The sequence below is a fragment of the Dendrobates tinctorius genome, unplaced genomic scaffold (assembly GCF_039654945.1).
Source record: "Dendrobates tinctorius isolate UK_male_01 unplaced genomic scaffold, ASM3965494v1 ptg000162l, whole genome shotgun sequence".
Classification (NCBI taxonomy): Eukaryota; Metazoa; Chordata; class Amphibia; order Anura; family Dendrobatidae; genus Dendrobates; species Dendrobates tinctorius.
In genome coordinates, this window is record NW_027361829.1 from 9,644,718 (window position 1) to 9,716,806 (window position 72,089).

Here is a 72,089-nt window from a genome sequence, read left to right on the forward strand (position 1 = left end):
CCCTCTCTTCCCTGATTCACCCTATCAATATAGGTGGGAAAACAATATACTAAAGAAAATAATGAACGGAATAGATCCTTATAAAATACTAATGCACAATATAATCCATAGGTTATTCTTAATAGGTTATTCTTATTGGTTAGGCAGTACAGGCACACAAGCAAAAAATTGCAAAACCTGCCCGCTCAATGGCTGTCTGGCAGATCTAAATGTATACAAGTCCTATACAAAAAGCTCTACAGTAACAATAAACACACATGATAAAATGGACTTTCTATATAAATTGAGGATATGCCACCACCATCCCTTTGCAATAATCCTCATAGATCAGCTCTAACAGATAACATCCTAATATATATATCGCCAAAAAATTGTTTCTTAGGGTGCCAACCTCCACGGCAAGGAAGAAGAAAGATTAGGTTATTGTAGGGTTGTGGCAGGCAGGTTTTTTTGGTCATATTTTGTGTATCTTATGGTTTATATATATATTTACCTCTCTACACTGGGTTTGGTGTTTTTTATAAAAGATTTCATTAAAGTGTAGGGTTCTAGCAGGTTCTCACGATGCAGTGACGAGACACGGTATGACTTGTATAATAAACTTTTATAAATTGAAGCCACTGGGGCTAGGCTGAGCGGGCAAAACAGGGTAACAAACAATCTGTCCTCGCAGGGACTCAATAAGATAAACAATACTGGGAGTAACCCGGCTAGTCTGGGTGTCAGAGGCCAGAAAATGGCCAAACTAATACACTTATTTCTAACGCCCAGTTTTCCTTCCATGCGTCGCTCGGGATTGCAGATGCAGCCGCTTAGAGGTCGGTGATGCGGCTGCCTTGATGCCTCGATCTTCCGGGAAGGTTTGGGCTCGTCGGGCCCTGAAGAAACTGTACCGGTGGGGCGCAACAGGCCAGGAAGAAATGATGCAAGTGGGGCGCAACAGGCCCTGAAGGAACGATGCCGGTGGGGCGCAACAGGCCCTGAAGAAATTATTCTGGTGGGGCGCAACAGACCCTGAAGAAATTATGCCGGTGGGGCGCAACAGGCCCTGAAGAAACGGTGTCGGTGGGGCATAACGGGCCCTGAAGAAATGATGCCGGTGGGGCGCAACAGGCCCTGAAGAAACAATGCCGGTGAGGGGCGCGGTAGTGACACAGTCTCTAAATCTAACCGCTCACCAATCTCGGCCCAGAGTCCCTCAGCAAACCGGACGGGGGCCTCTATGGACGCCTGTAGCAGGGTGGCGCCCCCTGGGGTCGGTGATGACGGGGCTGCAGCTGTGGGAGAAGGCAGGGGGGTAGTGCCCTGGACGCTGTAAGGGAATGATCTCGCATCGCAGCGGTCACTTGAGGTAGTGGCCTTGTCACAACAGGGTGCGAAGCAGCGGGAGTAGCTGTATGCGACCGTATGCGGGGAGCGGCCGCCGGTGCCAATCTCTCACATGTCAATTGTCGGTAAGTCTGTAACTTTCCCCTTACAGACCCCTCCCGGTCTCTCCAAAACACACCGTCCACTCCCTCGGCTCTCTCTCTTTTACACGGCTACCTGTCTGTTGTCCGGCTCTCTGTCAACTGCCACTTCAGCGTGCCCCCTGCTCCTTTTAAGCTTGCCCCGCCCCCTGTTTCCCTGACAACTCCAGTCAAGTCTTTCCTTTTACTGTGCTCCCAGTATCGTTCCCTCAGGAACCCTGATGGCGGTCCCCTGGGTACCTGCCCATTCACTGTCTGGGAGTCCTCCTCCCCACAAAAGTATACTGTTTTTAAAGGAGATTCATACACATATGATTTAAAATTTCCTGGAATATATTTGTCTAAAAGTGAGATAACTCTTGAAGAGCAAATTATTATAGAATAGTTTCCGGGCTCCATATAAAGAGCCCCTAAATGCCAGAAAAGCAGAATCCCCCCTCAAGTGACCTCATTTTGGAAATTACACCCCTTTCGGAATTTATCTACAAGTATAGATAAATTACTCCATAAGTGTTTTCCAGAAACAGGCAGCAGTGAAGGTTGCTTAGTGCAAATTGCAAACTGCCGTTTTAGTGACCAGTACATTATACGCAGCCCATGCTCTACGCTGAACACTTAACTTTGGGATTTACATCTAAATCTTAGAGTGAAGTGATTCAGATGATACCCCCAAGGGATCCACTCACTATAATGAGGCAGCAGAGTTACTCTGGACTCAGAGGTGGACAAAACTGGTGGACCGCTCTTTTATGCATGACTAAAAAGAAGGACACCGCCTGATCACAGGTCAGACACCGTCCACAGTGCCGCCATCTGCCTCATTATAAGGAATCTTCCGTCGAGGGTTCCTTATGAATCATGTATTTCAGAGATTTACACAGAATCCCCGGTGTAAGCGCTCAGCGCAGTTCTGGGGATGTAAGCCGAGCTTTACTGCGATCTTTGTTAGGCAAAATGAACAAATCAACAGCAGGTGAAGGATTTGTTATATTTATTTTTTTTACGCAGCTCCTTTTGTGGTATAAGTGAATAAGCAACTTTCTTTGGGTCGGTGCAATTACAACGATACCAGATTTATATTTGGTTTTTATGTTTGGCTGCTGTCACACGCTTAAAGACGCTGTTTTTTGCTAAAACAAGATTTTGCATCACCACATTTTAAGAGCTATAATTTTTCCATATTTCGGCCAACAGAGTCATGTGAGGGCTTCTTTTTTGCACGACAAGTTGATGTTTTTATTTGGTACCATTTTTGGGCACATGACATTTTTTGAATGCTTTCTATTCCAATTGTTAGGCATCAGAATGAACAAACACCATCGATTCAGGAATTTATTTTTTAAGGCTTTTTTAATGTATTTGAGTTCCATGTGTGGTAAAATAGATAAGGCAGTTTTATTCTTCGGGTCAGTACAATTACAGTGATGCCACATTTGTATAGTTTTTTTAATGTTTTGTCGCTTTTTCACACTAAAAATATTTTATAGAAAAAAATAATTGTTTTTGCATTGCTTTATTCTGAGAGCTATAAATTTTTAATATTTCAGCTGTTGGAGCTGTATGGCAGCTTGTTTTTTGCAGGACAAGATGACGTTGTATTTCAATTTGACTTTTTGGTCACGTTTTGTAAAAAATACTTATTTTGTACATTTATTTATTCAGGACTCTTTACCAGATGTGATACTCTAAAGAAAGTGTCACGATGGTTCTTATAAAAAAAAAGTAGTGATTTATTGGATTGTCCACCAAAAAACATCATTTAAGCAAATATAAAATAGGTAAAATAGTTACATTGTCCACATCAAAGTTTGTTCCCCATCTTTCTTGGGATTCTGAATGGTAAATGACGTCTGTTTCTGTCATAAGCATCTCTGGAAGCAACACGTGATTAACTTGCATATCAGCTGTCAACAGGGCCATATTTAGACTTTATGCTGCCCTAGGCACTTTTAGTGCTGCCTGAGTATGACTAAGCCTGGAGTCACACTAGCGATGAATACGGACGAGTACTATACAAGAAAAAAAAATGCATAACACTCGGACCAGTATTAATCTATGGGGCAGCTCACATCATCGTTTTTTTTCTCGGCCGTATTATACGTGCGAGTGATTTCACCCATATATCGGCCGAGACTCACCAATGCAAGTCAATAGGCGCGAGAAAAGAAAAATTCGCACAGCACTCACACCATGCGAGTGCTGTCCAATTTTTATGCACCAGTGTCCTTGGAAAAGCCGGCAAATCATGTCCGAGGTACAGTAAAATCACACTGACACTTTAGAATAGAAAAGATAGAATAGATATATACACATAGAATACATATATATACAGTGCCTTGCAAAAGTATTCAGCCCCCTGGAACTTTTCAACCTTTTCCCACATATCATGCTTCAAAAATAAAGATACCAAATGTAAATTTCTAGTGAAGAATCAACAAGTGGGACACAATTGTGAAGTTGAGCGAAATTTATTGGTTATTTTAAATTTTTGTGGAAATTCAAAAACTGAAAAGTGGGGCGTGCAATATTATTCGGCCCCTTTAACTTAATACTTTGTTGTGCCACCTTTTGCTGTGATTACAGCTGCAAGTCACTTGGGGTATGTCTATCAGTTTTGTACATCACGAGACTGAAATTCTTGCCCATTCTTCCTTGGCAAACAGCTCGAGCTCAGTGAGGTTTGATGGAGATCGTTTGTGAACAGCAGTTTTCAGCTCTTCCACAGATTCTCGATTGGATTCAGGTCTGGGCTTTGACTTGGCCATTCCAACACCTGGATATGTTTATTTGTGAACCATTCCATTGTAGATTTTGCTTTATGTTTGGGATCATTGTCTTGTTGGAAGACAAATCTCCGTCCCAGTCTCAGGTCTTTTGCAGACTCCAACAGGTTTTCTTCAAGAATGTTCCTGTATTTGGCTCTATACATCTTACCATCAATTTTAACCATCTTCCCTGTCCTTGCTGCAGAAAAGCAGGTCCAAACCATGATGCTGCCACCATCATGTTTGACAGTGGGGTGGCGTGTTCAGGGTGATGAGCTGTGTTGCCTTTGCGCCAAGCAAATCTTTTGACATTGTTTCCAAAAAGTTCAATTTTGGTTTCATCTGACCAGAGCGCCTTCTTCCACATGTTTGGTGTGTCTCCCAGTTGGCTTGTTGCAAACTTTAAACAACACTTTTTATGGATATCTTTGAGAAATGGCTTTCTTCTTGCCACTCTTCCATAAAGGCCAGATTTGTGCAGTGTACTGATTGCTGTCCTATGGACAGACTGTCCCACCTCAGCTGGAGATCTCTGCAGTTCATCCAGAGTGATCATGGTCCTCTTGGCTGCATCTCTGATCAGTCTTCTCCTTTTTTGAGATGAAAGTTTAGAGGGACGGCCGGGTCTTGGTAGATTTGCAGTGGTATGATACTCCTTACATTTCAATATGATCGCTTGCACAGTGCTCCTTGGGATGTTTAAAGTTTTGGAAATCATTTTGTATCCAAATCCTCCTTTAACCCCTTTTCTACATTGGATGTAATATTCCGTCCATGTGACCTGGGCCCTAAGTACCATGGACGGAATATTACATCATAACGATCAGCGGCGCCCACGTGGTGAGTGCCGCTGATTGCGGCCGGGTGTCAGCTGATTATCACAGCTGACACCCGGCACAATATGTCAGGGGCGGTCACGTACTGCCCCTGACACGTTAACCCCTTGCACACCGCGATCAAACATGATCGCGGTGTACCGGGTGTTAAAGGGAAGCATCGGCAGGGAGGGGGCTCCCTCCGTGCTTCCCTGAGCCCCCCACAGCAGTGCAATGTGCAGCGCTGCGGGGGGCTCTTTCCCTGCAGGTCCCCGGATCCAAGATGGCGACGAGGACCTTCGGGGGCCTGCAGGGAGCTGACTTCCTCAGTGCCTGCAAAGTGCAGGCATGAGGAAGTCTGCGTCTATGCCTGTGACAGATCGCTGATCTGTCACAGTGATCTGTGATGTGACAGATCAGCGATCTGTCACAGGACTGTTATGTCCCCCCTGGGACAATGCAATAAAGTTAAAAAAAAAGTGTAAAAGTAATTTAAAAAAAAACGCTAAATAAAAAAAAAATTCCCTAATAAATTCATTTTTTGGAAATAAAAAAAACAAACAAACAATAAAAGTACACATATTTGGTATCACCGTGTCCATAACAACCCGCCCTATAAAACTGTCCCATTAGTTAACCCCTTTAGCGAACCCCTTAAAAAATAAAAAAAAATAATGATTTTTTTTTTATCATACCGCCGAACAAAAAATAAAAACGCGCGATCAAAAAGACGCATATAAATATCCTTGGTACCGCTGAAAATGTCATCTTGTCCTGCAAAAAACGAGATGCCAAACAGCATCATCAGCAAAAAAATAAAAAAGTTATAGCTCGCACAATAAAGCAATGCAAAAATAATTATTTTTTATATAAAATTGTTTTCATTGCATAAAACCGCCAAAACATAAAAAAAACCTAAATGAGGTATCGCTGTAACCGTACTGACCCCAAGAATAAAACCGATTTATCAATTTTACCGCACGCAGAACGGTGTAAACGCATCCCCCAAAAGAAATTCATGAAACGCTTGTTTTTGTTCATTCTGCGTCCCAAAAATCGGAATAAAAAGCGATCAAAAGATGACACTTGCCCAAAAATGATACCAATAAAAACGTCAACTCGTCCCACAAAAAATAAGACCTCACATGTCTCAGTGGATCAAAATATGGAAAAATTATAGCTCTCAATATGTGGTGATATAAAAACTATTTTTACAATAAAAAGCGTCTTTTAGCATGTGACAGCTGCCAAAAATAAAAACTGCCATAAATAGTAAATCAAACCCCCCGTTATCACCCCCTTAGTTAGGGAAAAATAATAAAATTAAAAGAAAATGTATTTACTTCCATTTTCCCATTAGGGTTAGGACTAGGGCTAGGGCTAGGGTTAGGGCTAGAGTTAGGGTTAGGGCTAGAGTTAGGGTTAGGGTTAGGGCTAGGGTTAGGGCTGAGATTAGGGTTAGGGGTGTGTTGGGGTTAGGGTTGGCGTTATAATTGGGGTTTCCACTGTTTGGGCACATCAGGTGCTCTCCAAATGCAACATGGCGTCTGATCTCAATTCCAGCCAATTCTGCGTTGAAAAAGTCAAATGGTGCTCCTTCCCTTCCAAGGTCTGCCATGCGCCCAAACAGTGTTTTACCCCCACATAGAGGGTACCAGCCTACTCAGGACAAATTGCAAAACAACTTTTGGGGTCCAATTTCTCCTGTTGCCCTTAGGAAAATAAAAAATTGGGGGCAAAAATATCATTTTTGTGGAAAAAAATGATTTTTTTTATTTTCACGTCCGGGCGTTATAAATTTCTGTGAAGCCTTTTGGGGTTCAAAGTGCTCACCACACATCTAGATAAGTTCCTTAGGGGGTCTAGTTTCAAAAATTTGGTCATTTGTGGGGTGTTTCCACTGTTTAGGTACATCAGGGGCTCTCCAAAAGCTACATGACACCCGCAGACCATTCCATCAAAGTCTGCATTCCAAAACGACACTACTTCCCTTCCGAGCCCTGACATGTGCCCATACAGTAGTTTTCTCCCACATATGGGGTATCAGCGTACTCAGGACAAATTGGACAACAACTTTTGGGGTCCAATTTCTCCTGGTACCCTTGGGAAAATAAAAAAAATTGGTGACTAAAAGATCATGTTTGTGGAAAAAATACGATTTTTTTATTTTCACGCCCGGGCGTTATAAACTTCTGTGAAGCACTGGGGGGTTCAAAGTGCTCACCACACATCTAGATAAGTTCCTTGGGGGGTCTAGTTTCCAAAATGGTGTCATTTGTGGGGGGTTTTCACTGTTTTGGTACATCAGGGGCTTTCCAAACGCGACATGGTGTCCGATCTCAATTTCAGCCAAAAATGTCAAATGGTGCTGCTTCCCTTCCGAGCTCTGCCATGCACCCAAATAGTGGTTTACCCCACATGTGGGGTATCAGCGTACTCAGGACAAATTGCACAATAACTTTTAGGGTCCTGTTACCCTTGGGAAAATAAAAATTGAGGGTGAAAAGATCGTTTTTGTGGAAAAAATATGATTTTTTAATTGTACGGCTGTACGTTATAGACTTCTGTGAAGCCCTTGGGGGTTCAAAGTTCTCACCACACATCTAGATAAGTTCCTTGCGGGCTCTAGTTTCCAAAATGGTGTCACTTGTGGGGGGTTTCCACTGTTTAGGTACATCAGGGGCTCTCCAAATGTGACATGGCGTACGATCTGAATTCCAGCCAATTTTGCATTCAAAAAGTCAAACGGCGCTCCTTCCATTCTGAGCTCTGTCATGCGCCGAAACAGTGGTTCCCCCCCACGTATCAGGTATCAGCGTACTCAGGATAAATTTCACAATAACTTTTCCAGTCCAATTTCTCCTGTTACCCTTGGGAAAATAAAAAAAATTGAACCTGAAGTATTTTTTTGTGAATAAAAGTTAAATGTTCATTTTTTTTAAATATTCAAAAAAATTCCTGTGATGCACCTGAAGGGTTAATAAACTTCTTGAATGTGGTTTTGAGCACCTTACGGGGTGCAGTTTTTAGAATGGTGTCACTTTTGGGTATTTTCTATCATATAGACCCCTCAAAGTGGCTTCAAATGTGATGTGGTCCGTAAAAATAAAATGGTGTTGCAAAAATGAGAAATCGCTGGTCAAATTTTAACCCTTATAACTTTCTAACAAAAAAACATTTTGGTTCCAAAATTGTGCTGATGTAAAGTAAACATGTGGGAAATGTTAGTTATTAAGTTTTTTGTGTGCCGTATCTCTGTGATTTAAGGGCATAAAATTCAAAGTTGGAAAATTGCAAAATTTTAAAAATTTTCGCCAAATTTCCATTTTTTTGACAAATAAACGCAAGTTATTTGAATGAAATTTTACCACTAACATGAAGTACAATATGTCACGAGAAAACCATGTCAGAATCACCAGGATCCATGGAAGCGTTTCAGAGTTATTACCTCATAAATGGACAGTGGTCAGAATTGTAAGAATTGTCCCGGGAGTTAACGTGCAAACCACCCTTGGGGGTGAAGGGGTTAAACTTCTCCACAACAGTATCACGGACCTGCCTGTTGTGTTCCTTGGTCTTCATGATGCTCTCTGTGCATCAAACAGAACGCTGAGACTATCACAGAGCAGGTGCATTTATACGGAGACTTGATTACACACAGGTGGATTATATTTATCATCATCAGTCATTTAGGACAACATTGGATCATTCAGAGATCCACAATGAACTTCTGGAGTGAGTTTTCTGCACTGAAAGTAAAGGGGCCGAATAATATTGCATGCCCCACTTTTCAGTTTTTGAATTTCCACAAAAATTTAAAATAACCAATAAATTTCGTTCAACTTCACAATTGTGTCCCACTTTTTGATTCTTCACCAAAAATTTACATTTGGTACCTTTAGGTTTGAAGCATGATATGTGGGAAAAGGATGAAAAGTTCCAGGGGGCCGAATACTTTCGCAAGGCACTGTGTGTGTGTATGTGTATATATATATATATGTATATATGTATATATATATATATATATATATATTCACACATCAGTGACATATCTATATATTGTGGTGTAGTGACCACTGTGTCCGCTAGGGGGCACTGTGTGGGTGTCCTAGGACGGATAGCCTTGTCCAGAGTGGTAACAGGAGCAGGGTGCTAAAGGATCATTATGTATCTCAAGGTGGGTGGCCTTGTGATGGAGGCTTGATTATGTGCTGATCAGCAGAGCTGATCTTTCGTGCCAATGGGTTAGGGAGAGCTACCTACATATCCACCCAGGGGTGTGTCTAGAACACCATACTAAAGAATGTATAAATGTTTGTAGGACCTGTGATGAGGTCATAGCCATGTGACCCGGTGGGCATGGCTATGGACCATATAAGGTGGCCAGGGTAGGTCACATGAGTGAATGCTTGGATCCGGTTGGTCCATTGTGGAAGGTCCCGCTAGGAAGATGAGTCTGTCTTCCTGCCTGACAGCACGTGTGTGAAGTGGCTGTGAGTAATGGCGACATGTGTCTGATAGTTCCCTGGAGGGAATGAAGGTCTGCACAGAGAAGCAGCCATGAGGTAAACCTGTACAGGGGATAAAACTCTGAGGCTGAAGAGCCTGTGTACTGGACATTGCACAACCTGTGTGACCACAGGATAAGCAGAGTGAAGCTCTGTCATGGACGCTATGCTGTTTATATGAACTTTCTGTTGCTGTGGGTTTATGATGCCTAATAAACCACATGGATTGTTATTGTTTTATGGAAAACCTGTGCCAGATGTGATTGGCTGCCAAGCGAGTGTCCCCAACTTTCAATGACAGCTCTACCTTACAATATATATACCTATATTATATATATATATATATATATATATATATATATATATTAGACAGAAGAAAATAGAATAGATAATTTACACATAGTACATATATATAGAATAGGTAGATATTGTCACGCTCGCGCCTTGGTTGAGTGGCGCGAGCCAGGGGGTTGTGGCCCCACTGTGCCACAAACCAGACTACCCTGGAAGGGGCATAACTACGGCAGCTTCCTTGGTCTTCGCTGGAGCCTCTGATGGTGAGGTCAGGCTTGTGCGGCAGGTAGCTGCCGGGTGCCACTCCAGGGTGGTGTCCGGCTATGGCTACTGATCCCACTCGGGAACAGGACACCTGGACAGGTGTGAGTGACAAGCAGGCTGAGACACAGGGCAAGCGGACACGGCTGGGACACAGGGCAAGCATGCACAGCTTGGTACACTGGCAGGCGGGCACGGCTTGGAGACCCTGGACAGGCGGGCACGGCTTGGAGACACAGGACAGGCGGGCACGGCTTGGAGACACAGGACAGGTGGGCACGGCTGGGAAACACAGGACAGGCGGGCACGGCTGGGAAACACAGGACAGGCGGGCACGGCTTGGAGACACAGGACAGGCGGGCACGGCTTGGAGACACAGGACAGGCGGGCACGGCTTGGAGACACAGGACAGGCGGGCACGGCTTGGAGACACAGGACAGGCGGGCACGGCTTGGAGACACAGGACAGGCGGGCACGGCTTGGAGACACAGGACAGACTGGCATGGTATGAGAAGGGACAGGTATGGACCTGTTCACACAGCAGGTGTAGGCAGGAAGGAGTGGTGTATGTTGGAACAGGATTTGGACCTGTTCACACAGGAGGTGCAGGTACGGATATAGGCTGGAGTGTGGAGTAGGCAGAGCCGCAGGGGTGCGGAGCAGGCTGGCCTGCAAGGGGGCCGTGCAGGCAGAGCGGCTAGGGAGCCGTGCAGGCAGAGCGGCTAGGGAGCCGTGCAGGCAGAGCGGCTAGGGAGCCGAACAGGCAGAGCGGCTAAGGAGCCGAGCAGGCAGAGCTGCGAGGGTGCAGATGCAGACAGAGCTGCAAGGGTGTAGATGCACAAACAGGGAGGACACAAGGAAAGACACAGCAGGGAAGGAAGCCACGGACAAGGAGAAAAGGAGACTAAGGTAGGGCAGAGTACAGACAAGGTACTGGAACCAAGACTCAAGGGCCAGGATATTCAGCCTCCTGGCAGGCGGACAGAGAAGTACTAGGCAAGGTACCAAGACACAGGAATATGCAATAAGAGCCTTCAGACAAGGCAAGACATAGGACAGGGCCTGGTTAACTCAGCAGCAAGGAGCTAACTGAGTTTAGACATTGCACAGGCAATGTTTCAGCGGATGTGGTGGAACTAAATAGTCAAGGGCTCTAGGTGATTGGTCAGGGACAGATTAGACAGGTGCGCCCTGACTGCATAAGAACCAGAGAGTTCTGGTGCCGCCCCCCTATACACACATAGCCAGGAAACATACAGAAGAGCAGAGGCACAGAGCACAGGGCTGGCAATAGACAGAACTCACAGCATGACCCGGAGCGGTGAGTAAGTTGATGTGCGGGGGATGGGAGGCCATGCAGTGACGCCAGCAGGGTTGTTACAGTTATATAGATGTGTGGGGAAAATACTGTGGCGCCCCTGAGGCTTCAGTCACCAAAGAGGTACTGCACCTTCTCTTAAGGTGTAGTGCCCCACCATCCAGGTAGGCTGGGAACTCCTTTCCGCATTCCAACACCTGCACCCCACACACAGGATAGTTCAGCAGGGACCCATCCATGCTTTATGCTGGAAAGGTCATAGGGTGCCTTTTGTGGTCCCTGGCTTCGTAACACGAGAGGTGCTGGGTATCACGCCGCACTCACCTAGGGGCTGGACCTCGGCCCCGACGTCATCTCTTCCGGAACCGCGGTCAGTCCGGGGGTCCCGCCGGGTGCGCACGCGCACCTCTCGTACCTAGGTCCCTATCTCCTTCATGTTATGTCTGCGCTTGCGCGCTTTTCTCAGTTCGGTCTCCAAGTCAATCCTCTCTATGGTACTCGAGGACTTGACCCGGAAGCTCTCGTGATCATGAGGTTGGCTGGAGTACTGACCTGGAGAACACGGTACTGAGGCAGGCAGTTGAGTGAACTGCAAACAGTGAGTAAAGCTTTGGAACCGCATACTCTGGTGTCCTCCAGTTATTCCCGCACCACTACACCTGGGTACCAGCCTCCATACCATTCTGTGCCTCTCCTCACCCATTGCACCTACACTGCCCTGGGACTACAGCTCCACCTGTGGGGAGCTATACAATCTCTGCTGCACCACACCATCAGTCCCAGCGGATCTGTATGCAGCGTTGGCTTACCATCTTACTTGCCAAACACCACGGGTGGCGTCACGAACTATTCTAATAAACTTTAACACCATTAACATCACCGCCATTGATATTGGGTGCCCAGGGCCACGGACCGGGTCACCGCTGCTGTGACACACTCCCACCTTGACACCGGCCCGGTACCGAGTACCCCCGCTGCCCTGGGCATGCGAGGGTGACCCAATTTTGGCGTCACGAACAGGATGACGAGACCCGATGCTTTCGGGTTCTGTGTGCCTTGGATTTACAACTTTTGAAAATGTGCAGAAGACCAAATTTAAAAGACTGTAAAATGGACATTAGAAATGGCCGCTGGCGCGGAGAAGAAGGGCGTGAAGAGATGGGAGGTCCTAAGAAAAGACCGCGAAAAGTCTTGGGCCGTCCCTGACTGAACTACTATGTTACCGATGTATGGCCCACCCCCCGAGGGGTTCGTATACTGGCTTGGTATGGAGGCGCTGGAAGAAGACGCCGCCCCCGGAAGGAGGGGCAGAGAAAGCCAGTGGCGAGCGGAAGGGCGGAGCAAGAGGAAGAACGCCATCTTGGAGAGCAAGGGAAGGAGGCCTGCGGAGCGCGGGGAACTGAATCCGGAATGAACTGCCAGCAATTAGAAGATGAAATCGCTGAACTGACTACCCATCTGCAGCTACGAAGAGAAGCGCTGGAGAAGCTGAGACGGCAGCGCACCCTGGCGAGGCCTACACCAGCGGTACCACCCTCCCCATCGGTACCCGCTGCTACCGCACTGGACTGTCCCCGGGCGGCGCTGACCTACGCATCTACTTTGACCGTGCGGTTGAGCACCACCGGCCCAGAGAAGTTACCGGAGGACCCGGGAGTGGAAGCGGAGCTCCTGCCTGGACCTGACGCGGCTGCGCCGGTCCCCACCAAGACCCCTGCGGATCCAGAGTCCGCACCTGCTCCTTCATCACCTGCACCGGAGCAGAGGCCGTGCTGCCGGGAGACCTCAGGTACGTCCGGCGCCCCTTCACCCGAGAAGACCCAGGGTTGCCCCACTGTTGCAGCGGCCGGCCAGGTAGTACTAGACCTAGTCTGGGACCAGGAAGCCAGTCCCTGAGGGGAGACACCGGAACCCCCAACGGTGGCACCGCAGGCCCCAGTAGGCCAAAGCAGGTCACGGGAGGAGCAGAATGAGGCCTATTGCCGAGCCACCATTAAAAAGCTGGCAGATGAGTACCGGGAGAGGGAGCAGAGGAGATTGGCTGTACTGGGCCCAGATCTGAAGAGAAAAGAGAGGACCCGTGCTGGGCATTACGGTTCCCAGGATGCCGCAGGATGGGGGCAGGTCCTTAACGTCAATCGAGAACGGGGGTTTGGATTTATTGCAGACCCCAAGAGGATAAGTGACTTGTTCTTTAATCGGAGGGACGTTGAATCCCACTTGCCTAAAGGACACCCTAAAAGAGACCTGCAGCCTGGGGAGTATGTGACCTTTACCCGGCATGAGGGACTCAGGGGATGGTACGCTCTGAATGTATGCGTTTCCCTGCAGAGTTCATCGAGAGGTACCTGCCATCAAGACTAATCAATGCTCCATCCACCGATACCCCACAGACTGCTCAGGTACCTGTTTCCAAGAACCAGGCTGCTAATGCATCACCTCCAGTTTGGCAGCCCAAACCAAAGCTCTCTGGCTTGACACGGTGGGAAGAGGATTACCTATGGATTGCTAATGACTACTTGGAATCTGGTAGCCGGTAAAAATAATGTACTAAATCTCGTTACCCAGGAGGGTTGGTTGCACCAGTTGTGCCTTTGCCTTTTTGTTCATCATGTTGCCCAGTTTTTGATTGGCAGCTTTGTTTTTGAAATGGAACTGTGGAGATCATAGACGCTGATTGATCCAAAAACTTTTATTGTAAATAGTTGCACCTCTTTAGGTGCCCTTTCTTGTTTTTACATATAAAGACACTTTGCGAAGATAATGTTTTTGCATGGACACTTTTCAAAGAATGATGTCTACCTCAAGGGACACTGCAAGAAAGCCCGGCTGGGAGCAGTGTTCAGCAGTTTGCAAGAATATTTGAATGTTTTATGATAACGTATTTGATAATGTTGTGTCTTGTGAAAAGTAAATGTTTTTTATAGAATATTTGATACAGGGAATTAGAAAAGTTTTGAGATAGAATGTGAGAATTGAATAAAGACTGAAGAATTGAAAGTGACAGGTGACAGGCCAAGTACAGATGGTCAGTGTCTTGCGTCCAGTAGAAAGAATAATTGCACTTTGAACTAGGAATTGCACTTAAGTAAATTTTTGATACTAAGATAGGAAGTTAACCTGTTTGTAATCTTTAAGAAATGTGCCTCCTACATTAGGAAGATTAGATAAGTATTGTTGAATAGCATTTAAAATTTTTTGTGTTCCTGTATTGTACTTTTGTTGTCTTGCAGCCCACAGACGTGCTGTGTTTAATGGGGGGGTATGTGGTGCCCCTGTGGCTTCAGTCGCCTCAGAGGCACTGCACCTTCTCCTAAGGTGTAGTGCCCCACCATCCAGGTAGGCTGGGAACTCCTTTCCGAATTCCAACACCTGCACCCCACACACAGGATAGTTCAGCAGGGACCCATCCATGCTTTATGCTGGAAAGGTCATAGGGTGCCTTTTGTGGTCCCTGGTTTCGTGACACGAGAGGTGCTGGGGAGGCAGGTGGAGTTAGATATAAAAGAGAGGGAAGGTGTAGGATTTCAGGTCAGTCTGGGGTGAGTCCCAGAGAAGGTGGTCAGTCAGACGAGGGTCTGAGAGAGAGAGAGCAGGCTGACAGCAGGTCAGCCTGAGAGGAGCTCAAGGCAGAGGAAGGCAGTCAGTCAGGAGAGGCTGAGGACTGGTCTTAGTGGAACGAGCTCCCTAGGGAAGGAAGAGAAAGACTGATAAGATTGATAACCTAACCTTCCATAAGAGAAAGAACAGATCGGAACGAAGGAGAATAGAAGGATGGTGGGAAGCTGGTTGAAGAAAGATAGAGAACCCTTCCAGTCCAGAGAGCGCAAAGGCCAGGGCCCGGTCCCTGAGGTTGATTGGATCTTTATGTCCGGCAACAGACACCGGAGGAGTAGTGAGCCGCTAACGCCTTGCTCCGATCATAGACTTGGGACACAACGGCAACTGAATAGAGAGCCGGGATGCAGTGAGGAGTCCCCAAAGCAGGCTACAGCTGTCTGTCATACAAGTAAAGAATAGGAACACCTAGAGAGAGGCATTCCAGGGTAACTAAGTACCTGAGTGCTTCGCACCTAAAGACGCATTGGAGGAGTCGTTCAGTAAGGTACATGTTGGCGGAGTGTGGAAGGGAGAATCCTATCCTGCCTGGAGGTTGGCTGGAGCCCTGACCTGGAGAACACGGTACTGAGGCAGGCAGTTGAGTGAACTGCAAACAGTGAGTAAAGCTTTGGAACCGCATACTCTGGTGTCCTCCAGTTATTCCCACACCACTACACCTGGGTACCAGCCTCCATACCATTCTGTGCCTCTCCTCACCCATTGCACCTACACTGCCCTGGGACTACAGCTCCACCTGTGGGGAGCTATACAATCTCTGCTGCACCACACCATCAGTCCCAGCGGATCTGTATGTAGCGTTGGCTTACCATCTTACTTGCCAAACACCACGGGTGGCGTCATGAACTAGTCTAATAAACTTTAACACCATTAACATCACCGCCATTGATATTGGGTGCCCAGGACCACGGACCGGGTCACCGCTGCTGTGACACATTCCCACCTTGACACCGGCCCGGTACCAAGTACCCCCGCTGCCCTGGGTGTGTGTGGGCAACCCAATACAATTAGTATATTATTTGTGCAGCTTACTGCAAATGTATTGAATTAATAAAACATTTTTTTGGAAAAAATGGTGAGGGGTCCTGCGTCATTTTCCAAACCAGACAGGGAAAGCCAGTGACTGGGGGACGATGTTTATAGCCTGGGAAGGGGTTAATACCCATGGATCTTCCCAGGCTATGAATATCAGCCCGCAGATGTATATATAACCTTTAATGGCTATTAAAATAGAGGGACCTCCCCCCAAAAAATGACATAGGGTTCCTCTATAATTAATAACCAGAAAAGGCTATGCAGACAGCTGCAGGCTGATATTCATAACGTAAAAAAGGGCAATGGAAATTGCCCCCCCAGCTACAAACACCAGCTTTCAGCCGTCCAAGAAATGGTGCATCTGTAAGGTTCACTAATTCCGGCACTTAGCCTCTCTCTTCCCACTTGCCCTGTAGAGGTGGCAAGCGGGATAATAGTTGGGGGGGTTAATGTCACCTTTGTATTGTAAGATGACATTAAGCCCAGCTTAGTAATGGAGAGGTGTCAATAAGACACCTATCCGAATCTATTACTAATCCTACAGTTGTTTAGGGGTTAAATATAAACACAGCCAGAAAAAAATTATTTTATAATATATAAAGCAGTACACAGTTTGCCATCTTTATTAGGCTGGTTTCACACTAGCGCTTTATCGCGCATCTTATGCTATCGGGCGCACGCGCAATGTTCCCCTATCTGTAACATGGTGGTCGCAGGCTCTTGCGATTGCAAGCGCTCATCAGCGTTTAGTGTGACTTGCGCATTTTCCAGGTGTGCGTCCAGAAGCGCCATACGCTACATGTTGCACTTTTTTGTTCCGCCTACATCGTTAAATAAATCGCATGCGCACGTGTGCGCCCAAAAATAGCATTAGTCTATGGGGACGCTGGCGTGTGCTTGAATGCGCGCACGTCAGCGCTTTGTGCGCGCACACAATTTGAGTAAACAATGTCTAGACAGTTGTTTAACCCCTTAACGACCGCCGATACGCCTTTTAACGGCGGTAATTAAGGGTACTAAAACCACAGTGCCGTTAATTCACGGCGCTGTGATTTAAGTGAATAGCGCCCCCCTGTGTCGGATTTTCTCCGGGGTCTCGGCTGCCAGGGGTAGCCGAGACCCCAGAGAACATGAATCGGTCGGTTTTTACCGACCCCCGCTTTTGCGATCGCCGTTATTAACCCTATAACGGCGACCGCAAAAAAAAAAGCCGCGATTTTACATTTAATTTCTCTCTCCTCTGATGTTATCGCACATCAGAGGAGAGAGAAATAGGGTCCCCGATCCCCCCCCGATACCTCTCCGTGGCCCTCCGTCCCCTCCCGGTGGTCCCACGTCCCGCCGGCATCCTCCGATGGGCGCCGCCATCTTGAAAATGGCGGGCGCATGCGCAGTGCGCCCGCCGGGAATCTGCCGGCTCCGGCTGGCAGATTCCATTCATTATTTTGATCACTATGATAAACGATCATAGTGATCAAAATAGAAAAAATAGTACATAACCCCCCCGTTTATCACTCCCTTATATAGGCCAATATAATGAAATAAAGAAAATATTTTTTTTTTCAGTTTTCCATTAGGGTTAGGGTTAGGGTTAGGGTTAGGGTTAGGGTTGTGCTAGGGCTAGGGTTAGGGCTCGGGTCACGACTAGGGTTAGAATTAGGGTTAGGGCGAACTAGAATTAGGGTTAGAATTAGGATTAGGGATTAGGTTTGGGATTAGGGGTGTGTTGGGGTTAGGGTTGGAGCAAGAATTGAGGGGTTTCCACTATTTGCCAACTTTGGGGGTCTAAAAATTGGGGTCTAAAAAAAATCACTTTTGTGGAAATAAAAAGACTTTATTTTCACGGCTCTGCGTTTATAAACTTTTGTGAAGCGCTTGGGGGTTCAAAGTGCTCACCACACATCTAGATAAGTTCATTAGGGGGTCTAATTTCCAAAATGGGGTCACTTGTGGGGGGTTTCCACTGTTTAGGCCCATCAGGGGCTCTGCCAGCGCAACATGATGCCCGCAGACGATTCCATCAAAGTCTGCATTCCAAAATGGCACTCCTTCCCTTCCGAGCTCTCCCATGCGCCCAAACAGTGGTTCCCCCCCACATATGGGGTATCGGCATACTCAGGACAAATCGCATAACAACTGTGCGGGTATGATTTCTCCTGTTACCCTTGTAAAAATAAAAATTTGGGGGCGAAAAGATCATTTTTGTGGAAAAAAAATGGATTTTTTATTTTCACGGCTCTACGTTATAAACTTCTGTGAAGCACTTGAAGGTTCAAAGTGCTCACCACACATCTAGATAAGTCCCTTAATGGGTCTAGTTTCCAAAATGGGGTCACTTGTGGGGGGTTTCCACTGTTTAGGCCCATCAGGGGCTCTGCAAGCGCAACATGATGTCCGCAGACCATTCCATCAAAGTCTGCATTCCAAAATGGCACTCCTTCCCTTCCGAGCTCTCCCATGCGCCCAAACAGTGGTTCCCCCCCACATATGGGGTATCGGCGTACTCAGGACAAATCGCATAACAACTGTGCGGGTATGATTTCTCCTGTTACCCTTGTAAAAAATAAAAATTTGGGGGCGAAAAGATCATCTTTGTGGAAAAAAATAGATTTCTTATTTTCACGGCTCTACGTTATAAACTTCTGTGAAGCCCTTGGGGGTTCAAAGTGCTCACGACACATCTAGATAAGTTCCTTAATGGGTCTAGTTTCCAAAATGGGGTCACTTGTTGGAGGTTTCCACTGTTTAGGCACATTAAGGGCTCTCCGAACGCAACATGGCATCCGATCTCAATTCCAGCCAATTCTGCGTTGAAAAAGTCAAACGGCGCTCCATCCCTTGCGAGCTCTGCCGTGTGCTGAAATAGTGGTTTACCCCCACATATAGGGTATTGGCGTATTCAGGAGAAATTGTACAACAAATTTTGTGGTTGATTTTCTCTTTTAACACTTGTGAAAATAAAAAAAAATGGTTCTGAAGTAAATTTTTTGCAAAAAAAGTTAAATATTAATTTTTTCCTTCCACATTGCTTTAGTTCCTGTGAAGCACTTAAAGGGTTAATAAACTTCTTGAATGTGGTTTTGAGCACCTTGAGGGGTCTAGTGTTTAGAATGGTGCCACTTTTGGGTATTTTCTGTCATGTACACCCCTCAAAATGACTTTAAATATGATGTGGTCCCTAAAAAAAAATGGTTTTGTAAATTTTGTTGTAAAAATGAGAAATCGCTGGTCAACTTTTAACCCTTATAACTTCCTAACAAAAAAAAATTTTGCTTCCAAAATTGTGCTGATGTAAAGTAGACATGTGGGATATGTTATTTATTAAGAAATTTTTGTGACACATCTCTCTGATTTGAGGGCATAAAAATTTAAAGTTTTAAAATTGCAAAATTTTCAAAATTTTCGCCATATTTCCATTTTTTTCATAAATAAACACAAGACTTATCGAAGAAATTTTACCACTAATATGAAGTACAATATGTCACGAAAAAACAGTCTTAGAATCAGCGGGATCCATTAAAGCGTTCCAGAGTTATAACCTCATAAAGGGACAGTGGTCAGAATTGTAAAAATTGGCCTGGTCATTAAGCTGCAAACTGGCTCTGTCGCTAAGGGGTTAAACCTCCCCCTAAACAAGCAACATTGTTTGGGAGGAGAGTTGATAAAAGAAGGTGTCTTCAGGGACACACCACTACAGCCTTGAAGATAAGAGCAGCTACAGAGAGCAAGAGAGCAGCTACAGACAGCCTTGAATAGAAGACCAGACAAGAGCCTTGGATTCAAGCTTCAGCAGCCAAAATGTGAATATTCTTCAACATAATGTGTGTGTGTCCTGTACAATTTATTATGTACTAATGTATTTTTTGTTTAAATTTCAGCACGTCTTCTTCTAGATCGGTCTATTCGCCATCTTGGCAAGAACTGGCCCAAGCTGATCGTGAGGTCAGGATATTGCTGCCTTTGGGTAAGTTTAGCTGCTGCCTCTAGAAATGTGTAATAATTTTTTTTTCTTTACAGACATCAGACACGGCCAGTGAAGGTGAAGTGCTGGAGCAATCTGAGCGGGAGCAGTCTGAGCGGGAGCAGCGTAGCCAAGTCATGGCAAGGAGATGCAATGTTAGTATATACAGTTGTGGCCAAAAGTATTGACACCCCTGAAATTCTGTCAGATAATACTCAGTTTCTTCCTGAAAATGATTGCAAGCACAAATTCTTTTGTATTATTATCTTCATTTTATTTGTCTTAAATGAAAAAACACAAAAAGAATTGTCCTAAAGCCAAATTGAATATAATTCCACACCAAACATAAAAAAGAGGGTGGACAAAAGTATTGGCACTGTTTGAAAAATCATGTGATGCTTCTCTAATTTGTGTAATTAACAGCAGCACCTGTAACTTACCTGTGGCACCTAACAGGTGTTGGCAATAACTAATTCACACTTGCAGCCAGTTGACATGGATTAAAGTTGACTCAACCTGTGTCCTTGTGTGTACCACACAAGCATGAGCATGGAGAAAAGAAAGAAGACCAAAGAACTGAGGACTTGAGAAACCAAATTGTGAGGAAGCATGAGCAATCTCAAGGCTACAAGTCCATCTCCAAAGACTTGAATGTTCCTGTGTCTACCGTACGCAGTGTTATCAAGAAGTTTAAAGCCCATGGCACTGTGGCTAACCTCCTTAGATGTGGACGGAAAAGAAAAATTGACAAGAGATTTCAACGCAAGATTGTGCGGATGTTGGATAAAGAACCTTGACTAACATCCAAACAAGTTCAAGCTGCCCTGCAGTCCAAGGGTACAACAGTGTCAACCCGTACTATCCGTCGGCATCTGAATGAAAAGGGACTGTATGGTAGGAGACCCAGGAAGACCCCACTTCTTACCCCGAGACATAAAAAAACCAGGCTGGAGTTTGCCAAAACTTACCTGAAAAAGCCTAAAACATTTTGGAAGAATGTACTCTGGTCAGATGAGACAAAAGTAGAGCTTTTTGGGCAAAGGCATCAACATAGAGTTTACAGGAGAAAAAAAGAGGCATTCAAAGAAAAGAACACGGTCCCTACAGTCAAACATGGTGGAGGTTCCCTGATGTTTTGGGGTTGCTTTGCTGTCTCTGGCACTGGACTGCTTGACCGTGTGCATGGCATTATGAAGTCAGAAGACTACTAACAAATTTTGCAGCATAATGTAGAGCCCAGTGTGAGAAAGCTGGGTCTCCCTCAGAGGTCATGGGTCTTCCAGTAGGACAATGACCCAAAACACACTTCAAAAAGCACTAGAAAATGGTTTGAGAGAAAGCACTGGAGACTTCTAAGGTGGCCAGCAATGAGTCCAGACCTGAATCCCATAGAACACCTGTGGAGAGATCTAAAAATGGCAGTTTGGAGAAGGCACCCTTCAAATATCAGGGACCTGGAGCAGTTTGCCAAAGAAGAATAGTCTAAAATTCCAGCACAGCATTGTAAGAAACTCATTGATGGTTACTGGAAGCGGTTGTTTCTTTTTCTATCTTTTTCATTCTCCAAAATTACAAACATTCTAATTTTTTTTTTCTAGGTACCACAACGGGATGACGAAGAATTTTACATCGACAACGAGCACCTGATCCGCCTTGTTGAGGAGCGTATCGCGTTGTGGGACAGCCGAGACCAGCAGTACAAAGACACAGTGATGACCCAGCAGCTCTGGAATGAGGTGGCCGCAGCGATGATGGATGGCTGGGACAGCGCCTCTCCAACTTCAAAAAGGGCGTTCAGTAAGTATAAAGCTGCTATGTGATGCTGCATAGATTCTTGGTACAGATGGTACAGGTGTGGTTGTGGCAAGATATATTCTTGCATCAAACACACCAATGCCTTCTGGAAAACAGTGATTGCTTTGTGTACTGAACTGCAGTATTGATCCTGCTTTCACTCTTGCTCCTGATGATACTGTTGTGTTTGCTGCTACATATATTCTAGCAGGAAACATAACAGTGTCCTCAGGATCAACAGTGACTGCATTGTGTATAGAATTATTTTGTGCTGCCGCATTGACTGTTTGCAAAGTTCTATCAGGTGTGTGTGCTGATAATTATGTTGCCTTCAGTGCATTGTCTAATGTTTTTTCTTTGTTTTTCCAACAGTGAACAAAGTCTGCACACGTTGGCGCTCGATGAAGGACCGCTTCAACACTGATGTTCGTGCTGAGGGACAGGTTCACAGTGGTTCAGCGGCAAGGTGCAGAAGAAAGTACCGCTATCATCGCGAGTTGGCTTTCCTGAGACCAGGTCCATGCCAGCAGAGCGTAAGTATTTATTTATTTATTTTTTTATTACTATGTGCTTTTCTATTCCACAGCTGATGCTTCTTGCAAATGCATAATAGTAATGTTTTCCCTTTCTTTCCACAGCACTTGGAGCAGCACCCTGCAACCTGTCACCGCTCCTGCCTTATCTGACAGTATCCGCCAGCCTCCGTTCCTGAGTTCCTGAGTTCCAGTCCTACGGGTTCCAGCCCAGCTCCTTCATCTGCCAGCCTGCTAGTTCTCTTGTCGTGCCTCCGGCCTCCTTGGGTACCAGCTGCCGTGGTGAGTAGTTTCCCCTGGGCCTGTCCCTAACGCTCCCTGTATAGGGGGTGGTCCACCTGGCCCGCTCGCCCAGGGGAGGTTCGCTTGCCGCGGACCAGTGGGTTCACCCTTGGGAACCATCACACAGGTGTTCCCCTGTCCCAGGTCTCTGCCACTGGTTATGCGGGCACTACCTGCCAGCGGCAGAGGGCCTTGGACAGGCCTGTCATGCCCGTGTTCATGCACTTGAGAGAGGCCTTTCATGCCAGCCTCAAGGCGCTGTCCGCCAGAGTGGAAAGCGTTTTTTCCCTGATGGAACACAGTTTTAACCACATGGAACATCGCTTCCACTCTGTCGACCAGCGCCTTGACCGTCTAGAGGCCGACCTCAACAGACCAGCGCACCATTTTTTCAGTAAAATTGAACAGGGCATGTCGGAACACCTTAGTCCTGAGCAACAGCTGAGTGTGTTACAGGCCTGCAACACAGTTTACTTGCTGGCTATGCAGCAGAATCGGTATGTGCAGCAGTCAGTGGTGTCATTTCCAACAGTGCCACCACTGACTCGCTACACCTCCCTACCGACTTCTGCTTCATACCATTGCATGGCCACCGGAATTCCAAGCCAAGCCAATCACCACTACACCACCCCAAGTCCGAGTGCTGCTGGACACTCCTCCGCCACCACCACTATGGCAAGCGCTGCTCCTGTATGGAGCACCACCACCGCCAATGCACCACCTGCTTGGAGCAACACCACCACAGAACCTGCTTGGGCCACCGACACCACCAGTCAACATCAAAGGAGCACCGTCAGCACTCCTCATCAAAGGAGCACCGCCAGCACTCCTCATCAAAGGAGCACCGCCAGCACTCCTCATCAAAGGAGCACCGCCAGCACTCCTCATCAAAGGAGCACCGCCACTACTCCTCATCAAAGGAGCGCCACCACCACTCCTCATCCAAAGAGCACCACCACCAATTCTCCTCCTAGGAGTCCCACCAGAACTTCTACTGCTCGGATCTCCTTCTAGGAGCACTGCCACTTCTAGGAGCACCGCCACCACAGAGCAGCAGAGTGGTGACCCACTTTCCATCTTTTACAGGTCAATGCCATGGTCCACCATCTCCAAGCGGTCGAGCAAAGTAAGGCGGGCCAGGCAGGATACTCCTGCGCCAAAGAAAAAAACAAACAAAAAAAACAAAAAAAAAAAAACTTTGTTTGTCCATCCACCCTCTCCTCCTAATGTGTCTCAACCTGCCTCCATGTCCATTCCAGAGCTCCCTTCCCCCAGTACTTTCATCGCTCCTTCTCCTTGAACCCCTTCCTCAACCTCCAGCCATTCCTCGTCTCTCCACACCCCCAAAGTATCCCAATCTTCCCCCAAACGTCATTCCTACTAAAATCTTTTTTTTTTTTTCTGTGGAAAAATAAATGTGCAATCCTGCTTGCAAAAAATTTGGATTGATTACTGTGTCAATCGCCGACTACACACACTGCGCCGTACACACACTGCGCCGTACACTTAGCGGTTTTGACACCAGATATCTCCATTACTGAGACATGTTCCTTGTGTTGTCAAAAAAAAAAAACAATCTATAATAAGACTTGTATTTTCCACACCAGTCTCTACATTCTTCTAATATTGCACAGACTGGATCCAGCAGGGTTCCCCAACTCCAGCCCTCAAGGTCCACCAACAGATCATACATAGGTGTCTTATTGACGCCTCTCTATTACTAAGCCTGGCTTGATGTGACCTTACAATACAAAGGTGACATTAGCCCCCCAACTACTACCTCACTTTGCCACCACTGCAGGACAAGTGGGAAGATAGGGGCGAAGTGCCAGAATTGGCGCATCTTACAGATGCACCATTTCTGGGGTGGCTGAGAGCTGGTGTTTGTAGCCAGGGGGAGGATATATATATAATATATATATATGTGTGTTTTGAAGAATATTTGGCTTTAAAACTATGTGCATTACAATGTGATTTTAACATGAACTTTTACATACAGATAACTGCTGCGTTCGGCCTCATTCATTCCCTATGGGACTTGCAGACATGTGCGGCACTTTCGGTTCTGCCACGATCCGGCAAATGTGCTACTTGCAGCAACGGAAAAAAAACACTGCTAGTAGTGTTTTTTTGTCTCACCGCAATTCCAAAACCGCAAGTGCCGCACAAGTCCGCACTACCTGTTCCTAGTGATTCAACCACAGGAAATGCTAGGATTTTTAGTCCTACAACATCCCCATAATTAGAATGACAGGACATATTGTAACCTATAGTTATCCTGCAGCTACAGAATAAAAGGCAGGGTGTGAAGGCACAAGTCCCCCTTACACAAAGACTGTTTGGGAATGCTGGAACTTATGGTTCTACAGCAGATCCAAAATCAGAAACGCAAGACATGCTGGAACGTGTACAGGGGAGGACACATACTGCAGAGCAGGCCCGGATTGGCAATATAACCAACCGGGCATTTTCCCGCTGGGCCGCTGTCACGTGGGCCGCCGATCATCTGGCCGCTTGCCAGCTGCTGCGGCCACTGTGGCTCCTGCCGCCGGCCCTCTGCGGGCATGGCAGTGATAGTTTCAAGTTCCTCCCGCACTGCAGGGAGATAAGACGCCACGCCCCCCCCACACACACCCCATCCTCGCCGTAGCATGAGACCCGCCCCCACCCCCCACTCACAGTGTCGCACTCGCTTGCCTGCTCGCTCTGTTCGCAGGACCTGTGATTAGGTCACAGGAGGGGAGGAGTCAGGGGGTCACATGATCAGGAGCCTTTGTCCAGACCCCCGATCATGTCACCCCTGACTCCGCCCCTCATGTGACCTCATCACAGGTCCTGTGTGCTCAGCCTTGCCTCTACCGTCTGCAAGACTCTGCTTTGCTGTTGTCATGGTGCTGGTTGAGGTAAGTATGTGTGGGGTCAGGATTTACAGTGTGGATGTAGCAGAGCTGTGTGTGTATGAGGTGTACGGAGCGGAGCCGTGTGTGTACGAGGTGTACGGAGCGGAGCCGTGTGTGTACGAGGTGTACGGAGCGGAGCAGTGTGTATGAGGTGTACGGAGAGGAGCCGCGTGTATGAGGTGTACGGAGAGGAGCCGCGCGTGTACGAGGTGTACGGAGAGGAGCCGTGTGTACGAGGTGTACGGAGCGGAGCAGTGTGTGTATGAGGTGTACGGAGCGGAGCCGTGTGTGTATGAGGTGTACGGAGCGGAGCCGTGTGTGTATGAGGTGTACGGAGCGGAGCCGCGTGTGTATGAGGTGTATGGAGCGGAGCCGTGTGTACGAGGTGTACGGAGCGGAGCCGTGTGTGTACGAGGTGTACGGTGCGGAGCCGTGTGTGTACGAGGTGTACGGTGCGGAGCCGTGTGTGTACGAGGTGTACGGAGAGGAGCCGTGTGTACGAGGTGTACGGAGCGGAGCCGTGTGTACGAAGTGTACGGAGCGGAGCCGTGGGTGTACGAGGTGTACGGAGCGGAGCCGTGTGTGTACGAGGTGTACGGAGCGGAGCCGTGTGTGAATGAGGTGTACGGAGCGGAGCCGTGTGTGTATGAGGTGTACGGAGCGGAGCCGCGTGTGTAAGAGGTGTACGGAGCGGAGCCGTGTGTACGAGGTGTACGGAGCGGAGCCGTGTGTGTACGAGGTGTACGGAGAGGAGCCGTGGGTGTACGAGGTGTACGGAGCGGAGCCGTGGGTGTACGAGGTGTACGGAGCAGAGCCGCGTGTGTACGGGGTGTACGGAGCGGAGCCGCGTGTGTACGAGGTGTACGGAGCGGAGCCGCGTGTGTACGGGGTGTACGGAGCGGAGCCGTGTGTACGAGGTGTGCGGAGCCGTGTGTACGAGGTGTACGGAGCAGAGCCGCGTGTGTACGAGGTGTACGGAGTGGAGCCGTGTGTACGAGGTGTACGGAGCGGAGCCGCGTGTGTACGGGGTGTATGGAGCGGAGCCGTGTGTATGAGGTGTATGGAGCAGAGCCGTGTGTGTACGAGGTGTACGGAGCGGAGCCGCGTGTGTACGGGGTGTACGTAGCGGAGCCGTGTGTACGAGGTGTACGGAGCAGAGCCGCGTGTGTACGAGGTGTACGGAGCGGAGCCGTGTGTGTACGGGGTGTACGGAGCGGAGCCGTGTGTACGAGGTGTACGGAGCGGAGCCGTGTGTACGAGGTGTGCGGAGCGGAGCCGCGTGTACGAGGTGTGCGGAGCCGTGTGTACGAGGTGTACGGAGCGGAGCCGTGTGTACGAGGTGTACGGAGCGGAGCCGCGTGTGTACGAGGTGTACGGAGAGGAGCCGTGTGTACGAGGTGTACGGAGCGGAGCCGTGTGTACGAGGTGTACGGAGAGGAGCTGTGTGTGTACGAGGTGTACGGAGAGGAGCCGTGTGTGTACGAGGTGTACGGAGCGGAGCCACGCGTGTACGGAGCGGAGCCACATGTGTACGAGGTGTACGGAGAGGAGACGCGCGTGTATGAGGTGTACGGAGAGGAGCCACGCGTGTACGAGGTGGTCGGAGTGGAGCCGTGTGTGTATGAAGTGGAGCCATATGTGTACAAAGCATACAAAGCGGGTTTTTCCCACGGACACAGGAGTACACAGCGGAGCCCCGAGGAGCATTTTAAAACACACACATGACGTTCCACCTGAAGTGATATGCTGGAAGCTGACGGGAAATGAGATAATTTCTTGAGGAGATTGTGACGGAACCAGGAATGCTTCAGATCCATCACCGTGTCCTCCTCCGACAGCGCAGACAGCAGGATCGCCTTGGAATCGGGGATGCCGGCCATGTGAGCGGATCATGATAGGTCCTGCACCGGGAGGCTCAGGTGGGCACTACAATGGGAGCCGGGCTGCTATAGTATCTTTGTAGAATCTTTCTTTATTTCTTTCTCTCTTTTTCTTTCTTTCTCTGTTCTTTCATTCTCTGTTCTGTCTTTCCCTCATTTTCTTTCTCTCTCTGTTCTTTCTTTCTCTCTCTGTTCTTTCTTTCTCTCTCTGTTCTTTCTTTTTTCTCTCTCTGTTCTTTCTTCCCCTCTTTCTTTCTTTTTCTTTCCTCTCTTTCTCTCTGTTCTTTCTTTCTTTTCTTTACTTTCTTTCTCTCTCTGTTCTTTCTCTGTCTCTCTCTGTTATTTCTTTCTCTCTCTGTTCTTTCTTTTTTCTCTCTCTGTTCTTTCTTCCCCTCTTTCTTTCTTTTTCTTTCCTCTCTCTCTCTCTGTTCTTTATTTCCCCTCTTTCTTTCTTTTTCTTTCCTCTCTTTCTCTCTGTTTTCTTTCTTTTCTTTACTTCTTTCTTTCTCTCTCTGTTCTTTCTCTGTCTCTCTCTGTTCTTTCTTTACCCTCTTTCTTTCTCTCTCTGTTCTTTCTCTGTCTCTCACTGTTCTTTCTTTCTTTCCCCTCTTTCTTTCTCTCTCTGTTCTTTCTCTGTCTCTCACTGTTCTTTCTTTGTCTCTCACTGTTCTTTCTTTCTTTCCCCTTTCTTTCTCGCTCTCTCTGTTTTCTTTTTTCTCTCTCTCTCTGTTTTCACTCTTCCTTAGTGCCAGTCAGTGTGCCCATAATGCCAGCCACTGTGCCCTCAGTACCAGTCAGTGTGATCAGCAGTGCTAAATGGGTGCGATTAGGTGTGGACATGGGTGTGACTAGTTGTGAAATGGGTGTGGCTGGGCGTGGCCAAAATTTGCAGCGGCGCTTTCTTTGTACAGCTTTCCCTTCTTCAAAAGTTGGGAGGTATGATAGGGGCGGCTATGACCAGGGGGTCTGGTTGCCCAATAGAGAGCAGTTCTGCCAGGAATTCTGTAATCATGCATACAAAAGGGGACAGAGCTTTGGGAGGAGTACTGTACCTAAAAGCAATAAATAGGACTGAGCTGAAATACTGGTCACAGCTCTGACTACATGTTATATAGTCGTGTTAATCTCCTCTCACTTCTTGTAAACTACAAGTGTACAAAGATATTATATAGTTACCATGTGACTAGTGGGCCTGTGTAACTTCAAATGCCAGGGCTGAATTTTAGTCCCAGTCCGGCCCTGCTGCAGAGGCCCCCTTATAGTGATCAGGGCATGGTTAATCTCCTGCTTCAGAGATGTCCCTCTCAGCACCTCCACCCTCTGTTTATATCCTCATGTCAGCAGCACAGCACTGAGCACAGGCAGCAGTGGGAATCACAGCATGAGGCTCCATGTGATGCTCCTTCCCAGCAGCATCAACACTAACAGGTGAGGAGGACAGGGCTCCTCTCAGCATAATCTTGTGTAGTCTGCAGCAGAGCGGGCCTAACCTCTCCTGCTAGCTCGGAAGTTGCCGCCGGGTCTGTGATCAATTATGCATCACGATTACTGTGTGATTGGCAGGAGAGTCTGACTGGGACTCATAGTTGTACGTACACCAAGCACTGCACAACATTCCTGGACACAACAATCTGCACCATCCTCCCCCCGCAGCTGCTCCAGCACTCAGGCAGGAACTGAACTTGGTGCTACAGCGCAGAGAGGGCGGGGCCTGCAGTGTGACATGTTTCCTCTTCCGGTTCCCTGTGCAATACACTTGACAGTGTGGGATCCAAGAGCCCTGCAGCTGCCAGAAGACGCAGGTGGGAGAAAGGGTGGGAGGGTGGTTGGACCCCGGACTATAAAAAAAAAAACAAAAAAAAAAAAAAACAACCTTGCTCAGGTGCCGCCCCCCAAATCCTCCTGCCCTAGGCACATGCCCTTAAGTGCCTAGTGGCAAATACGGCCTTGGCTGTCCCTTCAATATAGTGTCAGAGTAAAGTGTGCCTGGAGTATGTCCGAAGAGAATGAAGAAGAGTCCCCTGCTAGCACGAAAGCTGCCGCCGGGTCTGTGATCAATTATGCATCACGATTACTGTGTGATTGGCAGGTGAGTCTGGCTGGAACTGAACTTGGTGCCACAGCGAGGAGAGGGCAGGGCCTGCTGTGTGACATGTTTCCTCTTCCAGCTCCCTGTGCAATACACTTGACAGTGTGGGATCCAAGAGCCCTGCAGCAGCCAGAAGATGCAGGTGGGAGGGCGGTCGGACCCCGGACTATAAAAAAAAAAAACAACCTTGCTCAGGTGCCGCCCCCCCACATCCTCCCGCCCTAGGCACATGCCCTTAAGTGCCTAGTGGCAAATACGGCCCTGGCTGTCCCTTCAATATAGTGTCAGAGTAAAGTGTGCCTGGAGTATGTCCGAAGAGAATGAAGAAGAGTCCAGCCTCCCTCCTTCCTGTGAGTCATGCTACTGTATATACATCCCACAGAGCACATTTTCTCTCTATATGGGGTTGATATTTACCATGAGCTAAATTTACAGAAGTAACCCGTCAACTAAAAGCAATGTGCTCGGTACAGAATTGAGAATAACAATATAAATCAATAACCAATTAATGTTTAACACGTTTTATTCTACTTTTTGTTGGCATGATGAAAAAGCAAAGGTTTTTTCTATATTTTTTTTAAAGGTGTGGACTGTAGGATTTAAAAAGTTTGTCAGTTTTATAGGTTGGCTCCTTCGGGACGCGATGATACCAAATATGAATACTTTTTTTGTTTGTACATAAATATACGTATTTATTGGTTTAAGATTTTTTTCTCCTTTTTCATTTTGTGATTTTTTTTAATAGTTTTAAAACATTTTTCACTTTTTTTATTTAGTCCTTGTATGGAACTTCAATTTTTATTTCTCTGATCACTGGTCTCATGATATATTGCATTGTATGAGAGCCGACTGTGTTACATAGGCAGATCACTTGATAGTCTCACTACTGGCTGAGTCTAACAAGCCACTGTAGTAGGCAGACCTCTGGCTGCCGGGACAATGGATCCCACCGTGATATGATCAGATCTCATCACGGGGGGGGGGGCCTCGGAGAGGTGATAATAACAGTATGTTGCAGTGTGTGCAAACTCAGTCAAGAACTACAGGAAATATCTGACCTCTGTAATTGCAGACAAAGTTCTGTTTTTCTATTGTATCAAATACTTATTCCATGCAATAAAATGCAGATTAATTATGTAAAAATACAATGTGATTTTTCCAGATTATTTTTAACATTCTGTATCACACAGTTCAAGTGTACCTACAATAACAATTACAGGCCTCTTAATTCTTTGTAGTTGGCAAAACTTGCAAAATTTGCAGTGTATCACACGCTTATTTACCCCACTGTGTGTACCAAAAGTGACACTTCTTAAATGACATTTAAAAATGGTGAATTATTTTTGCAACATTCTAAAAAAAGTTTTCAGAAAAAACAAACTTGGTAAGGCTGGTTTCACATTAGCGCTTTTTAAGCGCACGCACGGCCGGGGGTAGCTCCGCCCCCGAGCCGGCTCTCTGCCCGGCGTGCCCGCCCCTTGCTTGTAGCGCCGCCTCCTAGCGCACAGCGGCGCCTGCGATCGGCGATCGATGAATTTATCACGGATATGAATAATAATTCCTGAGGTTTGTCTTTTTCCTCATTATATAATTCCTCTACTATTAATTTTTTAGATATCACTATATTTATTCAGAACAATAATATTTTAACGAAAACCTTTTTTAAACACGTTGATAAAAATAGCTATATACCTTTCAGCAGCGGTCATTTCAATAAATGGCTAAAAAATATACCTGCTAACCAATATAAAAGAATCAGAAAAAATTGTACTGACACGAGGGATTTTGAAAACCAGGCTGAAATATTGAGGAATAGGTTTATGGCTAAGAAATACCCTGAAGGATTGGTTAAAGATGCCTACAACACCAGTAAAAGTCTTTCCCAGAATCTACTAATTTATGGAACCAAGAGGACTACAACCGACAATAAGAGATTTACAGGCAATTTTATTACACAATTTTGTGCTGAGAACATTAAAATTAGAGAAATTCTGACACGTAATTGGCATGTTCTTTTAAATGATCCAATTTTATGTAAAATTCTCCCGAGGAACCCTGGTATCACTTTTCGCAGAGCACCTACTATTAAAAATCTAATTGCTCCGAGCCGTTTTAGAATAAAACCATCCTCTTCTCCCTTAAATTCAGCAATAGGGATATATAAATGTGGCAAAAGAAATTGCTTATGTTGCGGTATAATTTCCCATAAAGAAAAAACCTTTGTATCCACTTTCACTAAAGAATGCTTTCCCATTAGAAGTTTTCAAAATTGTACTACAGGATTTGTGATATATGTAATAGAATGCGATTGCAAAAAACAATATGTGGGAAGAACAACTCAGCCCTTACACCGAAGGGTTAATTCCCATAGACACAATATCAAAATAGGTTTTATGCAACACGGTCTTTCTAGGCATTTTGCTCTTAAGCATGGGAAAAACTATAATGGGTTAAAAATAAGCCCCATTGAACATATACCCAGCGATCACCCTGACAGAATGGGACAATTGAACCGCAAGGAGATTTTTTGGATTTATAGACTTAATACGCTGAAGCCCAATGGTCTTAACGAAATCAGAGAAGTTTTCCTATAACCTCCCTTTTTTAAAATATTTTTTTCTTCTAATAATTTTTTTGGAGTACATTCAGAGAGAACTCGTTGTATATTTGTTCTGTCTTTTATTAGAGCGTTCTCACTGAATTATTAATTTAATTTTAATTATTCTCCTCTTTCTTCTAAAGAGTTTTTGCTGGCTCAAGCGTGCTTTCCCTTTGGGATGCGAACTCGTTCTCGTGGGGTAGTTCTGGAGTTTTATTGTCGTAGGTCCGCTTCCTTTGTCATGCACCAATTAATCATTTTGATATTTCCACCAGAGCTATATTCCCAAGCCTATACAAAAATTTTTTTTTCCAAACACTTATCAATCCAACACATTTTTATTACATATAATTTTATATATATATTTTAATACATTCATATTTTTAATAAAAGAAATTTTAATGAAATTTTATTATATATTTTTTTCTTGTAATATTTCTCAACTTTTTCTTCCATCTGACGTTTTCTTCCTTCCCCGAACGAAATCCGCTCTATTCGAGTGGTATAGGCTCTGGACTATGATATATATATACAATTTTTTAATGGGTTCGTTTCATCTCCCATATTATTTTCTTCCTTTTTTCAGTATATGTAATGAAATTCTTTTCATATATTTTTATATATTATCTGTAAATAGAAATCAAGAAAGTATAATTGTTAAGTAATAAGAACATTTGTAAATGGTTTTTATGCTCCATTAACCCTTGAACTCTGACATCTGTCCTCCCATCACATGTGATTTTTGGCGCCCAAATTCAAATATTGTATGTATTTAACCAGAGAAGGCTGTATCTATTCACTACATGTCATCCCCTGAAGAAGAAGTGGTTTTTCACTTTGAAACGCGTTGGGAATAAAGAGTTAAAAGTTTCTCATGTGGTGACTTTATCCTGGTCTCAGCAGCACACAGTAAGCCTAAATATTTTATCCAAAAAGAGGTCCAGGTAGAGGCAGAGTCAGAGACTGGCATCAGCATCCACCGGTGGCTTTGTCTGTATGCCACGGTGCACATAGCCTGCACTCCTCGGTGGCCAGCGTTCATTAGCGGTGTCCGCAGGTGTGACGCCACACGCTCAGTAGGTCTAGAGGGACTCAGACCTCGTGTCTTTGGGGCTGAGTTCTGTGACCACAAACTGAGCTCTCTGTTGCCGAGTGCTGTGAGTTTTAACAGGCTCCGGCTTTTATGTTCCACGGTACTGTGGCTCTGTGACGTAACAGAGTCCGCTTCTGTTCACACGGGGTGATGTTAACCCACGTGGGACCTTCTGTATACCGCTATATACATCTGCCATTACCAAGCAGCAGTTTACCACCTCTGCACGATGGACCCCGGGCTGCAAATGCACCTTACTTTCATTTTATTATTTGTTGCATTCCGCCAGCCCTAACATTATATTAGCGCCAGGGTCTGGCTAGTAATGGAAGATGAGCAGCCACTACAGTGGTACATCCAGCAGCTGGAGGGTAGGTTGGCGGCTCTTGAGCACACAACCACAGCTGTGGATGTTACCGCAGTAGCTGCTCAGGCTGCTAGCGTGGCTATAGCCACTTTGTCCACTGCCACCCCTGTTCCAACATTATCCCACCTTCCGCTGCCAGATAAGATTTCTGCTGATAGCCAGTCATGCAGGGGATTCGTGAGCCAGTGTGAAATACACCTTGAGCTCCTGGCAGCACGTTTCACCTCAGAATGGGCCAAGGTGGGATTCATATTATCCCTCTTGTCGGACAGGGCGTTGGAGTGGGCCAGGCCATTGTGGGAGTGTGACGATCGGGCGGTGCAGAGTGCAAAACAGTTTCTGAGCACTCTGTAACAGGTCTTTTTGGGACCTCGAGTCACCCACGATACAGCGCTCCAACTGCTGGCATCTACACAGGGTTAAGCCATTTTGCTGTCCATTTCCGGTCTCTGGCTTCCAAGCTGGAGTGCCCAGATAAAGTCCTTATTCCCGTGTTTTGAAGGGGGCTGGCTGACCATGTAAAGGATGCTCTGGCCACTAGGGAGATTCCTGCCACACTAGAGGAGCTAATAACGGTTTCTAAGCGCATCGACCTTCGTTTTAACAAGCGAAGGTTGGAGCGAGCCCAGTGTAGGCAGAAGTTTCGGCTGACTCCCACCTTCGCCAAACCTCTGGAATCTTCGACCCAGACTTCCAAGCCACATGAGCCCATGGCGGTGTCTCGAGTGAGATCTAAGTCCTGAACCGCTCGTACACACATGGTCTGTCGTATCTGCTGGCAGTCGGGACATCTTGCCTCTAAGTGTCCTCAGCGAGCGAGGGAACATCCGCGTTTAGTGACCTTAGGTGCTGGTTCACTAGACGCAGTGACGCCATCTTCTAAGCTCACCTTTAAGGGGACAATCGGTATTGGCCCATCCACCCATGTGGTAGAGCTTTGCGTGGATTACGAGGCAAAAGGCAATTTTATGTCTTCTGCCTTGCCCGACGGCACGCAATTCCACTGGTGATACTCACCAAGCCAGTGACCATACTGGTGATAAATGGGTCGACACTACCCTCACGGATAACACATCAGACCATCCCATTTACTCTCTCCATGTCTCCATCCCATCAGGAGATCATCTCCCTGCTAATCATGCCTGAGGGAATTGATGAGGTTCTCTTGGGGATACCATGGCTACCCTACCACTCCCCTCTAATAGAGTGGTCTTCAGGGAGAATTCTGGGATGGAGTAAATCCTGTGAGGGTAGACATTAGAGGGAGTGCCTTCAGGTTTCTACTACAGAGGTACCCACAGATCTTTCCTCTCCCCCAATACTATTGTCCCTATGCAGATGTGTTCTCCAAAAAGGCTGTGGAGACTGTCCTATTGACCTCTTGCCTAGTGCTGAGCCTCCCCGGTGTTGAGTTTATCCTCTCTCTCTCGTAGAGACAGAGGCAATGTCTCATACATCCAGGAGAATCTGGCAAGAGGATTCATTAGAAAGTCAGTGTCACCTGCAGGGGTGGGGCTCTTCTTTGTAGTGGTACAGCGTTTTTTTGGGATTTATCAACTACTACCGCCAATTCATCCCCCCTTCTCAACTTTGGTAGCTCCCTTGGTTGCCGTCACCAAGAAGGGAGCAAATTCTAAATTGTGGTCAGAGGAGGTCTTCAAGGCTTTCCTCTCTATTAAGTCTCACTTTGCTAGCACTCCCATTTTACATTGCCCCAATGTAAATAAAAGAACAACAAGGTTTACCCGTACAGGCCTCCAAACAAATGCACTATCAGGATGCAGTGGACCCATATAAGATGGCAACACTGGTGCAAAAATACTAATCAAGCAACTGCTCTAGCCTACCAATACATGGATACATGGAGGGGGCGATTGCCTGGTATGTTGATGCACAAAACAACTTGTATGCGGCGCTGTTCACACTAAGGCCATGCACAGCATCCAGGCCAGCCTAGTACCAACACCCTTCTATTAGTTCAGGCGGGCTGCCCAGCGCTAACAAAATGCATGCCGTGTGAACAGACACCGCAGTTTACAAGACCAAATGGGCCCAACTGCACCCCGAATAAAAAGTGCAAAAAACACATTTTAAAAAAATGTGGAGTATTAGCTGATATTTTGGCCAAAATACGTGAGCCCGTAACCTACGTCAAAGATCTCCACGCTTACGGGTACCTAACACTAAATTATAATACAGCACAGTACAAAAAGAGGACTTGAAAATCCTCCAATAATGAGAACAGCAAAAGAACAACAAGGTTGAACTAATAGAAGGGTGTTGGTACTAGGCTGGCCTGGATGCTGTGCATGGCCTTAGTGTGAACAGCGCCGCATACAAGTTGTTTTGTGCATCAACATACCAGCAATCGCCCCCTCCATGTATTGGTAGGCTGGAGCAGTTGCTTGATTGGTATTTTTGCACCTGTGTTGCCATCTTATATGGGTCCACTGCATCCTGATAGTGCATTTGTTTGGAGGCCTGTACGGGTAAACCTTGTTGTTCTTTTGCTGTTCTCATTATTGGAGGATTTTCAAGTCCTCTTTTTGTACTGTGCTGCATTCCAATGTAAATAAACCATTTATTATGGAGGTGGATGCCTCATCCGTCGGTGCTGGAGCAGTCCTGTTCCAAAAGGATGCTCAAGGTCAGAAGCATCCTTGTTTCTTCTCTAAGACCTTCTCACCAGCGGAGAGGACCTATTCCATCGGGGACAGGGAGTTGCTAGCCATGAAGTTGGCCTTTTCAGAATAGAGACACCTCCTGGAGGGGGCTGACTATCCCTTCCAAGTCTACACCGACCACAAAAGTCTGGTGTACCTACAAACCGCACAGCAGTTAAATTCTCGCCAGGCTAGATGGTCCTTGTTCTTCTCCCGATTCCACTTCACCCACCACTTTCTTTCTGGGGAGACGCTCCATGATGTCATAAAAGGAGGAGGAGGAGCCTCGGTTAATTGTCCCTTCAGAGAGCCTGAGAACTGTGGCCCTGGTTTCGCTAGAGTCTGTGCCCCCGGGCAAGACTTTCATTCCACCTAATTTGTGACCGGAGGTTCTCTCTTGGGCCCACTCATCCTGGGTGGGTGGACATTTTGGAACCAAGAGGACATCTGAGCTCCTGGCGAGGACATACTGGTGGCCGCATATGGCCCGTCACGTTGGAGACTATATTCGGGCGTGTGTCTCCTGCGCCAAGAATCGGTCTCCTCGGCAACGACCTGCTGGGTTACCTTGCCCTCTGCCGGTGGCAGACAGGCCCTGGGAGATGGTTGGGATGGACTTTGTGGTGGGCTTACCCAAGTCTCGTGGCTGCACTGTTATTTGGGTAGTCACCGACCATTTCTCCAAAATGGTACACTTGGTGCCCCTTCTGCGGGTGCCTCCTGCACGGGTCTTGGCGGCATTGTTCATTAGGCACGTTTTCCGCCTACACGGCATGCCTGACAAAATCGTCAGTGACTGGGGTCCCCAGTTTGTGTCTCGGTTCTGGAGAGAGCTTTGATGTCTGCTCAGCATTAAGGCTGTGTGCCCACATTGCGTTTTTTTAAGCGTTTTTGAAGCGTTTGTGCCAGATCAGAAAAGCTTAAAAGAAGCTTGCCATTCAATTTAATGCATTTTTGGCTTTTTGTGCCAATGTATGCGTTTTTTTCCGCTCAGAAAACGCTTAGCGGCTAAAAACACAGCATGCTCATTATTTTCCACATAGCTCAGCGTTTTTAGCTATTTCCAATATTCCCAGAAACTGCGCAGAGTTTGCGCTAAACAACGCCGTAGCCGATTCCACTGGACAAACCCCATTCCTCCTTAACTATGGCCAGCAACCGCGGGTTCCTGTGCCGATGCCCGTGTCTTCCACCGACTCTAGGGTGGCAGACTGGGCGGTGGAGGCACGTGACATTTGGGATCGCACACAGGATGCCATCCGGGCCTCCAAGGAGAGAATGAGGGTTTCCACCATGCTCACCGGCGCCCCGCTCCGACCTTTGCTCCTGACGATCTAGTGTGACTCTCCGCCCGTAACATCAAGCAGTGAGTCGAGTCCACTAAGTTTTCACCTCGCTTTATAGGTCCCTTCAGGGTCCTGGAACAGATTAAACCTGTGGTATACCGTCTGGCTCTTCCACTACACCTCGATATCACCGACACCTTTCATGTGTCCCTCCTAAAACCCGTTCACATGTCCCGGTTTTCCGAGTCATCTGCCAGGACATCGGGCTCATCTACGGACAATTATGAGGTGAACGCCATTGTTGGGTGTAAGGTGGTATGAAGTGAAAAGTTCTATCTGGTGGACTGGAGGGGTTATGGCCCGGAGGACAGGACCTGGGAACCTGTTGAACACATTCATGCTCCTCAGCTCATTGCAGCTTTTGAGCAAAGCGAGGCACATGGAGAGGAGGGCCGTAGGAGGGGGGGTAGATGCTCCTGGGGGTAGGTGCGCAGATGCTCCTGGGACTAAGTCCTGCTTTTCTCCTACTGAGCATGCCCGTGGGACGACCTCTCATTGGAGGTCGGAGGTCACATGCTCAGGTCCTATTGCAACTCGGATTGGGTCATCAGGAAGGTCCCGGAAGGCTGCATCTATAAAAGGATCACAGGACTACATGGCCATGCGCTAATATAGAAAAAGGTTAGACTATGTGGAGTGAGTGCTGTATGCATGTATGAATGTCTCTGGTCAATGACTCACTATGAAACCTCTACCCTTGGTAAGGATGTGTTGTGTAGCCTAGCCTGCTAGCACTCAGGCTGAGGTCAAGGTAGAGGCAGAGTCAGAGACTGGCATCAGCCTCCACCGGTGGCTTTGTCTGTACGCCACGGTGCACATAGTCTGCATTCCTCGGTGGTCAGCATTCATTAGGGATGTCTGCACGTGCGATGCCGCACGCTCAGTAGGTCTAGAGGGACTCAGACCTCGTGTCTTTGGGGCTGAGTTCTGTGACCACAAACTGAGTGCTCTCTTGCCAAGTGCTGTGAGTTTTAACAGGCTCTGGCATTTATGTTCCACGGTACTGTGGCTCTGTGACGTAACTGAGTCCACTCCTGTTCACATCGAGTGACGTTACCCCGCGTGGGTCCTTCTGTATACCGCTATTTACATCCGCCACTACCAAGCAGCAGTTTATCACCTCTGCACGGTGGACCCCGGGCTGCGAACGCACCTTACTTTCATTCTATTATTTGGTGCGTTCCGCCAGCCCTAACAGACCCCTTTAAATTTTTCACTCTTTGTTTCATTGCAGCCATTTGGTAAATTCAAAAAAGTTATTTTTTTTTCTCATTAATGTACACTCTGCACCCCATCTTGACTGAAAAAAAACAGAAATGTAGAAACACAGTTTTGAGCTACGGTAGTACAGCCATGAGTCTTCTTAGGAATGATGCAAAAAGTTTTTCACACCTGGATTTGGGGATAGTCTACCATTCTTCTGTTGGGATTGTATTAGGCAGATGATGAGCAGTGCCTGGTTTTCTCCAAACATACCGCTTAGAATTATTACCAAAAAGTTCTATTTTTGTCTCATCAGACCAGAGAATCTTATTTCTTATAGTCTGGGAGTCCTTCATGTGTTTTTTACCAAACTCTCTGTGTGGGCTTTCATATGTCTTGCACTGAAGAGAGGATTACATCAGGCCACTCTGCCATAAAGACCTGACTGGAGGAGGGCTGCAGTGATAGTTGACTTTGAGGAACTTTCCTCCATCTTCCTACTGCATCTGTGGAGCTCAGCCACAGTGATCTTTAGGTTCTTCTTTACTTCTCTCACCAAGGTTTTTCTCCCACAATTGTTCAGTTTGGCTGGACGACCAGGTCTAGGAAGACTTCTGGTGGTCACAAACTTCTTACATTTAAGAATTATGTAGGCCACTGTGCTCTTAGGAACCTTGAGTACTGCAGAAATTCTTTTGCAACCTTGGCCAGATCTGTCTCTGCGCTCCTTGGCCAGTTCCTATTAGCCACCAGCTGTCTGTTCTGTCTTGGCTAGTTGTCAAAAATGGGGGGGACCCCACGCCATTTTTTAAAATTATTTACATAATTTAAATATACGGCCCCCCATTAAAATGAATGTAGTCTGGGTTCAAGTTCAGGTCCGGGTACTATTCTGGTACCCGAACACTAACTTTTCTTCAACTGTTCGGCTAAACCTGCTGGACCCAAACATCCAGGGGTCTGCCCATCTCTAGTACATATTTTTTCCTGTGACTATATCACCTTCTAGAAAAACATCAAAAAGGGAGTAGTTTCATTTCTTTTCTCTGTTACAAGTGCAAACTGTCAGATCAGCGATCTGACACTTTTTTGTAATGTCCCACATTGGGACAATATAATAAAGTAAAAATAAAACAAGTGTAAAAATAATTTATAAAGAAATCCTAAATAAATTATAATAAAAAAATCCCTAATAGTTATTTTTTGTAAATAAAAAAATAAAAACAATAAAAATACACATATTAGGTATTACCATGTCCGTACTGACCTGCCCTATAAAACTGTCCCACTAGTTAACCCCTTAAGAGAACCCCTTAAAAAAAATAGGCAAAAAGCAATGCTTTATCATCATACCGCCGAACAAAAAGTAAAATAACACGCAATCAAAAAGACGTATATAAATAAACATGGCACAGCTGAAAATGACATCTTGTCCCACAAAAAGCATCATCAGCAAAAAATAAAAAAGTTATAACTTTCAGAATAAAGTGATGCAAAAATAATTATTTTTTTTATATAAAATTGTTTTTTATTGTATAAAAGTGCCAAAACATTAAAAATGATATAAATGAGGTATCGCTGTAATCATAACGACCCGAAGAATAAAACCGCTTAATCAATTTTACCACACATGGAACGGTGTAAACGCACCCCCGAAAAGAAATTCATGAAATGCTGATTTTTGTTCATTTTGCGTCGCAAAAATCAGAAAAAAAAGCGATCAAAAAATGTCACATGCCCGAAAATGGTACCAATAAAAATATCAACTCGTCCCGAAAAAAATAAGACCTCATATGACTCGGTGGGTCAAAATATGGAAAAATTATAGCTCTCAAAATGTGGTGATGCAAAAGCTATTTTTACAATAAAAAGCGTCTTTTAGCGTGTGACAGCTGCCAAACATAAAAACCAGCTAAAAATAGTAAATAAAACACTCCTTAATCACCCTCTTAGTTAGGGAAAAAATAAAATTAAAAAAAGTATTTATTTCCATTTTCCCATTAGCGTTAGGATTAGAGCTAGGTTTAGGGCTAGGGTTAGGGCTGAGATTAGGGTTAGGGGTGTGTTGGGGTTAGGGTTGGAGTTAGAATTGGGGGGTTTCCACTGTTTAGGCACATGAGGGGCTCTCCAAACGCAGCATGGCATCTGATCTCAATTCCTGACAATTCTGCGTTGAAAAAGTCAAATGGTGCTCCTTCCCTTCCAAGCTCTGACATACGCCCAAACAGTGTTATACCCCAACATATGGGGTATCAGCTTACTCAGGACAAATTGCACAACAACTTTTGGGGTCCAATTTCTCCTGTTACCCTTGGGAAAATAAAAAATTGGGGGCAAAAATATCATTTTTGTGGAAAAAAAATATGATTTTTTTTATTTTTATGGCTCTACATTATAAACTTCTGTGAAGCACTCGGGAGTTCAAAGTGCTCATCACTAGAGTTGAGCGATACCGTCCGATACTTCAAAGTATCGGATCGGAATGGATCGGCCGATCTTAAAAAAAAGTATCGGTATCGCCGATTCCGATACCGGAAGTCCCATTCAAGTCTATGGGACTTCCGGTATCGGAATAAGAAAAATCCTGTTTTTCCCTTGTACAGCCTCTCTGGGGTCTGTATGGGCCTTTCGGGGGGCTGTGCCAGCCTGCCGGGGGTCTGTGCAGGCTCCGGTGGTCTGTGCCGGCCTGCCGGGGGGCTGTGCAGGCTCCGGTGGGCTGTGCCGGCCTGCCGGGGGGCTGTGCCGGCCTGCCGGGGGGCTGTGCAGGCTTCGGGGGTCTGTGCAGGCATCGTCCGATGGGACTACAAGTCCCATCGGGCGATGCCTGCTACCATGACAGTGATTGACACATTAGCCAATGATGGGACAGTAGTAGTCCCATCATCCGGCTAATGTGTTGAATGTAAAAAAAAAAAAAAAATTACATGCTACATACATACAACATGCATACTACATACATGCTACATTCATACTACATACTACATACATGCTACATTCATACTACATACATACTACATGCAACATACATACTACATACATACTACATGCAACATACATACTACATATATACTACATGCATGCAACATGCATACTACATATATACTACATGCATGCTACATACATACTACATACATACTACATATATGCTACATACATACTACATGCTACATACATACTACATATATACTACATGCATGCTACATACATACTACATGCTACATACATACTACATATATACTACATGCATGCTACATACATACTACATACATACTACATACATACTACATATATACTACATGCATGCTACATACATACTACATACATACTACATACATACTACATGCTACATACATACTACATATATACTACATGCATGCTACATACATACTGCATGCTACATGCATGCTACATACATACTACATACATGCTACATTCATACTACATATATACTACATGCAGCATACATACTACATACATACTACATGCAACATACATACTACATATATACTACATGCATGCAACATGCATACTACATATATACTACATGTATACTACATATATGCTACATACATACTACATATATACTACATGCATGCTACATACATACTACATGCTACATACATACTACATATATACTACATACATACCACATACATACTACATACATACTACATACTACATGCTACATACATACTACATATATACTACATGCATGCTACATACATACTGCATGCTACATGCATGCTACATACATACTACATACATACTACATGCTACATACATACCACATATATACTACATACAATACATTCATACAATACATACATAGACATACAGTACATATAACATAGAGTAACATACTTACCAATACTTGTCACATTGTTCCCCGAAGCCATTGTCTTTTACGGAATAAATATTAACATAACAAACCACAAAAATACTCACCCACGATCCGAAGCAGTCCACGAGTGTGTCCCATGACGATCTTGGGTAGAGAACTGCAGCATCAGCTGTTGCTGCCGTTCTCTACGGGCTGCAGGAATCCAATGACGGAAGGTAGGTATCCTTCCGCACTGTATTCCTCCGCCACTTAAAAAAAAAAAAAGTCCCTAGTCTCACTTTATGCCATTGCTGTGTGGGAAATTCCCACGCAGCAATGGCATAAAGTGAGACTAGGGACTTTTTTTTTTTTTAAGTGGCGGAGGAATACAGTGCGGAAGGATACCTACCTTCCGTCATTGGATTCCTGCAGCCCGTAGAGAACGGCAGCAACAGCTGATGCTGCAGTTCTCTACCCAAGATCGTCATGGGACACACTCGTGGACTGCTTCGGATCGTGGGTGAGTATTTTTGTGGTTTGTTATGTTAATATTTATTCCGTAAAAGACAATGGCTTCGGGGAACAATGTGACAAGTATTGGTAAGTATGTTACTCTATGTTATATGTACTGTATGTCTATGTATGTATTGTATGAATGTATTGTATGTAGTATGTATGTAGTATATATGTGGTATGTATGTAGCATGTAGTATGTATGTAGTATGTATGTAGCATGCATGTAGCATGCAGTATGTATGTAGCATGCATGTATTATATATGTAGTATGTATGTAGCATGTAGTATGTATGTAGCATGCATGTAGTATATATGTAGTATGTATGTAGCATGTAGTATGTATGTAGCATGCATGTAGTATGTATGTAGTATGTATGTAGTATATATGTAGTATGTATGTAGCATGTAGTATGTATGTAGCATGCATGTAGTATATATGTAGTATGTATGTAGCATGTAGTATGTATGTAGCATGCATGTAGTATGTATGTAGTATATATGTAGTATGTATGTAGCATGTAGTATGTATGTAGCATGCATGTAGTATATATGTAGTATGTATGTAGCATGTAGTATGTATGTAGCATGCATGTAGCATGCATGTAGTATGTATGTAGTATATATGTAGTATGTATGTAGCATGTAGTATGTATGTAGCATGCATGTAGTATATATGTAGTATGTATGTAGCATGTAGTATGTATGTAGCATGCATGTAGTATGTATGTATTATGTATGTAGTATATATGTAGTATGTAGCATGTAGTATGTATGTAGCATGCATGTAGTATATATGTAGTATGTATGTAGCATGTAGTATGTATGTAGTATGTATGTAGTATGTATGTAGCATGTAGTATGTATGTAGCATGCATGTAGTATATATGTAGTATGTATGTAGTATGTATGTAGTATGTATGTAGTATATATGTGGTATGTATGTAGTATGTATGTAGTATGTATGTAGCATGTAGTATGTATGTAGCATGCATGTAGTATGTATGTAGTATTTTTTTTTTTTTTTTTTTTTAACATTTAACACATTAGCCGGATGATGGGACTACTACTGTCCCATCATTGGCTAATGTGTCAATCACTGTCATGGTAGCAGGCATCGCCAGATGGGACTTGTAGTCCCATCGGACGATGCTTGCACAGACCCCCGGACATCAGCACAGCCCCCCGGCAGGCCGGCACAGCCCCCCGGCAGGCCGGTACAGACCCCCACAGGGTGCACAGACCACCGGCAGGCCGGCACAGCCCCCCGGCAGGCCGGTACAGACCCCCACAGGGTGCACAGACCACCGGCAGGCCGGCACAGCCCCCCGGCAGGCCGGTACAGACCCCGGGCAGTCCACACAGCCCCCCGGCAGGCCGGCACAGCCCCCCGGAAGGCCCGAAATGACGGCGCATCATGATGCGCACACACCGCGCATCATGATGACGTCAGGCTGTCAATCAACTTTGAACTTCCGATTCCGATTCCGACTTCCGATATTGAAAAAATATCGGAAGTCGGTATCGGAATTCCGATACAGCAAGTATCGGCCGATACCCGATACTTGCGGTATCGGAATGCTCAACACTACTCATCACACATCTAGATAAGTTCCTTGGGGGTCTAGTTTCCAAAATGGGGTCACTTGTGGGGGGTTTCCACAGTTTAGGCACATCAGGGGATCTCCACAGACAACATGACAACCCCAGACCATTCCATTAAAGTCTGCATTCCAAAATGTCACTACTTCCCTTCCAAGCCCTGATGTGTGCCAATATAGTAGTTTTCTCCCACATATTGGATATCAGCGTACTCAGGACAAATTGGACAACAACTGTTGGGGTGTAATTTCTCGTTACCCTTAGGAAAATAAAAAAATTGCTGACTAAAGGATCATGTTTGTGGAAAAAAATATGATTTTTTTATTTTCATGCCTGGGCATTATAAACTTCTGTGAAGCCCTTAGGGGTTCAAGTTTCTCACCACACATCAAGATAAGTTCCTTGGGGGGTCTATTTTCCAAAATGGTGTCATTTGTGGGGGGCTTCCACTGTTTAGGCACATCAGGGGCTTTCCAAATGCAACATGGCGTCCAATCTCAATTCCAGCCAAAAAAGTCAAATGACGCTGCATCCCTTCCGAGCTCTGCCATGCGCCCAAATAGTCATTTACCCTCACATATGGGGTATCAGCATACTCAGGTCAAATTGCACAATAACTTTTGTGGTCCTGTTACCCTTGGGAAAATAAAAATTGGGGGTGAAAAGATCATTTTTTTGGAATAAATATGATTTTTTAATTGCACGGCTGTATGTTATAAACTTCTGTGAAGCCCTTGGGGAGTTAAAGTTCTCACCAGATATCTAGATAAGTTCTTTGGGGGGTCTAGTTTCCAAAATGGGTCAATTGTGGGGGGTTTCCACTGTTTAGGCACATCAGGGGCTTTCCAAACATGACATGGCATTCCGATCTCAATTTCAGCCAAAAAAGTAAAATGGCGCTGCTTCCCTTCCGAGCTCTGACATGCACCCAAAATAGTCATTTATCCCCACATATGGGGTATAAGCATACTCAGGACAAATTGCACAATAACTTTTGGGGTCCTGTTACCCTTGCGAAAATAAAAATTGGGGGTGAAAAGATCATTTTTGTGGAAAAAAAATATTTTTAATTGTGCGGCTGTACATTATAAACTTCTGTGAAGCCCTTAGGGGTTCAAAGTTCTCTCCATATATCTAGATAAGTTCCTTGGGGGGTCTAGTTTCCAAAATGGGGTCATTTGTGGGGGGTTTCCACTGTTTAGGCACATCAGGAGCTCTCCAAACATGACATGGTGTCCGATCTGAATTCCAGCAAATTTTGCGTTGAAAAAATCAAACGGCGCTCCTTCCCTTCTGAGCTCTGCCATGCACCGAAACAGTGGTTCCCCCCACATATGGGGTATCAGCATACTCAGGACAAATTGCACAATAACTTTTGCAGTCCAACTTCTCCTGTTACCTTTAGTAAAACAAAAAAATGGACCTGAAGTAATTTTTTTGTGAAAAAGTTAAATGTTCATTTTTTTAAACATTCAAAAAATTCCTGTGAAGCACCTGAAGGGTTAATAAACTTTTTGAATGTGGATTTGAGCACCTTGAGGGGTGCAGTTATTAGAATTGTGTCACTTTTGGGTATTTTCTATCATATAAACCCCTCAAAGTGACTTCAAATGTGATATGGTCCCTAAAAAAATTGGTGATGTAAAAATGAGAAATCGCTGGTCAACTTTTAACACTTATAACTACCTAAAAAAAAATATTTGGGTTCTAAAATTGTGCTCATGTAAAGTAAATATGTGGGAAATGTTAATTATTAAGTTTTGTGTGTGCCATATCTCTGTGATTTAAGGGCATAAAAATTCAAAGTTGGAAAATTGCGAAATTTTCACCAAATTTCTGTTTTTTTCACAAATAAGCACAAGTTATATGAAAGAAATTTTACCACTAACATGAACTATAATATGTCATGAGAAAATCAAAGTCAGACTCACCAGGATCCATGGAAACATTCCAGAGTTATTGCCTCATAAAGAGACAGTGGTCAGAATTGTAAAAATTGAACCGGTCATGAACGTGCAAACCACCCTTGGGGGTAAAGGGGTTAAAAAAATTAGAAGAAAATAGGGGGGGAAGCCAGCACTGCTTAAGGTTAGAACGCATAAATTGGAGTGCATATGCACATAATGTCTAACTGTATTCAAAAATGAGATATTTAGCAAAAAAAATTGATCAATTCAATTGAGCCACCCCGCCGCGCCAAGGCAATCTCATATGGGGGGTCCTACGCTTTATATTTTTAATAAATGCTGTGCCATTACGGCCTCCTAAATACATTTAGAGCATGACCATATCAAGTGCAATCTGTACCTGAACATTACTGGATCGCTCCCATGAAGCCAGATGAAGCAAGTGCAGATGAAGGCCAACCAGGTCTGAACACAGACATATCAGGAATGGCCTTCACACATTGCCTGACCAGCAAACATAGATGAAGGGCGATGTTGGTCCAGACACAGGTGCACAATTAAATAAAGCTTGGGGCAGGGTGGGGCTGCCATGTGTGTGCACAGCAGCCTAATCCATCACAATGAACACAGAAAAATTATGGCGGACATAACCAAGCGTGCACGGCAACAGTGGTGGTGAGCCACAAACCAACAACAAGAAAATAGGGGGGGAAGCCAGCACTGCTTAAGGTTAGAAAGCATAAATTGGAGTGCATATGCACATAATTTCTAACTGTATTCAAAAATGAGATATTTAGCAAAAAAAATTGATCAATTCAATTGAGCCACCCCGCCGCGTCAAGGCAATCTCATATGTGGGGTCCTACTCTTTATATTTTTAATAAATACTGTGCCATTACGGCCTCCTAAATACATTTAGAGCATGACCATATCAAGTGCAATCTGTACCTGAACATTACTGGATCGCTCCCATGAAGCCAGATGAAGCAAGTGCAGATGAAGGCCAACCAGGTCTGAACACAGACATATTAGGAATGGCCTCCACACATTGCCTGACCAGCAAACATAGATGAAGGGCGATGTTGGTCCAGACACAGGTGCACAATTAAATAAAGCTTGGGGCAGGGTGGGGCTGCCGTGTGTGTGCACAGCAGCCTAATCCATCACAATGAACACAGAAAAATTATGGCGGACATAACCAAGCGTGCACGGCAACAGTGGTGGTGAGCCACAAACCAACAACAAGAAAATAAGGGGGGAAGCCAGCACTGCTTAAGGTTAGAACGCATAAATTGGAGTGCATATGCACATAATGTCTAACTGTATTCAAAAATGAGATATTTAGCAAAAAAAATTGATCAATTCAATTGAGCCACCCCGCCGCGCCAAGGCAATCTCATATGGGGGGTCCTACTCTTTATATTTTTAATAAATGCTGTGCCATTACGGCCTCCTAAATACATTTAGAGCATGACCATATCAAGTGCAATCTGTACCTGAACATTACTGGATCGCTCCCATGAAGCCAGATGAAGCAAGTGCAGATGAAGGCCAACCAGGTCTGAACACAGACATATCAGGAATGGCCTCCACACATTGCCTGACCAGCAAACATAGATGAAGGGCGATGTTGGTCCAGACACAGGTGCACAATTAAATAAAGCTTGGGGCAGGGTGGGGCTGCCGTGTGTGTGCACAGCAGCCTAATCCATCACAATGAACACAGAAAAATTATGGCTGACATAACCAAGCGTGCACGGCAACAGTGGTGGTGAGCCACAAACCAACAACAAGAAAATAGGGGGGGAAGCCAGCACTGCTTAAGGTTAGAATGCATAAATTGGAGTGCATATGCACATAATGTCTAACTGTATTCAAAAATGAGATATTTAGCAAAAAAAATTGATCAATTCAATTGAGCCACCCTGCCGCGCCAAGGCAATCTCATATGGGGGGTCCTACTCTTTATATTTTTAATAAATGCTGTGCCATTACGGCCTCCTAAATACATTTAGAGCATGACCATATGAGATTGCCTTGGCGCGGCGGGGTGGCTCAATTGAATTGATCAATTTTTTTGCTAAATATCTCATTTTTGAATACAGCTAGACATTATGTGCATATGCTCTCCAATTTATGCGTTCTAACCTTAAGCAGTGCTGGCTTCCCCCCCATTTTCTTGTTGTTGGTTTGTGGCTCACCACCACTGTTGCCGTGCACGCTTGGTTATGTCCGCCATAATTTTTCTGTGTTCATTGTGATGGATTAGGCTGCTGTGCACACACACGGCAGCCCCACCCTGCCCCAAGCTTTATTTAATTGTGCACCTGTGTCTGGACCAACATCGCCCTTCATCTATGTTTGCTGGTCAGGCAATGTGTGGAGGCCATTCCTGATATGTCTGTGTTCAGACCTGGTTGGCCTTCATCTGCACTTGCTTCATCCGGCTTCATGGGAGCGATCCAGTAATGTTCAGGCACAGATTGCACTTGATGTGGTCATGCTCTAAATGTATTTAGGAGGCCGTAATGGCACAGCATTTATTAAAAATATATAGAGTAGGACCCCTCATATGAGATTGCCTTGGCGCGGCGGGGTGGCTCAATTGAATTGATCAATTTTTTTGCTAAATATCTCATTTTTGAATACAGCTAGACATTATGTGCATATGCACTCCAATTTATGCTTTCTAACCTTAAGCAGTGCTGGCTTCCCCCCCCATTTTCTTGTTAAAAAAATTACTTTGCATTATTTTCTGAGGCCATTAGTGTCTCAATTTTTTTGATCTGAGGCTGGTTGAGGGCTTATTTTTTGTGGGTCAAGCTGACATTTTTATTGATACCATTTTGGTGTAGATACGATCTTTTGATCGCCCGTTATTGAATTTTAATGCAATGTTGCGGTGACCAAAAAAATGTAATTCTGGCGTTTTAACTTTTTTTGCTACGTCGTTTAACGATCGGATCGGATATTTTCATATCTTGATAGATTGGGTGATTCTGAGCGTGGCAATACCAGATATGTGTATTTTTTTATTTTTTTTAATTGATTTTGAATGAAGCGATTGGGGGGTGATTTGAACTTTATATTTTTTTATTTTTTTTTAAAAACTTTTTTTTACTTTTACACTTGCTTCAATTGTCTAAATGGGAGACTAGAAGCTGTGATCATTCGATTGCTTGTGCTACATAAAGCAAGGCTTCCGCCCTGCTCTTTGCAGCAGAAATGCTACACTTGCTATGAATGCCAACCACTGGGGGTGCTCATAGCTATCCGGCAATGACAACCACAGGCATCTGCTGCAGACCCTGGGTTGTCATGCCAACCCATCGACGACCCACGGTCATGTGACACGGGTGCTGATAGGCAGGATTAGTGACTCGCCTCTGGCGATCATTTTTGAGCTACATCAAGGCATTCTCATGTTGGGCAGTACTAATCTACGCTATTCGCTGTGCCATTACGGCCTCCTAAATAAATTCAAAGCAAGACTGCATAAAATGCGAAATGTACTTAAAGCATCTCAGAATCAGTCCCATGGCACCAGAAAGGGCAAGCGTAGATAAAAGTTGACCAGGTCCGGACATGTCAGGTCTAACCTTCGCACTGCCAGATCAATATTTTGCTAAATGTCTCATTTTAAAGTACAGTTAGAAATTAATATGTGCATATGCACTTTATGTATTGTGTTCTAACCTTAGGCAGCGCTGGCTTCTCTCTTTTTTATTTGATATTGGTTGTGGCTGACCACGACAGTTTGCCGTGCACGCTGGGTTATGCACACCATTCTTTCTGTGTTTTTTTGTGATTGATCTAGGCTGCTGTGCACACACACAGCAGCCCTGCCCTGACCCAGACTCTATTTGATTTTTGCACCTGTATCTGGGCCTGGTCTGGTCAGCATGTCTTCCGGAGAGGAGTACACACCGGCCCATGGTGAACTGGCCCAAGCAGAGCGCCAGGGAAAAAGTAAAGTGTATCGTATCGTTAAGTGAGTATCTTCCTGCCTTACATTTTGGGTAAGTATTCGCTGCAGCATGTACACATGTGGCAAATTAATTTTTGTTCTTTTTCAGACCTCATCGGCCACGGCAAGTGAGGACGAACAGCAGCAGCAGCCAGTCCATGAGCCAGCGGGGAGACGGCCTGTAAGTATATACTGACTGTAAATGTCCCTTTTTAATTTTTTTATTTTTTCTGTCCTGTTATTTTATCTTCCATCTTTCTTCTTTTCTGAATCTTTTTCTACCTTTTTCATTTCCAAATCTGTCAAAAATTCTAATGTTTTTCTAATTTTTTTTTTTCTTTTTTTTCTAGGCTCCCCAATGGGACGAAAAATCACCCTGGACAACGATGCCCTCATCAACCTAGTCCTGGAGCGAGTCCCGTTCTGGGACAGCCGTGATCCGCAGCATGCGGACACGGTGGTGACCCAGCAGCTCTGGACTGAGGAGGCCGCAGCGCTGATGGAAGGCTGGAACAACGCCTCTCCCGGGTCCGCAAGGATTTTCGTAAGTATTTCAATGCTCTGTGGTGCAGCAGTGACTCTTGTACATGATCACACAGGTGTCTGTCATGCTAGATATATTCTTGCATGATACACATTTGTGTTATCATGGTCAACAGTGAGTGCATTGTCTATTGTATTGTTTTGTGATGCCGCAGTCACCTTGGTCGTGATCACACAGGTGTGTGTGTGTGTGTTGCTATTGATTTGCCCATCAGTGCATTGTCCAATTTTTTTATTTTTTTTATTTTTTTCCACAGTGAACAAAGTCAGAACCCTTTGGCTCTTGATGAAGGACCGCTTCAACAGGGATGTACATCGGGAGGGTCAGGGTCACAGTGGTGCGGCAGCAAGGACCTGAACAAAATACAGATACCACCAGGCATTGGTATTCCTAAGACCTGTCCTTGCCACCAGAGGGTAAGTCTTTTGGTGTATTGTATTGTTTATTAATCTGTGCTTTTCTATTCCACAGCAGTTGGTGCTTGTAAATGCATGATACTAATGTTTTTCTTTTCTTTTCACAGCACCTGGAGCAGCACCCTGCAACCTGTCCCTGGAGTGGTCCTTCATCGAACGACCTCGGACCCGTCCCAGCCATCCTGAGCTCCTTTCCGCCCCACCTTTGGTTTCACCTTCCCCTAGAACCCCTTCCTCACCTTCCAGCCATTCCTCATCTCTCCACACCCCAAAGGTGCAACCATCTTCCCCCGAACGTCGTTCCAAATAATTTTTTTTTTTTGTTAAAAATAAATGTTAATTTATGGTTTACCATAATAATGTTTGATTAATGTGTCTTTCGCTGCCCACACACACTGCGCCGTACACTTTGTGTTTTTGCCACCACATAGCTCCATTAATGACACATGTTTCTTGTGTCATTCCTAGAGATATGAGTAGTCAAAACCACAAATATATGACTTGTATTTTCACCACCAGTCTCTTCAGTATGCTAATATTGCACAGACTGAATAGAGGATGGTGTTGAGTGCAAGGCATATCTATTGCTACTTTGCCAGGTATCATAAAGAGTGAATTGAGGATTGGTGTGTTTTTAACATCCTCATTTCACTCTTTGTGACACAAGGCCAGGGGATTCTAGCTATACCTTGTAATTAACCACATCCACTATTCATTGTGTGGTGAATAAACTGAGGAGATGGAGAAAAAGCACGTCATATGCACAATACCCTGGCCTCGTATCATAAGCATTTATCACACCCGGGCAAGTGAATACACATATGAGTTAACCTGCAGCGTCGCTTCAGTCTGCATTATCTATTGCATGCAGACTGGAGCGATGTTGGAGTTTAACTCATATGTGTATTCAACTGACCAGGTGTGCTAATTTTACCATGACAACAGGCCTGAGTATTATAGAAGTTGTATAAACTTTATCAACGCTATAGTCTGCGTTCATACTGAAGCCACAGTGGAGATCCTATATTAATATTTATTCTCACATGGTCAGGTGTCATAAACAGTGAAGGATGCTATTGCATCCCAAAATCACTATTTGTAACATCAGGCCATGTGATACAAATATGTATTATCTCCACCGTCTCTGCACATTGAACACAAACTGTAGAGATGATTCAGGTCATACAACTTGTGTGTATGTAGTCACCTGGCCAGGAGTGCTAGTAAATTAATGATGCACAAAACACAGCATCATGAATTCACAAGTACACCTGGGCAGGTGTTGTGTTGAAATGTATAAAAAAAAGAGTGCACTCGGAACCAGTATCCAAACAGGTTTTTTATTCACATACACTCAAGAAAACAATTTTACACAATTTGATCTTGCCATTCCATATGTTCTACATCAGAGATAAAGTAGGCCGCAAATTGGTCCCTCATTTGGCCAACTTCAACTGATGACCTGAGAGAGTGCTGATTGAATTCAGGCAATGGGTGTGCAGCTGGTTCTTCGAGTTCAAAGTTAAGGTGCTCTTTAGCCATAACAAAATTATGTAGAACCACACACGCCTTCACCACCTTATCCACTGTTTCCAGCTTTAGATTAATGGCTGTGCCGAGAATGCACCATCTGGAGACAAGAATACCAAAAGCACACTCTGCAGTTCTTCGGGCCCTGGTCAGTCTGTAATTAAAGATTTTTTTTTGGTGTGGTCCAAGTCACGGCTGGAGTAGGATTTCAGCAGGTTTTGGCACATTTGGAATGCCTCATCCCCAACCATTACAAATGGCTGTGGCGGACCTTTGGTGTGGGGAAGACGCTGTGACATGGGTAAATTAAAATGGTTGCCATACAACCTATGGCCCATGTCCGAGTTCTTAAAAGCCTGTGAGTCATTCCCCCAGCCAAATGCCCCAATGTCCTCCACAACAAACAGACAGTCTACATCTGCAATGGCCATGAGTACTGTAGAAAAGTACTTTTTATAGTTAAAGTACTCAGAGCCTGTTCTTTTGGGTTTTATTATCCGGATGTGTTTCCCATCAACTGCTCCCAAACAGTAGGGGAAATTGCAGACTGTCCAGAATCTTTCAGCGATTTCCATCCACTTTTCCGCGGTGGGCAGGGGCTTAAATTCTGGACATAGAACGTCCCTCAAAGTCCAGCAGGTGTCGGCAACTATTCCCGACAAGGTGGACATTCCTATCCAGTACTGGAAGTGGAGTGAAGATGGGCTCTCTCCAGTAGCCAGGAATCTGCGAAACAGAGAAAGAACAAAAATTAATATTTAGGTCTAGGGTTTTTTAAAACAATAACATAAAAAAGGATTAGTACCTGGCATAACAATAATTCAGCAGGCTTTTGTTTAATACATGGCAGAACAAAAACAATTATGCAGGCATTGGTTTTTAAGCATTACGTACCGTAATTTGACAAGGAGCCGTTCCTCAGGAGGAATCGCACAACAGAGCTTTGTGTCCTGTCTCCGGATGGCGTCTTGAACATGATCAAGCAAATCCATGAAGCTTTCTTGGGACATCCGGGTATAGTCAGTAAATTTTGCCGGGTTTCTCTGGAGCTCGCTGTAGAGGGTGTGGTAGGCTCCACGGATCTCTTGTAGTTCAATAATTGGATGTATCCACAAACACCCCCGTTGCCATCTTCACTGTCTCTCTCTCTCGCTTTGTTGCTGACAAGCAAATGCAAAAGCCTGAGCCAGTGAGATGTCCAAACCAAGTTAAAGTGAAAACTCTTCCAACGCAGATCCATGTTCACAAAGGAAAAAGCAAGCAAATCTGAAGAATTCAGCTGTAAACAGGGTCTATATAAAGAATTCCCATGACACACGCCCACTGGTGTCCCATTCGTGGAGTCTGTTTCAACAATTTTTCAAGAATTTTCCTCCTGTGAAATGTGACATCTAGACAACGCATGCGCATAAAAAATGCAAACGCATGCAAAAACGCATGAAATCGAATACAAATGCTGTTTTTTTGGCATCATGTGCACGCTGTTGCGTCAAAAAATCGCTGCATTTACATGCATTAGCAAGCGTTTCAAGTGCGCACGAAATGCTGCGCAAAAAGGCGCAAATGTGAAACTAGCCTTAGAGACACATATCAGCTGATCAAATCAGTTGTTATATGTCGGAAACAATACAAGCTCATCGCCGAAGCCGACATGTACGGCACATGTCGTGAAGGGGTTAAAGTTGTGTAGCGTGACATTTTAGAAAAAGTAATGAATTTTTCCTGTAGTGGTATTATAGATTTCTCCAGTGCATCAAGTTTCAGATTTTCACGTTTGACCATTAACTGAATAAGATCATTTGGCTAGAATATCATTCCATTGTTGTAAAAACAATTCTCCAAACTAAGTGCTTGGAATTTTTTTATTTTCAAACCCTGAGGAATCATATTTTTAACCAAATACTGCTGCAGTGTAGTGGTCTGCTCTTTTCTGAACACATGGAAGTGTTTGGAATATTCTGCATGGATACTCGAGCACCTTTGGACTTTAGAACTGAACTGTATTATTATTAAGGAATTTTCTTGCTAAAACATGGCTCAAAATATGCAATTTTAGATAGGATATAAGTCATCAATTTTTTTCTCTCCTTCACATGTCAGTATACTCCTAATTAATTACGGTATGTTGTTGGCTGCATTGAGTTGGTGTGTAAATCAATGGTGGGTGGATACTCATTTGTTGCTTCTGCACGCTCTCCTATATTTAAACCTTTCATTGTTATATAATAGTGCTATGATTAAAGGGGTTGTCCGGGCTTTTTCACATAATCTCAGTACTTATCTGGGCTGCAGAATTATGACAATAAGTAATTTACTTTCTGTCACCAGTTTGCACGGTTTTCTAGATATTCTGAACAGAACGTCCAAGGTGGGGGGGGTGTTATGGCATTGAAATGAGAACTGGTCGTAACCTCCTACTCTACTCCAAACATGCCCTCTATAGCAACAACCCCACCCTCCATAGCAACAGGCCCTCCCCGTCCACATGAAGAAGCCCTTGTCACACAGTAACAAATCCTCCCCCTCTAGCAGCCTCAGTGCAGAGAGCAGACCACCCAGCTGCTCCTCCCCCAGACACACGCTGAACAGTGATCTATGGAAAGTGAAACTAGTGAGGAGGGAAAATCATCCTGTATTCTGGGCCTCTCCATGATTACAATACGTAACTCATTATCAGTAATTCCTTCCCTCACTGTCCCAGGCTGCTGGCAGCAGTGAGAACAGACTGTGTGATGGCCAGTAATGTGGGTCTGCAGCTTCTAATCTGCACAGGGGATGGCAGTCACTGATGTAATCTGTTGTGTGACAAAGCCTCTGCTGTGTGAATGAGACAGCTCTGTGTCACTGATGTCTTCACACAGCAGCAGATTTGGTGCAGTGTATGTGTGAGCACTGTGTCTCTAATGACACAAATACTGATGGGAGCAGCCTGTCCAATCAGCAGCTATAACAGTGTCAAGTGTTGGGGGGTGTATGCATGGAGATATATATGATACTAAGGATTCTGATAGTATAAATAAAAGGGCTTGTTTGTGTTGTTGAGGAGCCCTTCCTTCATTCCTTCCTAGCTTTTCACTATTCCTTTCTGACCCTGGCATACCTCCAGCCTGTGTAAGGTGTGTGCCTATATCCTATCACTTTATAATGTTTCTAGCAGAAATACATAACCGGTGCACGCGGACCATTCACCTCTGCCAGTGCTGGGAAAGACAAGCTGCAATTTATTTATGTATTTTCCCATCACCTCCGGGCAATTTTCTGTTTTTTGTTTTTCCCTTTCCTTCTTCCATAACTTTTCTATTTTTCCATTAATACAGACATATGAGGCTTGTTGTTGTTTTTTGCAGGACGAGTTCTTTTGAATCATGTCATTTATTTTACCATATAATCTACTAGAGATTGGGAAAAAATTCAAAGTGCAATTACACATTGGTTTTTTGGGTTTTTTATTCACCATGTTCACTATATGGTAACACTGATATGTCGGTATGATGTCTCGGGTCAGTACTATATGGTAACACAGGTGTCGGTATGATACCTCGGGTCCGTACTATATAGTAACACTGATATGTCGGTATGATGTCTCGGGTCAGTACTATATGGTAACACTGACATGTCGGTATGATGACTCGGGTCAGTACTATATGGTAACACTGACGTGTCGGTATGATGACTCGGGTCAGTACTATATGGTAACACTGAGGTGTCGGTATGATACCTCAGGTCCGTACTATATGGTAACACTGATATATCGGTATGATGCCTCGGGTCCGTACTATATGGTAACACTGACGTGTCGGTATGATGTCTCGGGTCCGTACTATATGGTAACACTGATATGTCGGTATGATGTCTCGGATCCGTACTATATGGTAACACTGACGTGTCGGTATGATGCCTCGGGTCAGTACTATGTGGTAACACTGAGGTGTCGGTATGAAACCTCGGGTCCATAATATATGGTAACACTGATATGTCGGTATGATGCCTCGGGTCAGTGTTACCATATAGTACGGACCCGAGGTATCATACCGACATATCAGTGTTACCATATAGTACGGACCCGAGGCATCATACCGACATATCAGTGTTACCACATAGTACGGACCCGAGGCATCATACCGACACCTCAGTGTTACCATATAGTGAACATGGTGAATAAAAAACCCAAAAAACAAATGTGTAATTGCATTTTGAATTTTTTCCCAATCTCCAATACATTATACGGTAAAATAAATGACATGATTCAAAAGAACAACTAGTCCTGCAAAAAGCAACAAGCCTCATACGTCTGTATTAACGGAAAAATAGAAAAGTTATGGAAGAAGGAGAGGGAAAAACGAAAAACAGAAGATTGCCGGGAGGTGATGGGAAAATACATAAATAAATTGCAGCTTGTCTTTCCCAGCACTGGCAGAGGTGAATGGTCCGCGTGCACGGTTATGTATTTCTGCTAGAAACATTATAAAGTGATAGGATATAGGTACACACCTTACACAGGCTGGAGGTATGCCAGGGTCAGAAAGGAATAGAGAAAAGCTAGGAAGGAATGAAGGAAGGGCTCCTCAACAACACAAACAAGCCCTTTATTTATAGTATCAGAATCCTTAGTATCATATATATCTCCATACATACACCCCCCAACACTTCACACTGTTACAGCTGCTGATTGGACAGGCTGCTCCCATCAGTATTTGTGTCATTAGAGACACAGTGCTCACACATACACTGCACCAAATCTGCTGCTGTGTGAAGACAACAGTGACACAGAGCTGTCTCATTCACACAGCAGAGGCTTTGTCACACAACAGATTACATCAGTGATTGCCATCCCCTGTGCAGATTAGAACCTGCAGACCCCCATCACTGGCCATCACACAGTCTGTTCTCACTGCTGCCAGCAGCCTGGGACAATGAGGGAAGGAATTACTGATAATGAGTTGCGTATTGTAATCATGGAGTGGCCCAGAATACAGGATGATTTTCCCTCCTCACTAGTTTCACTTTCCATAGATCACTGTTCAGCGTGTGTCTGGGGGAGGAGCAGCTGGGTGGTCTGCTCTCTGCAGTGAGGCTGCTAGAGGGGGAGGATTTGTTACTGTGTGACGAGGGCTTCTTCATGTGGATGGGGAGGGCCTGTTGCTATGGAGGGTGGGGTTGTTGCTATAGAGGGCATGTTTGGAGTAGAGTAGGAGGTTACGACCAGTTCTCATTTCAATGCCATAACACCCGCCCTTGGACGTTCTGTTCAGAATATCTAGAAAACCATGCAAACTGGTGACAGAAAGTAAATTACTTATTGTCATAATTCTGCAGCCCAGATATGTACTGAGATTATGTGAAAAGCCCGGACAACCCCTTTAAGAGCATGGTAGCGCTCAAACCGCATAGGCATAATGCTATGGTTTTTCTGTTTTTTTGGAGCATTCAAATAATTTATGTTTTTAATAATATTTTTTCACTTGTTTTCTAGAAAAAAATTTTTTGCAGTAGCTGCACTGTCTTTTTCTGTTGGTGTTTATTTCCGCTTTGTTTGTCCATGCGTTGCCTCAGATCACCTTCTTACACTTGCATTACACAGGACAGTAATACCTGAAGACTTAATTTCCCAAGTTATTTATGAAACATTTATAAAATTGCCTCAAATCTTTGTTTTCTATATTTGTATTGAAAAAATATTGTATGAATTTGACAGTACTTTTTTATGCCAAATTTAAGCAATGTTAAAAACTAATATATGGCTTCAGAAAGCCACATCTGTTATATTAAAATGCAATAAAAGCTATAGTTATTAAAATAGGGAAAACCAAAAATGAAATAAATAAAATATTGGCTTGTTTTGAAAAGGCCTTACTATGGTTAAGGAACATTCCCACAATGAGTATTTGGTGAGTTTTTGATGACATTGATGTTGCAGATTTTCTTTAGTCCCTGCCCTGCGAAGTGTGCACCGAGCGATTCATACTGTCGCAGTCAGCAGCGAGCAAGCTATGCAAATGATGTGAACAGTGCAGCCGCGCAGCAGCTCTTTCACATCACCTACTGCTACTGCCAGCTTCTAAGCGGTGAGCTGTGCACAGTGTGCCTGTATGTGCACTAAAGTCTGCAGATGAGAGTGCTGTCCTCCACCTCACCCGCTTCTTGTCTCAGACAGCCCAGCTGGATGACGTCATCATCCAGTGCGCTGTCTCAGACAGAAAGCTGCCAATGAGGAGGAGGCTGCCGGAATGTGCTGCTGCTACACGGAGGTTAGCTGTGCTGGGTGTCTGTGGTGCGGTGCTTTGTGTGTGAGTGTGAGAGTGATGAGGTGCTCTGTGTGTGTGTGAGGGAGAAAGAGGGGTGGTGGGGAAGGACAATGATATTGGTGGGGGGAAGCAATGATGGCGGTGGGTGGAGGCGATGGTGGTGGAGAGAGGCAATGATGGAAGGGGGAGGCAATGATGGAGGTGATGAACAATGATGGTGGGTGGAGGCATTGATGGTGGGGGAGGCAATGTTGGTAGTGGGGGAGGCAATGATGGTGGGGGGAGACAATGATGGTGGTGGGGGAGGCAATGATGGAGATGATGGGTAATGATGGTGGTGGGGGAGGCAATGATGGAGGTGATGAAATTGTCAATGATGTTGGTGGGTGAGGAGGCAATGATGGAGGTGATAGGCAATGATGGTAGGTGGAGGCAATGATGGAGGTAATGGGCAATGATGGTGGTGGGGGAGGCAATAATGGGAGGAGATGAGCAATGATGGTGGTGGGGGAGGCAATGATGGGAGGTGATGGGCAATGATGGTGGTGGGGGAGGCAATGACGGAGGCAATGGGCAATGGTGGTGGGTGGAGGCATTGATAGCTGGGAGAAGCAAAGATGGTGGTGGGGGAGGAAATGATGGAGGTGATGGGCAATGATGGTGGTGGGGGAGGCAATGATGAGGTGATGGGCAATGATGGTGGTGGGAGAGGCAATGACAGAGGTGATGGGCAATGATGGGGAGGCAATGTTGGAGGTGATGAAATGGGCAATTATAGTGGTGCGGGAGGTGGCAATGATGGAGGTGATGGGCAATGATGGTGGTGGGGGAGGCAATGATGAAGGTGATGGGTAATGATGGTGGTGGGGAGGCAATGATGGAGGTGATGGGCAATGATGGTTGTGGGGGAGGCAATGATGAAGGTGGGGGTGGCAATGATGGAGGTGATGAAATGGGCAATGATGGTGGTGGGTGAGAAGGCAATGATGGTAGGTGGAGGGAATGATGGAGGTGATGGTCAATGATGGTGGTGCGGGACGCAATGATTGAGGTGATGGACAATGATGGTGGGGGAGGCAATGATGGTTGTGATGGAGGCAATGATGGGAGGTGAAGGGCAATGATGGTGGTGGGGGAGGCAATGATGGGAGGTGATGGGCAATGATGGTGGGGGAGGCAATGATGGTGGTGGGGAGGCAATGACGGAGGCAATGGAAATGGTGGTGGGTAGAAGCATTGATGGTGGGGGGAGGCAGTGATGGAGGTGATGGGAAACGATGGTGGTGTGGGAGGCAATGATGGTGTGGGGTAGGCAATAATGGAGGTGATGAAATGGTCAATGATGATGGTGGGGGAGGTGGCAATGATGGAGATGATGGGCAATGATGGTGGTGGGTGAGGAAATGATGGAGGTGATGGTTAATGGTGGTGGGAAGCAATGATGGAGGCGATGGGCAATGATGGTGGTGGGGAAAGAAAATGATGGAGGTGATGAAATGGGCAATAATGGTGGTGGGGAAGAGGCAATGATGGTAGGTGGAGACACTGATGGTGGTGATGGGCAATGATGGTGGTGGGGGAGGCAATGGTGGAAGTGATGAAATGGGCAATGATGGTGGTGGGGAAGGAGGCAATAATGGAGGTGATGGGCAATGACGTAGGCGGAGACAATGATGGAGGTAATGGGCAATGATGGTGGTGGGGGAGGCAATAATGGAGGTGATGAAATGAGCAATGATGGTGGTGGATGAGGAGGAAATGATGGATGTAATGGGCAATGATGGTGGTGGGGGGAGACAATGATGGAAGTGATGGGCAATGGTGGTGGTAAGGGGAGGCAATGATGGAGGTGATGGACAATGATGGTGGGGGGAGGCAATGATGGTGGAGGGAGGCAATGATGGAGGTAATGGGCAATGATGGTGGTGGGAGAGGCAATGATGGAGGTGATGGGCAATGATTTTAGTGGGGAGGCAATGATGGTGGGGAGACAATGATGGTGGTGGGGAAGGCAATGATGGAGGTGATGAAATGGGCAATGATGGTGGTGGGAGGAGGCAATGATGGAGATGATGGACAATGATGGTGGTGGGGAGGCAATGATGGAGGTGATGAAATGGACAATGATGGTGATGGGGAGGAAGCAATGATTGAGGTGGTGGAAAGGGCATTGATGGGGGTGGTAGAGGAGAATGATAGGGGTAGTGGGGGAGAAGGCAATGATGGAGGTGTTGATGAGGACAATGATGGGGGTGGAGAGAGGCTGCATTATACTTTATGAGGGGGCTACATTATATTCTGTGGGGGGGACTGCATTATTCTCAGGGGACTACATTATATTCTGTGGGCTACATCATACTATATGAGGGGGCTACAGTATACTCTATGGGGGGTTGCATTATATTCTATGGTGGGGCTGCATTATTCTCTCATGGGACTACATTATATTCTGAGGGGCCGGGCTACATCATACTATATGAGGGGGGCAGCATTATGCCCTATGAGGGGGCTACAGTATACTCTATGGGGGGCTGCATTATATTCTATGGTGTGGCTGCATTATACTTTATGAGGGGGGCTGCATTATACCCTATGAGGGTGCAACATTATATTCTATGGTGGGGACTGCGTTATAACTTATGAGGGGGTTGCATTATATTTTGTGGGGTGCTGCATTATATTTTATGAGAGGGGGCTGCATTATATTTTATGAGGTGGGCTACATTATTTTATAAGGGGGGCTACATTATATTCTATGAGGGGGCTACCTGTCTATAACTCTACCCCAACCCCTGCTACATAATTAAGACGTGTACTACCTTATATTATACCTTGATATTAGAGTGTTTTACCACACAATTGGTGTTCTTGTATTTATTTCTATGTAGCTACATAGTGGGCCCCAAGAGTGATTGTCTCTGGTGGGCCCAAGGTGCTCCAGTCTGACGCTGTCTGCATCTACAGTATTGGCTAAGTTAGGTTGCTTGTGGTTTTTTTATTGTGTTTTGAGTATATTTTTACTATGTTTTTAACACTGTAGTTTTTGTCTCTTTTAAGAATGTCATGTATTAAATAAATCTGCTTTATTTTGATACTTCCTGGTATTTTGCTTTTAGAAGACTTTATTGATACCGTCATGTGTGATTTACATGTGATTTTCCCTTTGGATTTCCCACTTTAAATGCAATTCTACCAGGAAAATCCTCACCTAAAATCTGCAGGAGAAATTGACAAGTTGCAGATCTCAAATATGCACCACATTAAAAAAACACAGTGGGCATGGGATTTATGTACATTTCATCCACTTTGCTGGATCTGTAAGTGGCTGTGTTTTTTTGCACAGCAAAAATATTCAGCATAAAAAGAAGAAAAATCACCAAAAACTCATTGTGGGAAAGAAACCCTAAAGTTAATATCCATGTTTAATTACATACATTACTCATTACATTACTTGACCTGTGAAGTTCATATTATTGAGTTAACTTTTTTTTTTTTTTACTTGTAATTGACATTTCAGCATTTTATGGGGTTTTTGGTTAATTCTTTGTATTTTTCTTATACATAAGTCTTTCAATATTTCCATATTTGTATGCGAAAATTGCTTGTTATGCTCTTACAATGTGAGATCTAAAGACAAAGTGAATCTTTTGATCCTCTACATTTACTGGAATTGTTGTTTCATTTCATTATATTTTCTGAGTAAACCATAAGAAACAAGAATATACATATCGTGAAACATAACTATTAAAACTGTCAATAACAGTGGCACAGAATATAAGCTCTAAATCCTATAATTTGCATAATATAACCTTTAAAATAGCAAAAATTCACAATGAAGGCTAGATGTATGTTCTTTATAAAGCTTTCTGCCAAAAGTGTTAATGCACAACACGCTTGAATAATCTTCAAATCTTAAAGCTTAATATAATTCAAGAGCTATTGCTGAAACAATCTTTGTGGCTCTTAAAAAAAGTTCTCTGCTGTCTAATTAACCAGAAAAAAAAGTTTTCTTTGTCATATCATTGCACAGGCAAGGAATTTTTTAACATTCTTTTAGCAAACATTACAAAAAATGTACGGCTTAACCGTGGAACTTTTTGTTGAGTGTTAATGGGGTTTTGAATTTGAAATATTAAAAAGTACCATCTTTCTGCTTAGCTTTTTTTTCTTTAAAGCTGAATAATTTGTATTATTTTTGTTTGCTTTTTAGAGTCAACCTAGATCAGGTACATACGCAAGTTATGTAATATCGAAAGCAAAATTATGCAATCATGCAGGGTATGGAATCATCAGCAGCATAAAAATTGCACTGCATATCTAATTGTGAAAATGTTACACAGATATTCACAATTGCATTAAAAATGTTAAAATCTACTGGGAAATATGCAACATAAAAGACATGTTCTAAATTTCTAATTCACAGCACCACATCAAAATTACTACTGCTATAATGCACAGCAGATTTTCCATCTTGAAATATCGGATAGAAAATCCAATGCATATATGTCTCATATTATGAGCCACAGGGTACAAGATCCACAAATAAGTGTCAAATCCAGGTACAAGTAATTTTAAAATCTCTATCACTATGTACTATGTATGTTAAGTGTGTGACTTGTGATTCAGTGAAGAGGTATTTGGAAAACTTTTAACAGATACCTGTGTGAATTGGTGTGAGTTGCTGAGTTGTGGGTTGTTGAGTGCTTTTCTACCTGTTCAATTTTTGGAGGTGCATTTTTAACCTATTTTTTCTCTCGACAGGCTTAATCTCTTATTTTACTATTTGTGGTTTTAAGGGTTAACTGTATTGAATTTAAATCTTGAGGTGTAGCTATATTCACAAGGGGTTAATTAAGGGTGGGGTTCATAATTAAGGGTTTATAAGGGGCAGCTGGTTGGGGCTCAACTCCTTTTAGAAGTGCATTGCGCAGCAGGGTGGTTTGCTGGTAATAGGAAAAAAAATCTCTTTAAATCTTCTGCCTAAGAGAGTGTGAACGAGCTGAATGTGCCATGAGTGTAAGTGCGAACTGTGATAAGTGTGTGACTTGTGATTCTGTGACTTTGGATTCTGGGAGTTTCCAAGGGAGGTATTACTCAATTACTGTTTTATTATATTAATACTTTTTATTTATTTTTACTCATCTTTTCTGTCTGGTGCAATCCTCATTAGGATGTGCTCCCCTATTGCCAATGCCATCCAGTGCACGTCTTGCCGCATGTATGAAATCCTTGAACAGCCGGTCGAGGGTGCATACTGCTGTGCGAGATGTGAGCACAATGTGCATTTGGAAGCCCAGATACTGGATCTAAATGTGCAGCTGGCAACACTGAGATCATTAGACAATATGGAAAGGAGTCTTCTGCTCACTGAGCAGACGCTCTGTTACGGGCTGGCGGAACGCACCAAATAATAAAGATGGAATAATTTATGAGGTGTGTTCGCAGACCAGGGTCCACCATGCAGAGGTGACCAACAGCAGCTAAACAATGAGAAGGCATGTAGGGGAAATCCGAACATCGGTGGGTACCCACTAACCCAGTGCTAGCAGGAACGAACTCTGTTACTTCACGTAGTTCGCGCCAGCCGGCGAGCAACCGCAACCTGTTAATGACACAGGTCTCGGTAATGTGAACCACCGCTTGGAGCGGGTGCAATGTCCGCCCTGATGGACGCCACTAACCAGCCTGTCAATGGTGCTGGAAAGCGCACATACGGCGCACGGCGCTGCTCTGGTGGACGCTGCTGTAGCAGTAGTCCGGAGGCCTGTATTGGCCGACGTCCAGGGTACTAGTGGATGATGAAGAGACACACTGCGGCGCTAAGCAGTGTCAGAGTTAAGGTGCTGACTCTGATTCCTAACCCTAACTCATACGTAATATCCAAGGAGGAGGGAATTATAATGCATCAGTCACCAGGCTCATTCATCCATCATCACACATACACTAAGCACTATAGCCTCAGAGTCTATCATAGCGCACCTTTTATAGCTGTGTCCTTCTGGAACCTTCCTGATCCCCCTGATGGTTCAATCAGAACTGGAGAAGGACTTGAGCATGTGACTCCCGATCCCAAATGGGAGATCGTCCCATGAGCATGCTCAGTGGAGTGACGGAAGGACTTAGACTCTGGAGTCTTTTGCTACTAGCCAGGATGCATTGTCATACCTGGACCAGAGGTGGCAGCAGCAACCGAGCCCACACTGCTGGTGTGAGCAGAACGCCGGGATCGAGGAGTCTGCTGAGCAGGCTCCACTGCGGACGAAGAAGAATGGGAGACCGCCGACGGCAAGGCTCGGGATTCCCGCTGTGTAACATGCGGAACCAGACGCCTAACATTACCCATCTCCTAGTGCCCTCTCCTCTCAACCTTGCTGCGCTCAAATGCCGCAATAAGGAGCAGGGCGCAGATATTCTCCACTGGCTCCCAGGTCCGAGCCTCTGGACCACTGCCCTTCCAGTCCACCAAATAAATTTTTTTGCCACGCACTACCCTGCATCCCATGATGGCGTTGACGTCGAACTCGTCCGAAGACAGGTCGGATGTCCCGGCAGATTACTCGGAAAACCGGGACAAGTGAGCAGGCTTAAGGAGGGACATGTGAAAAGTGTCAGAAATGGCCAAGTGGGGGGGAAGGGCCAGGTGATAGACCACAGGATTGACCTGCTCAAGGACCTTGAAGGGACCAATGAAGAGTGGCGCAAACTTGGTGGACTCGACCCGCAGCCTGATACTACGGTTAGAGAGCCACACTAATTCGCCAGGGGCAAAATTCAGAGCGGGACGCCGGTGCGTGTCGGTGGACGTCCTCAATCTCTCCTTAGAGGCCCGGATGGCATCCTGAGTGCAGTCCCAAATGTTGCGAGCCTCCATTGCCCAGTCTGCCACCCTGGAAACAGTAGAAGACACTGGCATCGGGACAAGGACGCTCGGATGCTGGTCGTAATTAAGGAGGAAAGGAGTCTGGCCTGTGGAATCGGCTACTGTGTTATTCAGGGCAAATTCTGCCCATGGTAGTAAGGATGCCAAGTCATCCTGCCTGGCCGAGACAAAATGTCGCAGGTATGTGACAAGAGTTTGGTTAGCTCTCTCAACCAACCCGTTCGTCTCGGGGTGATAGGCGGAAGACAAATTTAGCTCGATGCTGAGCAGACTGCAGAGCTCCCTCCAAAACCAAGACACAAACTGAGGACCCCGATCACTAACAATTTTTTCCGGCATACCGTGCAAACGAAATACGTGCTTAATGAACAGCGCAGCTAGACCTCGAGCAGAAGGCAGCCGTGCGAGTGGAACCAGATGCACCATTTTAGAAAAATGATCGGTGAAAACCTAGATGACCGTGCTGCCGCTGAATTTGGGCAGGCCGACCACAAAATCCATGCCAACCATCTCCCAGGGTCTGTCTGCCACCGGTGAGGGGTAAAGTAACCCAGCTGGTCTCTGCCTAGAGGACCTGTTCCGAGCACAGGAGATGTATGCCTGAATGTATTCTCTCGCGTCCCGAGCCATATGTGGCCACCAATAAGTCCTTGCCAAAATTGCAAATACCACTATAATAGCCATCAGGGAGTATAACAGAAGAGAACATGACTAATTTGTCAAATTGTTCCATGTGGAGGCAAGATATGTTATGGACTGGCGGAACACACCAAATAATAAAGATGGTATTTAGGTGCGTTCGCAGCCCGGGGTCCACCGTGCAGAGGTGTTAACTGCTGCTCGATAATGGCGGACACTATATGGCGGTATAATAACGGGACACACGGGGTTAACCTCACCCAATGTGTACAGAGGCAGACTCTTATCTCTCAGAGCCGCACAACCACCAAATAATAAATGCCGTAGCCTGTTATTGCTGACAGAGCTCGGCAGTGTGAGCGCTAGCGTATAGTCACAGAACTCAGGCTTAGACTGCAGGACTGAGTCCCTCTAGACCGCTAGCGCTCGGCACCGCGACTGCGATGCCAGCAAGGGATAAATCACGTGTGCAAGTGAGCACAGTGCCACTCAGGTGGACACCACTAATCGCCCTGGGTTGGGCCAGGTAAGCGCACAGGTTGCGCAAGGTGTTGCACCGGCGTGGCTGTCACTTGCCGCGGTTCAATAGTGCCCTGCAGTGGGCGACACCGGACGCAGATGGCTGGTATGCACTGTGGCCTATAGACTAGCCACTGACAGGCTCTGACTCGGACTCTAAACCCTAATCACATTCGTATTATCAGAGGGAAGGGGTTTCATATTGAGTCAGTCACAAGATACATGCATCCATCATCATACACTCCAAGCTATTTCAGTCTATACTAGCGCATGGGCGAGCGGCCATGCGAACCTTTTATAGCCACGGGCGTCTGGGACCTTCCTGGCTTCTCGGATGGGCCAATCCGAACACGAGCAGGACCTGAGCATGTGACCCTCGATCTCCAATGGGAGATCACTCCACGGGCATGTTCAGTGGCCCTACATGAGGACTTAGTTCCTGGAGAATCTCGCTGCCGAGCAGCATGCATTGTCATAGCTGTGCCAGAGGTGGCAGCTGCAAGTAAACCCACGGAGTTGGCCTGGGCAGAGCACCGGGACCGACGAATCTGCTGGGCAGGCTCCACTGCGGCTGAAGAAGAATGGGAGACCGCTGGGTGCAAGGCTCTGGATTCCTGCTGAGCAGTGGCAGGAACCTGACGCCTTACAAGATAATCCTGGTGGATCATCCAAAAGGTTAGATATCAGGAAGATCAAGGGATAAGGGTCTCCAATTCAGTCGGTGGAAGGGTTCTGCCTCCCTCCTTGCCTTTTTCTGTTTCTTTGCTCTTTGGAGTTCCCCGCTCTTCTCCAGGGTTCCTGTAGTGACAGGTCTGGGAGACTGAAATCGGTGCGAGCAAGGTGAAGATCCGGTATCAGGTCCAGTTGAATGTCCAGCTCAGTGCACACCTTGGTGATGTGAGAGGATGACTTGACAGTAAATCTCTTGCCGTCTGCCGTGATGAAGAGGCCGAATGGGAAAAGCCAACGGAAAAGGAATTGTCTCTGTTTGAGAGCATCCGTTAAAGGTTTCAGTAGGTATCTTTTGGACAAGGTTGATGGTGCCAGGTCCTGGAAAACATGGATTTTCGAGCTTCTGTATTCCAGACTGTTTAGCAACCTTGTCTTTTTTAGAAACTTTTCTTTCATACGGGAGTCCAAAATTCTACAAATTATATCTCTTGGAAAGTCTGATTGTTTGGGCTTGGGTTTCAACGCCCTGTGTGCTCTCTCTAAGATTAACATTTTTCCCTCCTCTGGGTCCAGCACAGCTAGAAAAAGTTCATGAAGAATGGCTGGCACATCTTCTCGATCGGGGGCTTCTGGAACTCCCCGGATTCTGAGATTGTTTCTTCTATTCATACTTTCGATGTCTTCCATTGCTGTATAAAGGGAATTGAGATGATCCTCCTGTTGTTGGGAGACCAGATTTTAGGTCTCCAGAGAAGGCGGACAATTTTGAATATGCTTCCTCCAGCTCCACCACTCTGCCTCCTATCTGTTGAATATCGTTTTTAATTGTTGATAAATCTTTCGCCAAGGGAGCCAGGGCTGAAGATAAGATACGTTTAATGAAGCCTCTGGAGATCAGTTTATCGTCTAGCCCCTGGTCGTCTCCTGCGTCTTTATATTGCGGTGGTCCTTGTTTAGGTCCGCTTTGTTTTGTGATACATTTTTCCATCTTTTTGGATGTTTGTGGACCACTATTAGTGTTGGCATCAGTTGGTCTTCCAATCTTGACCATGGTCCTTTCTTGTTAATAGGAACAAGTGATGCAGTGCGTTACGCCACTGAGGATTGCAGGCAGAGACCAGCGCAGTTAAATGCAATATCTTGTAGCAGAATAGGGACTAGAGAGAAAAGAGACCACTCAGCGAGAATATTTCAAGTGACCACTAGATGGAGGCCACGTACTGTGTTACTCATACAATTTTCAGTAGCGCATCCAGTGATGTACTTTATAGATTAATGTAAGAGAGGAGGAGCAAAGAAAATTCCTTAATGTCTGTTTAGTGGTTTCTTTCAGCTGCAAGCATTACTTTGTGAGATAGGAAGCAGGTTCCTCATAACCTCTGGGAGCCCTACTTCTCTCGATCATCATGGAACTACTATAAATATTTCTCCCCGGTGGGCAAAGTGTCTTATTCTTTAAATCATGGTAGCAAGAAAAAAGGAATTAGCGATTTCCTCAGAGAAACCTCACTAAACTCCGCAGTGAGTAACTGTCAGCACAGCGCGGCCTTCAGAACATATAGGGGATGTAGGATTGTGCTCAGGGTATCCTGTCAGGATCACTATTGTGCAAATCTTCCATTAAGGGGAGAGGGGAGGAGGGGGGAAAGCGGCTATTGTGGGGCTAAATGAGCTTTATTGAACGTTTTGCTAATGCAAGCCACTGTAGTTTCAGGGCCTAATGTCGGGCCTATCAGTGGATAACAGCGGTGTTTCCTTCTTGCCGCCCAGCAAGAGGAGAGTATCACCCTCCTGCCTCCCTCCTCACCCACTTCCTGAAAGCTCCTTCTCAGTCCCACCGGGAATGATGAGGCGCCAAGCGGGTCTATGCTTGTCCAAGGGAGCGGTTCTTGCAGCCGCGAGGGGAGATGGACGCCAGGCCTCCTGGAGGGGAAATCCCGTTGCGCGTCTCCTGTCACCCGCCGACCTCAGAGCACCCGATATTCCGCCTTTCAGGGCTCCCCGTTCAGGTACCTGCTTGTACTACCTACGATCGGTGCTTTCTCTGCTCCTCTCTCCTCAATCCTCTTGCTGTAAGCTGACATCTGCGAACCGCGAGGAGATCCAGCCTTCTGAATCCTGTGTCTTACTCACGCTCCGCCGTCTCCCGCATGTGTCAGTGAAAGCCCTTCTATAAGTGGGAGAATGGGCTTTGGGCTTAAAATAAGGCCGCCTCTGGTGAGGCTAGATGGTCTTGGTAGCCCCGGGGGTCTTTTTACTTTGGCTCCGAGGCTAGATGTAGACGATTGCTTCAGATGAAGCAGGAGCTCCTTTGAACGTTTCCTGCTCCCTCGGTGGCCATCTTGGATCTCTCTTGTTGGTTTTTTATTGCAGATTGTGTAAAGTAGTAGTTAGGGGTGTTTCCAAATACTCACAGTCTTTCATTTCTTTGTTCCGTGAGTCTCTGATCAAGTTGGATGCATAGTTGAATAAAGTCCTCTTAATTATCTGGGGTCTTGACCCTTGCAAATTCATATTTTTTTAGCTCTGATAATCCTCGGTGAAAATCATTCCTCTGGGCATCTAAATTCCATGTGCTGTCTGCCAGCCAGAGGTGGATTTCAGAGGTATATTCAGCTACAGAGAGCTGCCCTTGACGTAAGTTATGCAGTTTGGTTTCAGCTGTAGCACAACAATTTGAGTCATCAAAAACTTGATACATAGATGTGATGAAGGAAACTAAGCCATTTAGGAGGTTGGAGTTGTTTTCCACATAAACTGAGGCCCATGCAAAGCCTCATCAGTCAGGAGATTAATGATGACAAGAACCTTTTCCCTGTCACTGGTAAACGGAGAAGGTTGCATCTGAAAATAGATGCTGCATAGATTTAGGAATCCAAGGAAATGATAATGATCCCCACTGAATTTTTCGGGCAGTGACATGTGTGCGTTTGATTTCGAGCCAGAGTTATGTAAATCCATAAGTTGCCTCTGCAACGCAATAATTTCCTTTTGCTTACCCAAAATCTGTGTTTGCAACTTAGAAAATTTTTCTTGGTATGTGGCACCAAAATTCTGAAGTTCAGAAACTTGTTGCCTCAGTTGGGCTGCGACAGACTCCATTTTGTGTGTAAGATTATTCTGTTAAGGACTGACCTGGTTTGGAGTAGTGGTATTGCAATCACTAGGGGCAGCAGTGGCAGATGGCGTAGTCAGAGATAGCCAGAGGTCGGTCTATGGAGCAGCAATGTAGTTTGAAGGATAAACAGGAATCATAGTCAGGGATAGCCAGAAGTCCTACACAGTAGCAGCAGTAGAATCTTGAGGATAAGCAGCAGGTGAAAGGACACTTGATTAGAAGCTGGTAGCTCAATAATCTTGCAAGAAAGGGAGAGCAATGCCAGATTTAAATAGGGTGTTCAATCAGGATGGAGCCAATCAGAAACTCAGGGTGGTGACCAACAGGACCTAAGGGTGGAGAACATCAGAAACAGCGTAGGTACAAGTATTTGGGTTAGCACAGAACTGTTCAGTGAGCTGAATAGCTCAGAGAGAAGAGCTGTGGACTGGTGCACAAGACTGCTGAGTTCGAGACCTTAAGTCCCCTTTACATTTAGCGATGCACCAGCGATCCGACCCGGTCAAAATCGTTGACGTTATAGCGATATCGCTATGTGTGAAACCCCCTTTACAGAGGCAATAATGAAAAGGACACAGTCCAAAGGTCAGCAGCAGAAGATCAGAACATACAACAGGGATCTGGCGAAAACACACCCTAACATTCTCTGGTCTGAATGTGATGGAAAAATTGAATCTAGAAAATAATAAGGACCATCTGGCCTGTCTAGGGGTTAAACGTTTAGCAGATTCAATATATGCTAAACATTCCTCAAAAGCTAACTTGATAGTGACCATCTTGCGATTCCCCACATCATAATTTGTTTCAGCAGATGAAAATTTCCTGGAGAAAAATGCACATCGAGGCAAGTTAGTCAGAGTTTTGGAACCTTGAGACAAAACAGCCCCTACCCCAACCTCTGAGACATTCACTTCTACAATGAAT

The 72,089-nt window shown here is 45.3% G+C and overlaps 1 long non-coding RNA gene across 1 annotated transcript; it reads right to left on the minus strand.

Moving 5' to 3' along the window:
• Positions 1-32,534: 32,534 nt before the first annotated feature.
• Positions 32,535-47,152, minus strand: LOC141052564 (uncharacterized). The gene is made up of 3 exons (XR_012220838.1): positions 47,036-47,152; positions 46,660-46,753; positions 32,535-32,748 (listed from the first exon to the last, which is right to left on the minus strand). It is a non-coding gene; the product is annotated as an uncharacterized lncRNA (long non-coding RNA).
• Positions 47,153-72,089: the final 24,937 nt, after the last annotated feature.